Genomic DNA, 72,089 nt, shown 5'->3' on the forward strand with positions numbered 1-72,089 from the left:
CTGAAAGCATGTCCTCCATTAGCTACCTACGCGAAATAAGTAATCACAAAGTAATTCATGCTGTTTGCTCTATTTCGCCTATAGTACGTCGTTCGGATCAGAAAAAAAAAATCCGACTGTACGAAAAAGGGCATTACACCACGATCAACAACGAACTACTCACGTTCTATCAATCATTTGAATTAGGTTTTAAAAATCGCTCAATACAAGAAAACTCGTTGCCCTTCCAAAATAAGATCACTAACCTCGTTGCGCAGTTTAACCAACTACCTTACTTCTCTCTAATCGCAACAGATCATGGATCATGAACGCACTAAACCCGCCGTGGTTGCTCAGTGGCTATGGTGTTGGGCTGCTGAGCACGAGGTCGCGGGATCGAATCCCGGCCACGGCGGCCGCATTTCGATGGGGGCGAAATGCGAAAACACCCATGTGCTTAGATTTCGGTGCACGTTAAAGAACCCCAGGTGGTCAAAATTTCCGGAGTCCTCCACTACGGCGTGCCTCATAATCAGTAAGTGGTTTTGGCACATAAAACCCCAAATATTATTATTATTATTATGAACGCACTAAAACAACTGGAAAACAGAGGCCAAACCCTAGCTTCTGGGAAAAATATTACGTATCTGAACGCGCCTGCCTGATAGCCATCCGGCAACAGAAGCACTCATGTTTTTTTTTTCAATCAGACCTACCCCGCATGCTCAGCAGTAACACCAAAAGATTTTGGCAGGTAATCAATCCCCAGTCATCCCCTGGTGTCAGAATTGCGGAACATGGTGAAATTTTACCTGATCTTCACTCTGCCAAAGTGTTTAATAATGCATTTTCATCTCTTTTCACTACCGAACCACACGTGCCTCTTCCTGCTTTCGCTGTAGCTGTCATGTCTCCAATGCCGGATATTATTTTTTTCATCAGATGGAACATCCGCACTCACTGATAATCATAAATTATCCTCATCAGCCTGTGTTGACGATGTCACCTCAAAGCTTTTAAAAAGCACGAAGCGCATCTCGGCCATGTATCTGACCCTGCTGTATTTCCAATTACTATCATCAGGCACGCTCCCAAACGAGTGGAAAAGGGCAAGGTCGTTCCAGTCTACAAATCAGGTACCCGTAATTTACCCTTAAATTGTTGTCCCATACCATAAGTAGGGCCACTTACAAAATGATCGAACACGTAATATACTCACACGTAATGAATTTCCTAGACAATAACTTTTTCCATCCGACACAGCATGGCTTCCTTAAAGGTCTGTCAAGCGACACCCAATTAGCTACATTTCTTCATGACCTACATTGAAATCTCGATACTAACAGTGTGATCAATATAATTTTTATTTTACTTTGCAAAGACGTTTCATAAGGTAGCTCATCAACGCTTATTATTAAAACTTTATCACTTGAACTTCCACCCCAATGATCTAGCACGAATAAAATATTTTCTTAGCAACCAATCTCCAATCCGTCATTCTTTACAATACTACCTCAGAATTTCTTCCCGCAACATCAGGCGTCCCCCAAAGTTCAATTTTAGGTCCACTTCTGTTCCTAATATAAATTAACAATCTTCCATTGCATGTTTGCTCTTATATTGGTGTGTTTGCTGATGATTGCGATGTCTATGGAACTATCACTAAGAGTAATGACTGCGTTTATCTCGAAAATGACCTGAACAACATTACACCTTGGTGTGATCACAGGTTAATGATCCTAAACACTAATAAATGTAAATATATGTCAATTTGTCGCAGCAGTAATCGGTATGACTTTACACAATTAATTATATCGTAATCGTCACTGCAAACTCGATTAAGTACCTAGGTATTACGATCACGCAAGATGTAAACTGGTGCTCGCGTGTAACTATCATACCACCTGCTAACAGAACCTTCGGATTTCTAAAACGGAACCTCGGCATTGCTCCTCAAAAGGCAAAATTACTATTCAATCGATAAAACACTGGTTAGGCCAAAACTCGAATACGCGTCACCTATATGGCATGTTCGCCAGTTTTGCCTCAGCAACGGATTAGAATCCATAAAGAACCGCGCCGTAAGATACAATCACTTGTCACACTCATGTTATATCAGCGTTTCACCAATAAAAGTAGAGTCTGGTTTGGACACACTGACGCAACGTCTCCGCATCGCGAGATTATCATTATTCCATAAATTCTACACCAGTTCGCTTCGCCACGCATCTTACATTTTGCCACCTTTACAAATATCGCTCCGCACAGGCCACGCACTAAATGTGTCTCGCCCTAGTGCACGCACTGTTACCTGCTCGTTATCATTTTTTCATCGCACAGCTAAAGACTGAAATGGCCTTCCCCACTACGTCACTGTCATCATCACCTCATCTTCCTTCATGGACGAAGTAACAAGTGTTCTTTCTGTAAAATTATATAGTAGACAGCCACCTGTATTATTTTTGTACACGCACCCCTTATGTAATACCCTGCAAGGGGTCTTTAAGGTAATAAACTAAAATGAAATGAAGCGTATACTACATTAACATAGTGAGTATCAAATTTGCTTACGTCGGAAGAGAATTGCTCTAGAAGAATAAAATAAAATAAAGCTGTCGGCGAATATTGTTGCTTTTGCGATTGTAGTATTAATCGCGAAATGAGAATGTTTAATGAACAAGTTTTTGTTAAATATGTACCTGCTCACTCGCTTCTAAGGAGTTTGTCTCCCAAATTGCGTGAAAAAATGTCGTACGAAATATTGCGCAATTACAAGAATTTGTAGCGATAGCTGGTGCGTAATTACCATATTGTTTTTATTAAAATTACTGATGTTCTATTATTTAAGGTGCTGTGAACGCAACCTTGCTAGACAACACGACCCGAACTGCGCTGGCTAATGGACGCCTCAGCTACCTAACGCCCATATGTGGTGTGGAGGGACAATCGTGACCGGCCTCATATGAATGAGCCTCTGCAGGGTGATTCAAAATGAATGGCACATGCATTTGCAATAATAATAAAAAAGGCAGTAGATGTTTATATAATCATAAAGCGAGTGTCGAAGTGTGTGGTCGCCAGAAAGTACTGGGGGAGGTTTAAAATTTTTTTTATAGCTTCGAGGCGACCAAAATATAGATTGTGTCAAGATGCGTTATAGTTCAGTTGATTAGACGCTCAGATAGCAGAGGACGTAGCGAGAGGACACAGAGCTTCGGCAACACAGACACAAGGCTTCCAACCACTCGGCGTCGTCTTTTTCGAAGCAGTGCCTGCTGCTCGTTCTTCTTCAGTACAATTGCCTCCCCGGATAAGAGAAACCGTCTCGGCGACCTACGGGAAAGATAGTACAGGTGGAAAAGTAATGCTTGAGCAGGCGCTTATCGGAAGGCGGCTCAAGGGGTTCTATCAAATAGTTCACAGGAGACGTTTGACTAACGACACGGTAGGGACCCTGGCACTTGGAAAGAAGTTTGGGCGAAAGTCCAGGGCTGGTAGCGCGAACCCAAAGCCAGACTACTGAGTCAGGGGCAAGGGGTGCCAGAGAGGAGGCAATATCCTGAAAGTACTTCTGTCGCTGCTGATATTTTGAAGTAAATCTGCGGGCGGGCTTGCGGCACTCTTCCGCGTGTGCAGCAGTTTCGGACAGGGTAGTAGCCTCCGTTGTGTCAGGGCGATACGGAAGGATGGTGTCCATTGTGCAGGAAAGCTCGCGTCCGTAAAGAAGAAAGAACGGGGAAAGTCCTCTAGTGGTCTGTGTGGCGATATTATAAGCGTGCGTCACGAAGGGGAGAATGCGGTCCCAATTGGTTTGGTCAGATGCGACATACATAGCTAACATATCGGCAAGAGTGCGGTTAAAGCGCTCAGTCATGCCATTAGTTTGCGCGTGGTATGCAGTAGTAGTACGATGAATTACGTTGCATACCTTGAGCAGGGCTTCTATAACAACAGTCAGAAAGGCGCGGCCTCTGCCCCTCAGCAACTCTCTGGGTGCTCCATGGCGAAGTATGATGTTACGCAAAGGGGCCCCCGCAACATCCCGCGCAGATGCGTTGGGCAGAGGCGAAGGGTCGGCGCAACGCGTGAGATGGTCTATCGCCACAATCACCCAGCGGTTGCCATCTGAAGTACTCGGAAGGGGCCCATAAAGATCAACTCCGACCCGGTTAAAGGCCCGTCCTGGACAAGGCAATGGTTGCACTGTAGCAGCTAAGGCATCAGGTGTATTCTTGCGACGTTGGCAAGTGAGGCAGGAGCGGACATATTGGCGGACGAATCGGTACATCCCACGCCAGTAATAACGAATTCGCAGACGCGCGTATGTTTTTAGTACCCCTGCATGTGCGCATTGCGGGTCATCGTGAAACGCTCTACATATGTCCGAACGTAGATGCCGAGGAACCACGAGTAACCATTTGCGCCCGTCCGAGAGGTAGTTACGGCGGTATAGGAGCCCGTCACGATCAGCGAAGTGGTGTGCTTGGCGACGCAATAACGCCCAGCAGAAGGCGCTGATGGGTCTGACAGAAAAGCCGGCATTGCAACAATCCATGGATTCTACTGCTGCTCCGAAGGCATATCCGTGGCGATGAGGGAGGACTCGCATATGCGTACTTTTTGACAATTAGGTTGGCCTGACACTGGGGAGCGAGACAAGGCATCCGCGTCTGAACTTTTACGGCCTCAGCGGTACAGCGCTCGAATATCGTGCTATTGGAGGTGTAGCGCCCATCGAGCCAAGGTGTCGGCTCGGATCGAGGAAAGAGACAAGATGGCGGCCACGGCCACATGAGCGCCAAATCAATCAAGATGGCGGAGAGGAAATTGGCGCTGCGCTCCGTGGCGTCACAGCAACCACGCCCACCTACTGGCCTGCATAAGGTGATAATCCGACCGAGCGGAGGATTGAAAGCTCTATCTTTGGGTGGAGACGTGAAGATATATGAGATTGTTCGAGCCGCTGCGGGCGTGAATATGAAGGAGGCTAAGGAAGACATCATTCAACTTAACACCAAGCAAAACACCATTTTGGTGGGCACCATGAGTGAAGAAAGAATGCATCGCTACCTGAAGATAAAAATACTTCAGGTTGATCAGGCAAAATACGAAGTAAACGCCTACCTGTCAGCCCCCGATGGCAGTGGCAAAGGAGTTATTCATGGGATCCCGGTGGAACACACGGAAGCACAGATTCTGGACAACCTGGATTGTTCAAGGAACCCCAAAATCAGAGGGGTCAGAAGAATGGGGAAGCCATCGACCTCAGTTCTAATACTCTTCGTAAACGATAATGTGCCGTTTTGGATTTATTATGGAGGCGGGCTCCTCAAGTGCTTCCTCTACAAAAAGAAGTTTGAGGTGTGCAACGCATGCGGACATCTTGGGCACCGCTCTGATGTGTGTCCGGACCCGGACGACGTCAAGTGCCGCGGCTGCGGTACCGTGAAGCCGCCGGATGGACACGTGTGCGACCCCAAATGTGCTCTTTGTGGAAAGGGACATGAACTGGGCAACAAGAAGTGTCGCGAGATCTACCGAACTCCGTATATCGTCAGGAAACGCCGGTCGGAGCGGAAGCTCCAAGAAGAGGAGGCGAAGAAAACACCCCCGTCTGGGCGAAAAAGCCGATCAAGAAGCCGGGAGGGCTTCCGGAGCCGCTCCGGCTCCTTCCCTCGTCTCGATCACCCGGGCCGTTCCAGCTCCAGGGGCTGCTCCAGCTCCAGGGATCGTTCCGGCTCCGGGGTCCACTCCGGCTCCAGGGCAAGATCGTCGTCAAGGCCGAGGAATGAAGCCAACAAGCAAAGGGAGGTGAGCGGGGTAGATAAGGTCTCCCCAAAAAATAGAGTCCGAGGAACTCGCCAAGATAAGAATCACGGTAGAGAAACTCATTAAAAGAGTAGATGACCTCGAAAAGGAAAACGCTATGCTAAAAAGGGAGAAGAAAGTAGCTAACGCAGTCAAAACAGCTAACACGATTGGAACCCACCCAACCGTTGAAAGCACTGTGGCGATGCAGGTAGATGACACCCGCTCCCCACCTCTGACAAGAAAACCAGGCGCGAATGCGCCGCAAGAACACACAATGGCAGATCTGTGCAAGAAAATGGACGACTTCCAGGCGAGCTGGGAGGCAAAGTTCGCATCAGTCATCCAAGCCATCCAGGCGCTATCGGAAGAAAGCCAGAAACACAAGGCCGCGTTGGTTAGCATTAATAACTGGCAGAGGGAAACAGAGCAGAAGGTACATGGTGGTTCTCACACGGCTGCGACCCTAATACCACTGGGTGATAATCCACAATTCAATCATGGCCAGTCACAATAAACACACGATTTGGCAGTGGAATTGCCGCGGGTACCGTCGCAAAAGAGCGGTCCTACAGCAGCTCCTTCTTGGCAAAGACAATCCGGACGTAATCGCTTTACAAGAAACTGCGGGGATGGCAAAATTATCGGGCTACATATCATTTAGTACAGATGATGGAAGATCCGGGGTAACCACCCTGGTCAGGAGAAACTTGGCAGTCGTTAAGCACGACACGGACGTTATCAACGTAGACCACGTCCTTGTTGAACTCATTCCAGCAAAAAAGAAAGTTCTCAATATCTATAGCAGCCCGAAACAAAGGAAGGCCCGATTTGGAGCTCTTCTCCAAAAAACTCTGCGTATTGCCAACAGGCAAGCTTTGGTAGTGGTGGGAGACTTTAACGCCCAACACGCTGCCTGGGGGTACAGAAAAGAAGGAGTTAAGGGAAGGGAACTCTGGCTGGATGCACAGCAAGAGGGGCTCACCTTAATGACCGACCCCCAAACCCCCACTAGAACGGGGAATAGTGTCAGCATAGACACCTCACCCGAACCTCACCTTCGTCAAAAACGTGGGAGATGCAACCTGGGTTAATACCCAGGAAAACCTAGCTAGCGATCACTTTATTCTCGAAACAGTGGTGAGCGCAGGCCCTGCCAGGAGAAAAGGCAGAAACCAGCTAATTGTTGAATGGGATGCCTTTCGCGAAATAAGAAGCGAGACGGCAGTGAGTGAGATAAGGGATATTGATGAATGGGCTAAGAAACTGGGCCAGGACGTTAAAAACGCAACCAAGGAGATAGCGGAGGACTCTGCACTGGAGATAGCGGACAGCCACCTCCTCCATATGTGGGAGGCTAAGCTCAGCATGGAAAAACGGCTCAGGAGGCAAAGGTGGAACCGCAATCTCAGGAGACGGATCGCTGGCTCAATAAAGATATAGAAGATTACGCGCTCAAACTAACCAGGCCGAACTGGGAGTCCACCTGCGATAGGATGGACGGAAATATAGGCCTAGCTAGGGCATGGAATCTACTCCGCTACCTGCTGGATCCACAGGGCTGCAAAACAGCGCAGCGACAGAACCTTCAAAAAATTCTTCACTCGTACGAAGGTACAGAGGTAGATCTAATGAAGGGCATACAGGAGAGATACATAGGCGACACTAGCAAGGAACCCCTACCTAACTATGAAGGCGTAGGCAACTCCAGCCTAGACGAACCCATCAGCGAGGCGGAGGTCCGGGCGGAGATTGCCAAGCTCAAAACCAAATCAGCTTCAGGCCCGGATGGCGTTAGCAATAAAATGCTACGCAATCTAGACGATAACTCTATAACTGCATTAACTAACTTTATGCAGAAGTGCTGGGAAGAGGGTAAACTACCAAATCAGTGGAAAACCGCTAAGGTGGTGATGATCCCAAAACCAGGCAAGAAACTCCAGATAGAGAACTTAAGACCTATCTCCCTAACCCCTTGTGCAGGCAAGCTTTTGGAGCACGTTATTCAAACGCGGCTCAATAACTACATGGAGGATAATGACCTCTATCCGCATTCGATGGTGGGCTTTAGGCCCAGGCTCTCCACCCAGGACGTGATGCTGCAACTAAAACACCAAATCATCGATGCGGAAACGGGGGACGCAAAAGCCATCCTAGGGCTTCACCTAGCGAAGGCTTTTGATAACGTCACACATAAAGCCATTCTTGAGAACCTTCAGGACTTGGGAGTAGGCGTACGAACCTACAATTACATTAGGGACTTCTTGTCAGACCGAGAAGCAAAAATCCAGATTGGAGAATGCCAATCGGATGACATTAAATTAGGCAGCAAAGGGACCCCACAGGGCTCTGTGCTCTCGCCCTTTCTTTTCAATGTGGCCGTGATCAAACTCCCTGAAACACTGGAGGCTATTGAAGGACTAAATCACAGCATATACGCTGATGACATTACGTTGTGGATAGCTAGGGGCAGCGATGCCCAAATAGAGGAGACCCTCCAAAGGGCTATCCAGGCAGTTGAAGGTTACGTCGGACCTAGGGGACTTAAATGTTCACCGCAAAAATCGGAACTGCTTCTATACCAGCCGAAAGGCAGGGTCAGTAAGGAGGAACCGCAAATCTCTCTCACAGCTGGGGGGATCCCCATTCCAAAAGTGGACAAAATCAGAGTTCTGGGACTTTTGATTCAGGCCAACAGCTTTAATGGCGAAACAATAAGGAAACTAGACGGCTGCGCACTGCAGACCATGAGGCTGATCCGCAGGATCGCCAACAGGCGGTCCGGGATGAGAGAAGCGAATCTAGTTAGGCTAGTCCAGGCCTTTGTGATAGGTAGAATAGCTTATGTTGCTCCCTTCCTCAATTTTAGGTCATTCGAGAAGAAGAAGATTGAGGGCATCATACGTAAAAGTATCAAACAGGCGCTGGGGCTTCCCATCCGCACTGCAAATGAAAAGCTTTTACCTCTAGGGCTTAACAACACTCTTGAGGAGATTATTGAAGCAGTGAGGATCTCGCAGTATGAGAGACTTGCGGGAAGCCCTACGGGCAGGAAAATCCTAGCTAGGCTAGGCATAAACTATGAGGGGCAGGAAGGCATCAAAGTCGACCTGCCGCGAAGCGTGCGGAACCGACTAATAATCCCACCACTACCTCAAAACATGCACCCAATCCATCACAAGGAACGCAGAGAGAAACGGGCTGAGGCTCTTGAGAAGCGTTTCAAAAACTCGAAGGACGTGCTCTACGTTGATGCTGCAGACTATGGCAACGGCCGCATGGCCCTAGCTGTAGCGAGCACTGAAACTAGACTGATAGCCAGTGGCACAGTTCCAACGGATTGCTCTCAGATTGGAGAAGAATCTGCCGTAGCACTTGCAATTGCAAGTACTTCAGCCAAAATTATAGTAAGCGACTCTAAGGTTGCGGTGATGAACTTTGCCAGAGGCAGAATTTCTCCCGAGGCGAACAGAATCCTGCAGACCTGCAGAGATAGCAGGAAAATTGAAATAATCTGGGCGCCTGCGCACGCCTCCCTCGCTGGGAACGAGGCGGCCCACGAATTAGCTCGAGGACTTACATTCCGAGCTAGTGGGCTAGCCGAAGGCTTCACGGTGCGAGACCGCTTAGTGTGCTACAGAGAAATCACACAACACTACAGACTAGGGCGGGTTAAATATCCTCTGGCTGATGCATCCTTAAACAAGAGCCAGGCCTCCACTTGGCGTCGCCTGCAAACCAACTCGTTTCCAAGCCCGGTGTCGTGCAGCCTCTACTACCCGGGTCAGTACTCCAGCCAGTGTAAGCTATGTAAAGCCAGGGCTAATCTTAATCACATTCTGTGGGAATGCTCACAGGCTCCCTCTCAGGGAAGAATAAAGTCTTTAGAACAATGGGAGACCTTATTACTCAGCTCCGATCCGGAGATTCAACTGAAGACCGTCCAACTGGCCGAAATCGCCGCTAGGGTCCAAGGACTCCTGGCCGTCGTCTAGGTGGGAAGACTTAAAGCCTTCCCTACATCTGTTGGACAAATAAAGTTTTACAATCCAAATCAAGGACGACAGCCAGCAGAGTGCATGGTGTTCCATGATGACGTTGAACGGGCGACCGTAGAGGTAAGGACGAAACTTAGTTATGGCCCAAATGATAGCCACGCATTCTTTTTCTCTAACTTAATAGTTTGCTTCCGCTTTCGTGAGTTCGCGGCTAGCGAAGGCAACAACGTATTCATCAAAGCCAGTCTTTCGTTGTTCAAGAACAGCGCCAATGCCGACGCCACTGGCATCCGTGTGTATTTCCGTCGGTGCCCTTGGGTCAAAATGTCGAAGTATGAGGGGTGAGGTTAGAAGACGTCGCAGCGTCGTGAATGCGGCATCGCATGCTGGCGGCCAAGCCAAGAGGTCGTGGTCACACGCGATATGCTGCGTAAAAAGCGGTATTATGGTGTCAAGGTTGCGGATGAAACGACGAAAATATAAGCATAATCCGATGAAGCTGCGGAGTTCTTTTGTGGTCTTTGGTCGTGGAAATTCGGCACCGGCTTGGAGTTTGGTTGGATCTGGGAGCACACCATCTTTCGAAACAACGTGGCCAAGAATGACTAGCTGCCGGGCGGCGAAGTGACACTTCTTCAAGTTGAGCTGGAATCCAGTATCGGCAAGACAAGTGAGCACGCGTTTGAGTCCGTACAGGTGAGAAGAAAAGTCCAAGGAAAAGATGACAATGTCATCGAGATAACAAAGGCATATCTGCCATTTGACGCCCCGGAGTATGTTATTCATCATTCTTTCAAAAGTTGCAGCCGCATTACAGAGGCCAAAGGGCATCATGGTAAATTCATATAAGCCGTCAGGCGTAACAAATGCCGTCTTCGGACGGTCTGCATCAGCCACTGAGACCTGCCAATAACCGGATCGTAAGTCTAAGGGCGAAAACAATTCAGCGCCTTGCAGGCAGTCCAGTGCGTCGTCGATACGGGAAACAGGATAGACATCTTTCCGGGTTATCTTGTTGAGTCGTCGATAGTCCACACAAAAACGAATTGTCCCATCTTTCTTTTTGACCAGCTCTACCGGAGAAGCCCAAGGACTGAGTGATGCCTGTATCACGCCGCGAAAGGGCATGTCTCATACGTGCTCATCGATCAGACGGCGCTCCGTTGCGGATACACACTATGGACGTTGGCGTAGCGGCACGTGGCTGCCGGTGTCGATGAGATGAACGACTGTGAAGGTACGGCCTAAACATTGTTTCTGGAGGTCGAAAGAAGTTCGAAATCGGTTAAGAAGGTCGACGATCTGCGTGCGCTGACTTGGAGTGAGGTTGGGGTCAATAGACGGAGCAAACTCTCGGTCACATGCAGACGGAGGCGCAGAGACAGGGATAGTCATGGCGTCAACTTGCAGAGGAGTCGAGTCATCAGGCACATCGTAGACAGAGCTCGTGTCGAATTCATCAGCAAAACCGAGGCACTCGCCATGATGTAAGCTTGATGGACACGAAAACGGATTCGAAACGTAAAGTGCGCTGGAACCCTGGCCAAAGGGAAGGAGGGCAAAGGGAAGCAAGAAGGAATGACGGCGTGCAGCAAGTGGAGATGGCATGAAAAGAACTGTGGAACCGTAGAAAGCAGCGCAGGAAACGGGTACAAGGGTGGAAGAGAAAGCAGGGATATCAGTGGTGGTGGCAACGAACACTCGATCAGAAGGTAGAGGCAAATCTTCAGAAAGACTGCCGCAAAATGGAGTCAGCGCAAGTTCTGCACGGGCGCAATCAATAATAGCATGATGAGATGAGAGGAAATCTCATCCTAGAATTATGGCATGAGAGCAGCGGCGAAGAACAACCAATTCAATGTGGCGACACGGACGGTACATGTTCCTAAGGACTCAATTGGCTCAGCGCTTGCTGTGCGTAGCAAAATGGCAGAAAACGGCGCCGCGACTTTTCGGAGCGTACGGCGAAGCTAGTCGGCAATCACGGACACTGCGGCACCGGTGTCGACAAGCACGTGAACGGCGACACCTTCGGTAAAAACTTCGATGGCGTTCATTGGGAATAAACGAGGGCTTGAGCAGTTCGAAGAGATCGCAGTTCTTGCCTCCGGAACTGCGCCTTTTAGTTTTCCTCCACAGCTGGAGGGAAGTGGACGATGGCGGACAGGGAACGTCGACGGGGAGATAGAGACCGACGAGTGTTGAAGCTTTGGGGAACAGGAGATGAAGGAGCGAAGTGCGGAACTCGTGGTGAATAGCGGGACTGGGAGTCAGGAGCATTCCCTTGAAGTCTCGCAGTATCGGGAGGATACCAACCTAGCCGGCGGCAGAACCATGCCACGTGTCCAGCAAAGCCACGAGCTAAGCAGATCGGCCGGTTGTCTTGGGTACGCTATGGGAGGATCGGGCTGCGCAGCGTCCTGAGGCATGGCAGAAACGGTAGGGAGCGTCCGGCTGTGGAGTTCCAGGTTTGTGAAGGGCTCCGCACCTCCACCCAAATGTCAAGATGCGTTATAGTTCAATTGATTAAACGCTCAGATAGCAGAGCACGTAGCAAGAGGACACAGAGCTTCGGCAACACAGACAGAAGGCTTCCAACCACTCGTTTTCGTCGTCTTTCTCAAAGCAGTGCCTGCTGCTTGTTCTTCTCCAGTGCAAATGGAATAAATTAAAAGGGCACAAACACATTCAAAACTGCTTCAGGCAGGATTACTTGGAAATCGATTGTCTTGTTCTGTCGGCCAGTGTGAGTAATTTGAGCATTCTTTGTACGTCGTTTGCTATTTTTCTGCATAATGTGCTCTAGTGTGAAAAGAATCCCAGGACACCTAAGCGCTTATGAGTTGTGAATGCGAAATTATTAATGTCCAATTAAACGCAGCTGAGTCGTCCTTTGGGTTATGAACTCCACGCGGGCCACCGAGGGCGTTGAGATGCTTCGCCAACGGATTCTAAATACCGCAAGGCCGGTGTGCTTCGCTCCGTGACGTCATGCTACCTTGCCTGATTGCGATAGAATCTAACGGGGATGCTCCCGAGTAAGCGAAACTGATTTTGATGTCACCGCTTTCGTCAAGCCAGGCTTGGTAATGGAAATTTCGGGCCAGTAGCATGATGTCATAAAACATAGTGCACCGGCCTCTTACGTAGGAGGCGCTGGTTTAGCTCAGTGGTTGAGACACTTGGCTTCTGAGCGTGGGGTTGTAGGTTCGTGACTCACTACGGCCAACGTTTTCCACTTGTAGCTTATTCTGCTTTTATACATTCATTTATTTATGGCGATTACATAGGCACAATTAATAAGCAGGTGAGATGTTGCGCGCCCACGGAACGCGCGAATAACACAGGCTTCCGAGAGCCACGGTGCCGTGCCGTCACGGCGACGCCTTCTCCCCTCATGCCACGCCTTGCGCACCACGGCCAACGCGCTGAATCACGCTCCCTCAAGGGTTGCGGAAAATAGCGCTTCTTCACAATCATTCTCTCTACCGGCCGGAGGTGTTTCCGTTCACCCGATAATCTCCGTTGTGGCGCGCACGTGACGTGGCGTCGCAGCCAATAGGAATTGAGATGCCATTCGCTGCTGCAGGCGCCGACTTTTTGCTTTCGCTTTAAAAATTAACCCTCGTTCCACAAAGTGAACCGGCAATTCGAATGAGCGTACTTTCTCTCTAATTTCTGTCGCCATCGTTTATCTAATTACCGACCTTGTAGCTTGCCGTTCAGTTGCAATATCACTAGAAGGACCCGCTCCGTCCATACTGCTTAACAGCGATGAAGCAGCGACTGTTATTTCCAAGCGCCAATATAGAACTGATCACATGCCTCTCCGAGCGCCGGGTTAGATCAGGTGATGAAGCCATCCGCTTCCCGCTGCGCTACCTGAACGAGGTAGCACCGCACCAGCTGTGCCGATGATGCCATCTGAAGTGCCACTCGCCAATCTTATATAAATCACCTATTATCTACCGTGATAGCTGCGCCGTCGACCTCATTCTTGGCACTGGGACAACTGTCACCGGCGACCTTCATACACCCACATCGCGAGGCTTCAAAGTGGGGCCATGCACGCTCACACGTAAAAAAACGCACTCATTCGCCAAGAAGGCAGCGCCTATTGCGCCGATTCAGTTATTTGCTCAGGTGCACAGATTTCTGATAATTGTTAGTTACCACATTTACCAGCATTAGGAACTGTTACTTGCTCAATTTCAAGCAGCAACTCCCCTCGGAGTGTGGCATCTGAGTGAACATATTATAAGTATTGAATGTTGCGCGAGTTGGTATTAAATGCTGACAAAGTATAGCGTGATAGCAAGGGACGAGAATGAAACACGACATGAGCGCAGTGCTAAACACTGCAGTTTATTGTTAGAAGCACGAATATATATCATGGCAAGATGAACATCTTATGCCACCAGCCAGAAGATATGATGATCCTCATCCTATTTATGCCCATAGCAGGACAAAGGCCTGTCCCACTGATCTTTAATTATATCCTCTCTTGTTACAACTGACCTCTTGTGATGTCTGCAAATTTTTAAATTTCGTCACACCACCTAGTTCTCTGGCGTCCTTGAGTGCACTTTCATTCGCTTCGCAACCATTCTTTAACTCTAGCAGACTACAGATTACTGGCACTGCACAATACTGCTCAATGTTTTTTCTTCACTTTATTGTCAACCGTGAATACAAAATATCCGCTGCCAACGTTTACTGTTTAATCCACACTGCTGTCGTACGGTTACTTGAAGTTACGCCTGACAATTTACGTTCAATCAGTAGTTACGCAGTCCTGAACTTCCAAGGCATTTTTGTTAGTCTTCAACATTCTGCCCAATGTGTTAGCACCGTTAGGATGCCATTATTGTACACCTTTCTTGTGAAGGATAGCGGTGAGCTCCCGCTCTGTATTTGGTAATGACTGCCCCATGCTCTCCAACACACCTTTATTCTTCAATGTTCTTTTTCATGACAAGGGTTCCCTGTTAGTAATCGGACGAAATAAACGTACAATTGGATACATTCTACAGGCTGACTGCCAATCATGAATTCGCGTTCCCTTGTGAGATTTTTCAACCTTAACTTTGTCTTATAATGATGACATTCTTTAAATCCATAGTTTCACTTTGTCGGTAAAGGTCCTCAATCATTCGTTGCAAAACTTCAGCGTTGCAGAAGATAACGTCATTCTGCTGGCATATTCTCCGTTGATCATCACCCTTAATTCTTACCAGTCTAATGCTCAACTTCTTCAATGCCTGTAGCGCATAACGTTCGAAAGCTTTCATATGGCTATATGGCTTCCATGGACTACGAAAAGGCGTTCTGTGTAGTGTAAATACGAAATCATGGAAGCATTCCGTAGTCTAGGTTTCTGAATATCTTAGCGAATATCTATAACGGTTCCTCACCAACCTTAACTCTTCGCACAAAAAATGTGAAAGTACTGTTCAGGAAAAGGGTTCTCAAGAAGACAGTCTCTCCAAAGCTTGTGGGAACATACTTATGTGTAAACATAACATAACAAAGATGTGTTGCATACGTCTCACAAAGTATCAGTACTATGTGTGATGCACGCAAACTCGAAGCAGAAACCGCACTCACTTGTATTCAGAATAAAAAGGACGACCACGAGAGAGCAAAGGAGTAGACACTTAATACTCATGGCGTCCAGGAAAAAGCAGAAGCGACTAGAGCCTGTTGAATATATCGCGCTTGGTAGCTGCAAAATAAAATTTAGATAGAAAATAAGGTTCATGAAAACGATACAAGCCGTTCTTGCTCACGAGAGCAGAGCCAATGCAGAATGCATTGCCCGCAGACAGCAGTGTATACACAAACAGAAAAAAATCACAATCACCAGAAACATCAGGAAGAGAAATAACTTTGTTAGCAAATAGTTTTGAATACGTGCCAGCAAATCATGTGACGCCGGAGAGCAACGACGTCGTCTCAGTACACAAAAGCATTAGAACGCCTGGTTCACAAGCCGTGATCCGCCTTCTCCCGCCACCGCCAAGGCGCCGGCGCACGTCAGGACAAAACGTTTTCTCGGCAGTTTTTCTTTAAAATCAGGAAGTCGGAGATGCTAAGTGAATAGGCCAGCGTAACCTATATTACGTTCTTGAGGAGAAACACGCGAGGAAAATCTCTACCCTCGAGGGTGCCAGTGCCATGACAGTGCCATGACAGTGGCGGACGGGGAGGTACACGGCTAAGTCAATCAGGCCAAGCACTTCAACACGTAACCTCAAATTCTGGAATATTTTCCCCAAGCAGTGGCGTAGCAGTGATACAAAACTCAATATGTTGAAACTCGTACTTGCACAGGCCACACCGTGCACTTTTAATCCTTGTGTGACGGCCTTAGACGTCCATTTGTGTAACAAGTAACGATGATGTCAGACAGCACCACAGTTTCATGTTTCCATCTGAGCACTGAATAAATTTGGTATCGTATTTCTACATCTATCGCCCATTCGTTCTTACCACATTAACTGTCTTGGTTAAGGAACCATGATGTAGTTTTCGATGAGGATCTCTTGCACCTTTCCTCCACAAACAACCTTTGATCAAAACAACCAAAGACATCGGGGTGCACATCCACTCACTGATCTTTTATTACAGCTGACTATGCCATTTTTAGAAGAAATATTTTCGTGCAGGCGGTCACAAAAGCACTGCTGAATTCCTTCACAATGTTTGCCTCAGTTCTTCTAAAACGTAATATGTGTGCTAAACTGCCATTCACAGCGCATGGTCCATCCCTGAAAACGACTCACTGCAATTTTTTTTCAGAGCACCATAGAAATATAAACAGTTCGTTAGATTATTCAGATCCAACACATATTTCGGAGTATATATGAAGCATATGACATGATTAACGAGCGGCTAGGAATTTTCGTGCTTCATTCCCGCTTCCTTGGCGAAAACAAGTGCACTCGCATGTGCTCTCGCGCACCCACTACGAAATGCGACGAGTCTTATACTGGCTTTTATTTCTTGATTTCTTTTTGCCAATACCCCATCCTGGGTATGTGAACTGTATGTATATCACCATCATCATCAACACGCGGCAATCATCTCAAAGAGGTAGTTCGCGTTGCCAGAAAACCTGTATACGTGTAATTCTGAACTAATCAGTAGTAAAGTGGATATAGAAAGGTTATAAAGGTTCGCTTTAAAAAAACGAATTGCGCTCCTAATGGCGTACATTTCTGGCAATGAAAATATTCAGCTACCATTTGCTTTATCCATGAACAGTATTGTAGAACATGAGGCCTACAGTCTGGACATATATAAGGGTAGTAAAGGTGGCAGAAGGGGGTACTACTTTGCGCGAGCTATTCGGGAAGACAGCAGGAGTCACGCTCAGTAAAGTCGGGGGAAGGTTCTCAAACGAGGCTTCGCTTTCAAAATTGTCATGACCTGGAATGTGTCTCTAAGTTATAACACACGAAGAACTATTAAAAATAACGTTAGGGCAAGCACATACGACATGACAGTTTTTTCTCGAGAACGCTTAAGCAGCAGCAATACCCACTACACATACTTATAGGACTACACATTAAAAAAATATATTTCATTTCATTCTGGGCGTCTTTCCACTCAATTATATGTTTTTTTTTCTAAGCACCCAAAGGATCAAAAATCTGGAGTATTATTGCCCCACAGGTTTGATCAATTCTGAGGTAAAGAATTTATTGCAAGCTCGTGAACAACCACTGCCCATTCATTCATTCATTCATTCACAAAACTTTATTAGTGTCCTGAAGCCCGGTATTTTCAGACCGAGGCGGGCCGCGTCCACGTCGGCACCGCCAGGCCGAGCCTTATGGCGTCATCATGGACCCTCTGGACAGCCCGTAGCTGATCTTGATATGAAGAGCTTGTTATCAACTTGTGCCAGTAAAGCCATTTTTCTTCCGGGTCGGCGAGAGTCGCGGGACAGCCCGCCAGCATGTGTCTGATGTCAATGATGCCAGCGCACACGTTACATTCTTTCCTAATTTCTCTTTCGGGGTGAATTTTATTTATGAAATACGGAGTGGGGTACGTCCCGGTTTGCAGTAAACGTAGCGTCACTGCCTGAGCCCTGTTCAATTTTACGTGTGGCAGAGGGAATTGCCTACGCCCCAAGTAGTAATATTTAGTGATGTCGTTGTAAGTTAGTAACTGATCTTTATGTTCCCCGGAATGGTAGTGGGCGTCGGTTCGGTTCTGACCGGCACGGCAAGCAAGTCCTCGTGCCAGGTCGTTCGTCACCTCGTTGAGGTTGGGCCGAGTCTCGTCCACTTGTCCCATATGTGCAGGAAACCATCGGATTTCTGTTTTGATAGTTTCGACCTTGTCGATAATTTTAGCCGCAGTCCCAGCTACATAGCCTTTGTCAAAGCTCTTAATTGCTGCTTTGGAATCGCTATAGATGAAAGACCATTTACGGTTTCTGATGGCTAGAGCAATCGCGGCTTGCTCCGCCACCGTGGAATCCTTAGTGAAGATGGTGACGGCGTCCCGTACCTCGCCCCGGCTGTCGACCACCACGGCAGTGTAGGCCTCTTTGCCTTGGACCCAGGCAGCGTCTACAAGGGCCGCCTGTTGTCCTAGCTGTTCAATTTCTTTCAACAAAGCTTTAGCTCTCGCTTTTCTCCTGCTAACGTTGTGTTCCGGGTGCATGTTTCTCGGGAGGGGGGTGGTTCTGATCGCGTCTCTAAGTTGCCCGCTCAATTCTACCTCGGATTCCTTCGGGTTCATCGATCTATTTGCGTCTGTCCCTATCGCTTTGAGTATAAGCCTGCCCGCTCGCGTTTTCGTCAGTCTTTCCTGCTGCGCCATCTGTTGCGCTTCCGCCATCTCTTCTATCGTATTGTGCACGCCTAGGTTCATGAGCTTCACGTTCGAGGTGCTGATGGGTATACCTAGGGTAGCCTTCACTAACTTTCTGATCAGAGTGTTTAGCTTGTTCAGCTCGGCCTGCGACCATTTAAATAGACCTGCCACGTAGGTGAAGTGACATAGAGCGAAGGCGTGCACTAGCCTTAGAGCGCTGTCCTCACCCAGGCCTCTGTGTCTGTTGCTTATTCTCCTTAGTAATCTGATGACTTGGTCCGTCTTGTTTGAAATGTGTTGAATGGCATTCATGTTGGTACCTCCCGCTGCTATGTGGAAGCCTAAAACTTTAATATTTTCCACCTGCCTGATCGCGGATCCGTCGTGACAGCGTAACATAATCTTGGGTTCCTCCCCGGGGACGTAGCCCCTGGGTCTTCGACCCCTGCGTCGATGTTTTAGGACCAAAAGCTCCGACTTTGCCGCCGAACAGTTGAGTCCCATCTCGCCTAGCGTGCTTTCCACGGCGTGTATGCTCTCCTGCAGTCTGGTCTCCGTTTGCCCTACATTACCGTTGGCGCTCCATATGGTTATATCATCGGCGTATATTGCAAAGTGTATACCTTCTATACTCTCCAGTTTCCTCGCGACTCTGGTCATTGCTAGATTAAATAGCATGGGCGAAAGTACGGCCCCTTGCGGGGTGCCCCTGTTTCCCAGGTTCATCACCTTCGATTTTAGTTCACCTAGCGTGAGGCTCGCTTGCCTACCGCCCAGAAACGCCTTGACTACACTGTATAGCCTCTCGCCCAACCCCAGCTCGGACAGGACCTCGAGGATGGCCTTGTGCTCTATGCGATCAAAAGCTTTTTCGACGTCTAGTCCCAGAATCGCTCTCGCGTGCACCGGGCTAACGTGTATGAGCTGGTGTTTGATCAGGAGCATGGCGTCCTGAGTCGATAGTCCGGGCCGGAAACCGATCATGTTATACGGGAGTATGTCATTTTGCTCGACGTATCTAGTGAGTCTATTAAGAATAACGTGTTCCATAGCTTTACCTATGCACGATGTAAGCGATATTGGACGTAGGTTATCCAGATGGAGTGGTTTGCCCGGTTTTGGTATGAGGATGGTGTTAGCTATCTTCCATTCCTCCGGATAGTCTCCCTTTCTCCACAACTCGGTGAAATGATCCGTCAGGAAAGTGATCGACTCATCGTCTAGATTCATTAAGAGTTTATTGGTAATACCGTCGGGTCCGGCTGCCGATCTACTAGAGAGACCATGGAGGGCGGCCCGTACCTCACCCTCGGTGAAATCGCGGTCCATATCCTCGCACGGTCCTCCCATGTACTCCACGCGTTCGTCGCTATCGCCCGGTTGTTCGAGCGGGAGATATTTGTCCGCGAGCTGTCTCATGACTACCTCCTGAGTCGTGCACTGGCTGACTTGATGTACCAGTTTTGTAATTGCTGTTCTCTTGTTTGACTTAGTGTCGCTCTCGTTCAAGAGATGTTTGAGGATGTTCCAACTGCCTCCATGTTTGATTCTGCCGTCTGCCAAGTGGCAAACTTCGTCCCACTGCTGTTTCACGAGCGTTCTCGAATGCTCCTCGATCTGTCTGTTTAGCAACGCTATCTTTTTCCTGAGCTTTCGGTTCAGTTTTTGCGTTTTCCATCTCTGCAGAATGGATTGTTTGGCCTCGATCAGATGCGCGAGCCTACTGGCTATGCTCTCTATGTTTTCTTCGGTCTTAATTTCTTTAGTGGCCTCCCTGAGGTCCTCTTCGAGCTGGTCGATCCAGGTCTGGAAGGACTGTCTGCCCGCTTCTATCGGTTCCGATTCTAGTCTCTTCGCTCTAACTTTCCTAAAAAGGTCCCAGTCCGTGCACCGAAAGGTTCTAGTCTCTTGTTTCGGCATACCTATACCTATGTGTATGATATAGTGGTCGCTGCCTAGATCGGTGCCCGAGTTTTCCCAACTAGCTTGTTCCGAGTTGTTGACAAAAGTTAGGTCGGGCGTAGAGTCCCTGCACGTGGACGTGCCACAGCGGGTGGGGAAAGCCGGATCGGTGATCAGGCACAGTCCCAGGTCCGTGGGAAGGTTCCATAACCCCTCACCTTTCTTTGTTTTCCAAGCGTATCCCCACGCTTGGTAGGGGGCATTAAAGTCCCCTCCGATGATGAGCGGGGAGCTCTTTGCGACTGCGAGTGCCTTGTTGAAAAGTGCCCTAAAGCTTTGTTTCTTGTAGGTGGGACTGCTATAAATGTTCAGGCAGAAGATACTCTGCGCCCTGCCCTTGTGCCTTTTGAGTACGACTTCTACGAGGATATACTCGATTTTACTCAATCCGAGATGGATATCGTGTTCGATAAAGGGTAGCTTTTTGTCAACGAGGGTGGCCAATCCCCTTCCGGAATCTTTTTCTCTACATACCGATTTGTACCCGGTTAGCTTTACTTCGTCCGCTAAAGTTTCCTGCAGCATAATTACTTTTGGTTTGACCCCCATCGATCTAATTAATTGGCGCAGCGATGCCTTTTTGTTGTGGAATCCGCGACAATTCCACTGCCACACACTAAAACTGTGGGCACTATCCATGATTATTGAATGGGTTAATTTTGCTGTTACCCGCGATCGATCTCTTTGGAGCGCCCCCTGACGTTCCGGAGAGCGATTTTACGCTTTCTGATTCTGACGGCAAGAATTCGTCGTCGTCGCATTTCGTTTCGAGTTTCTTGAATCGCTGTTCGGCCGTTAACCTCCATTTCCATAGTTTATCCACTTTAAAGTTAGTCCTTTCCGTCGTCTCTCTAATTTCTTTGATTACCTCTTTCAGCTCGCTGAGGACTGAGAAAACCGAGTCAGTTTCGGGGCTTACTGCTCTTTTTTTCGGGGCGGGGGAGTTATCTCCCTCGCTTGGTTCGTTGCGTTGACCTACTGGTCGGGCTACTGCTACGCTGGCAGTGCTCGGCTGTGCCTTCTTTTTCAGTTCTGCTACCTGTTTGGTCAGCTCTTCATTAGCTTTACGCAAAGAGTTTACCTCCCTAATCAACTGTTCTATTCTGGCATCATTGCTTTCAGTCACCGCCGGCGTAGTGGCGCCACCAACGATTCTCACCGTACCTTTGACTTTATCCGCCCAGGCGGTCCCAACTGTCGGCTTGGCACCAGGTGTTCCATCTTCTAAGCGCGCCTGCGGTCCTCCCGACTTGGAGCGGCTTCTCTCCCTCGCGGCCGATCGCGACCGGGCGCGTTCCCTTTGCACCTGCGATCCTCCCGACTTGGAGCGGCTTCTCTCCCTCGTGGCCGATCGTGACCGGGCACGTTCCCTTCGGCGAGCTCGTACCACATAGGGTGTTTGAAATCTCTGCTTGCACGTCTTGTCTCCGGTGGGATGGTCTCCTCCACAGAACTTGCACTTGGGCGTGCAAACGTGGTCCGCTCGTGGGTTGGGGGCTCCACACCCTCTACACTGAACAGAGTCCGGCGTGGGGCACACGTCCGAGCGGTGTCCTACCCTACCACAAGTAAAGCACACATCAAATTGTTTCCTGTAGAGATAACATCTCAACAAGGTCGGCCCGTAGCGCACAAAGTTTGGCACTTTCAGTCCATTGAAGAGGACGATGACTGAGCCCGACGTCTTGATGCGCTTTGCGGCCAAAGCGAGCGGGTTGCGCTCATGCACGATATTCCTTGTGATAGTAGACTGGGAGTCCCTGATGTCGACTTGTCTAATCACCCCTTTGCACGTGGCGTGCGGGGCCGTCTCGTACGCACTGACCTCGTACTCCGTGTCCACGATTTTGAAGGACTTCATTCTCACGTACCTTGCCGCATGGTCTGGTTCAGGCGTGCTCACCACCACGATATTTTGCGTGAAGTTGGGGCACACCATGTCTTCACTTGCTTGCTCTGCCGTTAGGCCTGAAGCCTCGATCACTGCAGTTCCAATAGCGGTGGTACTTACTTTGCTCAAGTTTAGTCCTCCTCGTGGCCTGATTATAATTTTCCGATGCTCCTCGGGCAGTTGGGGCATCCTTGAGGCCTTGACTATACGGTACTTGATCGAGCCGGTGTTGGTGGCGGGTCCCTTGCTGCCACCGGTAGCGGCGTCTCCGCCGGACGCTTGCGAGGTACTTGGCGTCGCGTTCGCAGCGTTGCTGCTCTTCTTTCCAGCACGGGATCGTCGTCCGGTAGCCACATGCCAACCGAAATCTTCCTCGTTGTTGTCCTCTTCCTCTTCCATACGGGAGTCTGCCATGTCCCCCTGGCACGTAGGCCGGCAAGGCCTAATGGGCCCTGCTCCTCGCTAGGGTTAGCTCCGCACGTAGTGAGATGAACAGAGAAAGTCCAATAAAATTGTCAAAAATTGGTTCCCACCTCGAAACTTCGTATCAGTCGAGTCTGGGCAACTTCACGAATCTGATGATGTGCTTGAAATCGTCGTACCTCGAAAAATTAGCCAGCGGAACATCGAAAAAGACGGAGCCGATGTGAGAGACGTGTCTGCTCCGTGCTCTTCTTCGTCTTCTTCCAACCACTGCCCAAGCATGAACTTATCTATACGTGTGTGAAACACGGCAACGTAAGCCTATTAGAAAGTAGCACTGATAATTTTTATGTCGCGAAAAGCGTCAACCTTTTTGGAGTCTCTTACCTGTATTCACTTGTTCAGGTGGTGGAAAACTGCAGAATCTCCTTCATTTTATAGAGGGTCATATGCGTGCACATTTATGTGGTGGCATCTGCAGTGACGTAAAAAAATTTATCACCGTTTTTATTTATAGTGCTGAAATATTCATTGGCCTAATGTTGAAGTCCCGTGCATGAAAAGTTCGTACGTATGCCCTAGTACAGAAGGAAATAATCTATTTGAGCAGGCCGCATACTTTCTTGACGAAATTTACCTTGACTTCAACAATAAAAATGTTAGGCAAGGTTCTGGTATCACATACAGCTTAGGAATACTACATTTTCGAACAGAGCATATTGTTCTGCATACAGCACATTATTCTAAAAGAAGTCTCAGTGACCCCCCGCTCTTGATACAGACAATAGTAAGCGATGTGTCTCTCGTTACGACATTATCTTAACGACGACTTTAATGTGCATATGTGAAACTGCATTACCGTTGCGCTAGAAAGTGGCGAGCCGTGCTAATGTAAATGATTCAGACTATTCGACACTTCAAGGCGCACATTAGTTCAGCACTCAGGTGTTTTCTGCGTGTAGGCCTGTGCTCTGCGCACGTAACAGTAGGTTTAGCCAAGCACACTGCTACAAATACTAACGATCGAATAAAAAATATTTAAATCATCGTTGTTTCCAGTTTTCCATCCCTCTCAGCTTATCCACAAATTCAATCTGCTTTTCATGTGTTTTCTGTACCGGCATTTTAAATAATAATAATTCAACCTTATATTATGGCGCCACTATTTTATGCCGAGAAGAAAAGCGCTTTCAGCCCTTCTAACAAGAAGGGGGTACTATTTATTTCTAGAGCATTGATAAAAGTATTTAGCAATTTTTTTTAAATATCTTACCAAGGAATGATGGAACATTCCAAAAAGCGTCAGAACAGTGATTTCAGTATTTACGTTTAGCAGTACAAAACATCTTGAAAAATCATGTTTCAAAAAGCTTTTTAGCAATAATCACTGTTTTATAAAAAATATTGATTCTCCACCTTAACCTGGCCTCAAATAAACAAAGCAGAAAATGTAACCGTCTTAGGCATGAGCTCTCCATATCTGTGCCTTCACAATTATTAGTACTGATTCATGCTGCCCTTTCGGTTGTTTTATCTTTCAGGCATGATATTTTCATGCCGCCTTCTTGGCGGATTCAAAAAAAAATTCATAAGTATAGTGCCTTCTTAATGTTGTGTGGTCAGATCCATCTGAAACAATTTGCAACTATGTTCTATACCATCACCAGCCTCTTTTATGCCTAGTGCAGCCCCAACCTCCCTCCCAACGATCTTCAATCACTGCCTTCATTTGCCAGCTGATGATGATGATGATGATGAAATGATGATGATGATGATGATGATGATGATGATGATGATGATGATTCCATCTTATGGATGCAAATTATCTAATTTAATCCCACCGTCTAGGTCTCTGCCATCCTCCACAGCGTTTGCCTTCTCTTGACCCGCACTCTCTCAATCTGATAGATCAGCCGCTGTCTGTCACACATGTGGCCTGCCCAACTCAATTTTACCTTTTATTGTGAACTAAAATATCTGCTACCCCCATTTGTGCTCTAATCCGCCTCTGACCGGGGGGCATGCTACCACAACTATGCTGGTCACGAGAATGCCCTTTTTTATGCAGGGCGCACTATTATGGATCACCACGTCAACGCCGTTGTGCTGTCAAGGACTATCGCACTTATGCCAAATTTAGCTGAATGTAGTCGGTATGTCGGGCCACCATGGGCAGGTTTTCAACCTTGAAAAACATGGCGTTTCTCTTTCCGGTGTTTTTCTTGGAGTAGCGACTTCGCGCTTTTTCCTAGCACTGTCTACACATTTTTCTGATTCATTTGGTACCAGAACTGTGTTTCTAGGCCCAAAACTTCCTGAATTACATCAGTTTTCACTTGAGATTGTCTAAATCCAAGATGGCGGCGCCCATGTTTTGGCGGTAAACAACGTCCGCCTAGGCTCGGAAAATCGCTTTTTTCTTCAATTTTCGGAAATCTCTTGCATCCACACTTGTTGAATCGGACTCGGGTTCACTCAAGGAGTCTCCAGACACCAGAATTCCGTTCGTAGGCTCCTTATTTGTTGAGTTTCGGCGATCGCGACCGTGATGGCCGTAATGGCCGCCGTGGGGTCTTGTTTACATCAACAAATCGGAGATTTTCGCTGTTTCTTGGCCGATTTCGATGAGGTTTTTGGTGTCTGCAAGTTCTCGGAATGTTTAGACAAGAGGAGTGACAAAGGGTTTGCATGTACTCACTCGTTTGATGGGTGAAATCCGCAAAAAACCCGCTGCCTTGAGAACTTGAGGGCTATCACTGGGACGTTTGACGACAAACCGACAGCACAGTCCCGCGCAAGCAACGCCGGGCCGTACCCGCTGCCTCCAACTCCAGATCCTTTCCACATCTGGCAATCAAGTGCTACGCTCGGCGCAGCCGCTTCGGATGGACTACAAATACCACCACCATGCTGCTATCCCACGGGGCACTCCACCACAACTATGCTGGTCACGAGAATTCCCTTTTACATGCAGGTTGGTTATTTGCCGAATACTAATTGCATTCGCTTTGATAAAACATTTATGTTTACGGTGTCGTGCCCCACTGACGCGATTGATTGCTTTCGAAAATTATTGTTCATATCTTGCCACCAATGTGTCAACGCCTACGCTAACATTCTGTTAGTGTTGGCTGGGGACGTCGAATTAAACCAAGGACCCAATGGGAATAGTAATCCTCAGCCATCTCCTAACTACATCCCTATGGCTGTACCCCGCATTGAATGCTCTCAGAATATTGTGTTAAGTGAACTAGCGCTGATTCGCGCTGTTCAGGCGAAGGTGGAGGATTCAATTTCTCGCCTCTCCTCGCAAGTCGACGCACTAGAAAAAATGGCGGAAACAAATCAGTTACGTTGCGCATGCTATGTAGCCGATCCCGATATGGCGAAACTTTGCTCAGATATTAAACTATTTTCATATAAATGCGACGACGCCGAGAATCGTCTCCGGCGCTCAAACTTACTTTTTTGGGGGATCACCGATAAGCAAGATGAAACGCGGTAACAGACTGAATCACGTATCATTTCATTCTGCTCCCAGGAGCTGGATATTACCATTAATAGTCGTAATATTGAACGTGCCCACAGACTTGGCCGCTTCCAGCCTTGGAAGAACCGCCCGATTGTCAGTTTTATGAGATTCAAAGACAAACGGAATTATGTCTCCCAGTTCAAAGCTAAAAAACTCGTCGTTTTGAATCCGTGAAGATTATTCTGAACGTGTGGGTGTGGCAAGGAAAAAAACGTTTTTCGTATGGTCAGCAAAGTGCTGCTTCTTTAAAAATTCGTTTTCATAAGCTTATTGTGAACAACCAACAGTTTGTCTACGATGCTGGAACTGATTCTGTGGTCGAGCTAAGTTGATAGAGCTCACCGCATGCACCGGAGTCTTTGGTGCACAACCCCTTGAGAACTTCTAAGCTCGCAAACCCTGCACAAGAAATAAGTATGTATCGGTTTTACTAACCTATATCCGAAGCTATTTTCCAAAGAAAGACGCTGTCGAAGCTATACTGGATGACAAGTGCACCGGTATCGCCATTTTTACCGAAACTTGGCTCACACCTGATAAACAAAATGACGAACTTTGCATGATCAGCAGTCCTTTCGCTTTTTTCCGGCGTGACAGATGCGGTCGCCGGGGAGGTGGCCTGATGGTTCTTGTTAAGGGCACCCTGGTTTCTTCTGTTGCAATCACTAGTAAAAGCGAAATTCTTTGTGTGAACATTTCATTGGCTCATCGCGCCACTATTATCAATGCCTGCTACCGGTCCCCTAATTCTGATCACGCCTTCATTGACAACCTAAGTACCATTCTACTTGATATCAGAAACCAGTTTCCCTGCGCTAACGTCATGATTTGCGGTGATTTTAACTTTCCAGACATTGATCGGGACAACCTAACTGCACCTTCACGTCATTCCAGAGATTTTTTGGATCCTATTCTTTCTTTCCACCTCGCTCAAACTGTCGGAATACCAACTCGTGTAGTAACACCCTTGATTTTGTTTTTGTGTCAAATCCTCATCTAATTCAGTCATTGTCATCCACTGAAGGTCTTAGCAATCATATGTTAGTGCTATTCAACCTCGCTATTTCAATTTCTTCGCGCCAACGTTCAGTAAAGTACATTCGCGACTATAGCAAAGCAGATTTTTCGAAAATCAATGAGGAAATGGTCGAATTTCTCCAACACTTCGAACAATCAGCTTCTAATAGGTCTAATGATGAAAACTGGTCTTCCTATGAAAAAAAAAGTTATCTGTCTAATAGAATCCTATGTACCCCTCCTTTGCATTCGTGCTGATGCCGGGAAACCGTGGTTTTCCAATTCAGTAAGAAAATTATGTAACAAGAAAAAGCTGTTGTTCAGGGAAGCCAAGAGCTCCAATTCAGCACAAAAATGGGAAGAGTACTTAGAGTGTCAGCATAATTATGCAAAGTTGCTGAGGAGCTCGAAGCGATCGACACTTCTACAACAAGGACTTACTTGACATCCTCCTGAATAACTCAAAATGTTTTCGATTTTGTTAACTCCCAACCGTTGTGGCTCGCATAACATCTCTTTATTATATCCGGATGGTTCCGTCGTTCCGAAGGAGCTTCGCTTTGACGCTTTCAATGCGTACTTTACGTCCGTTTTCACCCAGAAACCAGATGCTAATATTCCTATACCGCTCAGCTCACATTTCCCTCAAATGCCACCAGTTAGTATTGTTACGTTTTGCGCCAGGCGTGCCGAAAGGATCAGACAAGTTCCGGGTGAACGACGTTTATTAACCCAAGCTTGTGGGTTGAGGCTCGGCAACAAAGAGAGGGCCGCTAACAAGGGGCACTCTGCTTTTAACACTTAGTGGAGCATGCGCACTTCGCAGAGTGCTCTTATCAAGATGAGCGCCAGCCGACCCAGCAAGTATCTCGGCAGAAAAAAATCTGTAATATAATTGATAATTTAAGGATATCCAGTGCCCCTGGGCCTGAGAAGCTATGTTCTAAAATCCTTAAAGGCACAAAAGTAATATCCAGTCGTGTACTACAAATCATTTTCACGGAGTCTATTTCCAGGGGCAAATTTCGTCCGAGTGGAAGGTAAGCAGAGTGGTACCGCTTTTTAAGGCAGGAAGCCGCTGAGATGCGTCAAATTATTGTGCCCTCTCGTTAACATGCCCCATTGCATGCAACTTTATAGAGAGAGAGAGAGAGAAATAACTTTTATTTATATAGCCGGCAGATTGGTGGGGGGTGGGGTGGCCAACCCCGCCTAGATGGCGGCCAGAAGCCCTTGAGCTCCAGCGGCATCCTCGGCCTGCTGGACAGCCAAAAGTTGCTCTTCGGGGGCTGAGCTGAGCAACACGGTCTCCCACTGCTTCCGATCCTGAATTTTTTGGCCCTGTCGGGGCGCCCGAGGGCAGGCCCAGATAGTGTGATCCAGGTCCGCCCTTTCTTGACAAAATTTACAATTGGCCGAATATTGGTCTGGGTAATAGTGATTATAAGTCACCGGATTTGGATATGTATTTGTTTGAACGAGGCGCCATGCCACCGCCGGCTGCTTATTAAGTGATGGGTGTGCGGGAGGAGAACGCACCCTCCCCAATCCGTAATGATTAGTTATCTCCCTGTAGCCAACCATCCGGTCCCCTGTCAGCCCCAGCCGCGGCGCCCCGGTGGCTCGGCTTGTGAGTCCTCGAGCCACGGTGTCGGCCGCCTCATTGCCGGGGAGAGAGGAGTGCGCAGGCGCCCAGATGATATGGACAACCCGCTCACCGCGGAAGTTTGCCAGGATACGTTGTGATTCCGGCGAAATGCGCCCCTTTGCGTAATTTAAAATGGCGGTTTTAGAATCACTGACCATTATCGTGGCGAGTGTGGAAGCCATTGCGAGAGCAATGACCGATTCCTCAGCGACCTCGGCTCTGTTGGTTTTAATAGATACGCTGACCTTACGCTCACCTTCCGAGTTCACTGCAACGATACACATATTTTGATTAGTCGTGTACTCTGCCGCGTCAACGTACACCACGTCCTGAGAGCGTTGGAGTCCCCTCTGTAGAGCCCTTGCCCTTTCCTCCCGCCTTTCACTGTGGTGTTCGGGATGCATGTTTTTGGGTAGCGGTGGAATAATGAGCTGCTTCCTTATGTCGTGGGGAATGTCTACTTTAGTCCCATACTGTGATGCGTATGTTACTCTAAGCTTGTTAAGTATGTGTCTGCCAGTAGTGCCAGTGTCTGCGTTCCATGGAATCATGGAACATATAATTTATCCCACGTGGCGAAGCACCTGGATAATACTTCCTTTTTCTCTAACCAACACGGATTTCCTTCTGGCTTTTCGTGCGAATCTCAACCTTTTGAATTCACGACTGACGTGCACTTAAACCTAGGGTGCGATCGGAGATGGTTGCTCGCCGCGTTCGTTTGGTTACCGGCGCGCGCGATAGGCCTACTCCGAGCCGAAGTCCCAGTCGCCGGGCGCGGCCACGTTTTTGTTGGCGTCGAAATGACGACGCGCTCCTGTTAATAATCGTCCCACCGAGCATGTCTTCTCCTAGACGCCGAACGCGACGGGAGTTCAGAAGTTTGGAGCGATCATCGCTCGTTATGAGACGGGCTTCGCATGGCGCGTCTGGTGGATTGGATTAGATCCAAACGGCGGCTTCAGCAACTGAATAGTACGTTTGCATCCAATCTGTAGTTTAATTCGAGAAAAATGACGATTGCGTTTATGAACTTCGGTTGTTGCGCTGGCGTTACTTGAGGAGGAAGGAGAGCGGGTGAAGGTGCGAAGTGCGTTTGGAGAGATGACAGAAAGCGAATTCCGGCATCGCTCTCGTTTCTCAAAAAAAAAAAAACGATGCGTTGGTTGTGCGGTGAACTCGACCCCATCATCGGATGCCAGGGAGCCAGTGGAATTTCTACTGAGCGGAAGGTGTTGTGCGCACTGATATTTTTCGCAACGGGAAGCTTCCAGCGGGGCGTCCTCAGTGAAGAATTCATCGGCCTGTCGCAGTCGTCCGTCAGCGACACTATCCACGAAGTGGCAAACGCCATAACTGTCGTTGACGGGCAAAAGCGGTGGGTGGACTTCCCCCAGACGACAGTCGCAAAGGCCAGGGCAAAGGCGGCGTTTGCGCAGCTCGGACTGATCCCCGGTGTGCTCGGCTGCGTCGATGGCACACTTATCCCCATACAGCAGCCGCAAGGCCTGAGCCCCGGGGATGCGGAGAGCTATATGCCGAGGAAGGGTTTCTACGCCTTGAACAACATGTCATAGTCATAGGCATCCTTAGTCATATTTTTTTCGTTTGTGTCGCAGTATTTTTCCATTTCACTCGGACTGTTGCAACAGAATCTAGTAGGAGCGGTGTTCTAGATCTATCCACAACGGGAATTGATTCTTTTTTGAGGGTACATCGCGATGGAACAGTAATGAAATCTTGCGGTGCGGGACACACTGCGGTTCAGTGGTCTCCACAGCGCATGAAATTGACGTTGCTCGATCGCGGAGTATCCCCGAAGCTTGATTCACGATCTCGATGGATTCAAAACACCGCTCCTGCTGGATTATGCCGTTGTACTCGCTGTCCTGCGCTTCGGTCCTGCGTCCTTGTTCAAAGTGTTCCCGTTTAATGATGGGCGCTACATGTCGCAATCCATGTGCCATTTAATAGCACTAAACGAGCTCCTTTATTATTCCGGTTTTGTGACTGCAGTCTTTCATGTTGGAGGTGTTGTGGAACATTAGCTGACACATATAACAATAATGTGGGTAAACGCGGCGGTGCCAGCAAGTTGTGACGTTCCGAGCAGTTGACAGGCGGGCAAGCCTTTGACAGTGCCCTGAAGAAAACAAGTCCGCGTGTTGAAACTTTAAGTGCGAGTCCTTCCATGTCCAAGATTTGTTCATAGTAGTATTCGAACAGTCTATCACAGTGTGCGGAGATTCAGTCAGGTTCATATAACAAAGTGCATTAAAGGACTTGCATGACAAGTCTTCGCAGTAATTTTTAATCCGCAGACGTGCAATGCAGACTTCTGGAGCGAAGACATCAACCCCTGCTTCCGCGGTCCTGTCATGATTCATGGGTGTGGCGTTGGAACCCTCTCCGTGCATACCTTGAAGCAGAACTGCGGCCTGGTGAATGTTTGCTTGGTAACTGCTGCAAATGGGCGCCACAATGAAGTAGATATCGCTAAAACTGTCACCCTGCCCTTGCGCAGGAGACTCCGGCTATCCTTTGGAGCGGTGGCTCTTGACGCCAGTGCCGGGGCATCCAGCTGGCAGCATCCCTGAGGGCCTCTACAAAAAGGAGCACACCGCCATGCGCAATGTCGTGGAGAGGTGCATCGGGGTCCTAAAGAGCAAGTTCCGCTGCTGGCAGCGTTACTGGACCCTCCTCTACAACCCTGATCGAGTGCCGACTATCATTGCCGCTTGTGCAGCTCTTCACAACATTGCCTTGGCGGCACGTGAGCCTGCCCCGGAAGAGGATGACGACGACAGGGACGTGCCTCCAGCTGTCCAGCAGACTGCAGATCTGGTCGACCCCCCAGCACCACCCATGCGGGTGCCACCACCACGGGAGCTGTACCTGAGGGGCCAGCGGCAGCGCAACCGCGTGGTGACCCTTTTTCAAGGACCACGGGGAGTGCATGCTGACCACCTCCGGAGGGTACGCCGCCGCCTGCTGCGACCTCGTCGGCAGCAGCCAATGTAATGCTGCAACTGTTTGGTACGTAATTTTTTTTTCACAGGTGGGAAAAGAAAGTGAAACGAGCGCTGTCGGTATGCCAAAGCTTACAAACACACTATTGGTGTGGGCTCATTAGCCACGGTGAATTTATCAGCCACTTATTATCAAGTCAACGTCAAGCAATACAGTGCACTGTTTCCTCCCTGCAGCATCACGCTGCGAATAAGTTTGCTATGTTCTCCAGTATGGTGCAATATTTTTGGCACGATAACAACTTGTACATTAGCTACCCATCTCAATGAAACAGTGTTCTTTCAATGAATGACCCTATGGCTGCACAAGCTTGTGCACAATGCCATCCTGATGAACTGTGCATATTATTTATGCCTGAAAAGAAACTGTGTACAAGAAAGAAGCATAACACAAGCGCATATGCCATGTGCTTCTTTCTTGTCCTTCTCTTTAGCAGACAATAACTTGCTATCCTTCCTATGAAGTATGTTGGCTAACACTTATGCACAAGCAGCGGCTTAACTCTGAATGGGACACGGTGTCAGAGTTTGCCACCGAGCCAATGTGACCACCCCACAAACTGGCGAGTAGTCTGAAAAAGCCTGTTTGAATCGGGAGTGCAATGCGGGCAAGTGGGAATGCTGAATCATGCTTAAAAAATTAAATGCACGACATGAGCGCCACCTTAGAAATGAGATTGTATCGAAACTGCGCGGTATGATATAGTTGAGTAAAAGAAAGTTGCCCTTACTGTAAGGTAAAAAGGAAGAAGAGAGTCATTTTCTAATATACGTAGAAACATTAAGAGGCGCCTGCCTCTCCTCTGCACAGACACACACACATAGCACAACAAAGTCGCAGCACTACACGAAAACAAGCTCCCACAAGTATTTCAGAAGCCGCGACACAAAACCTAGTGCACAGTCCAAGTTCTCAAGTGCCCTCATGTGGAATGCCATGTTTTTGAAAGTATACAATAAAGGCAACCTTTGGTGCTTGTTTAAACATACACACAACAACCTTTGCTGCAGATTTAAAACTATGCACAACACCTTTTGCTGCATATTTAAAATTATACACACCTTCTTCTGTAGATTTAAAACTATACTCAACACCTTTTGCTGCAGATTTAAAACTATACACAACACCTTTTGCTGCAGATTTAAAACTATACACACCTTTTGCTGCAGATATAAAAAGAGATGCACTGCAGACTTTTAAAAAGACTGCAACAGCCTTTCCTGTAGGTTAAAAAAAACTGCAACAGCTTTTGCTGCAGGTTAAAGAAACTGCAACAGCCTTTGCTGCAGATAAAAAAACTGCAACAGCCTTTGCTGTAGATAAAGAAACTGCAACAGCCTCTGCGCCGGATAAAAAAAGACGGCCACAGCCTTTGCTGCAGATACAAAGAACTGCTGCATCCTTTGCTGCAAATGAAAAAAAAGGTTACAAAATTTTATAAATTCTTGTGCAGGCCGCTGAAGTGCGCAGCAATCGGCCGCGAAAGTGCCCTCACGCTGCGCAGCTCCTGCAACACCTGGCCCTGTCGCTGAAATCTGCCTGTCTGCAACCTCCCTGTGCAGCCTGGCCTCGGTGGCCAGCTGTTCCAGGGCCACGGCCTGGTGGGTGGCCGCATCCCGGAGCTCCGCAATCAGCTGGAAACAAAGAAATACGTCACCAATGTTACCTCAGAATTCCTCGCTACCGACACTTTGCTGGGGGCTTCTGTTTATGGAGAGTCTCAGCGTGCACAACACTTTTCTCTCCGCTGAAAATCCGCTGACCCAGCGGCATCCGTCAATGGTGCCGAGTTCAGCGCACAACCAATTCCCGTTGTTTGGACAGACCATAGTGGTGCCAGAATTCATTTTATGTCACCTCCTCAAACGCATCTCACACCTCCAAGCACCTCTTCGTAAGAAGAAACCAAACAGCTTTTTTCAGGGTTACGCACAAGTTTGCCTGGCGGGCGGTTGTGCAGTATCAGCGATTCTCTGTCCTATATACTGCTCCAGCATGCAAAAAATACCCCAACCAATGATCGAAGGAGGCGTGCAGGTGCGACTTTATAATTGCAAGAATGTACATTTGTGCTAGGTGACTATGCTGAGAATTTAATTCCTTAAATACTTAGGTTTGTTTTTCTATAGGGGTGTGCCAATAGTAAATCTTTGGTAGAAATTAATTTAGGAAAATACCCAATAGAAAGACGCTCCATCGAATATTGTAAAATAGCAAATATTCGTCCATAAATTTCATTATTTTAGGTTTCCCCACATTCACTATAATGTGTCTATTTAATTTCAAGGCAGAGTAGCTGTTTATTGCACTTGAAGGTTATTGAAAAAAAATTACTGGGCTACAACCATTTGCATCCTATCTCTTTTTGAGATATATCCGCAGTGCATAGAAATAGTATCCACGGACCGTGGTGGTTTGCTGCTGCTGCTGCTGCTGCTGCTGCTGCTGCTGCTGCTGCTGCTGCTGCTGCTGCTGCTGCTGCTGCTGCTGCTGCTGCTGCTGCTGCTGCTGCTGCTGCTGCTGCTGCTGCTGCTGCTGCTGCTGCTGCTGCTGCTGCTGCTGCTGCTGCTGCTGCTGCTGCTGCTGCTGCTGCTGCTGCTGCTGCTGCTGCTGCTGCTGCTGCTGCTGCTGCTGCTGCTGCTGCTGCTGCTGCTGCTGCTGCTGCTGCTGCTGCTGCTGCTGCTGCTGCTGCTGCTGCTGCTGCTGCTGCTGCTGCTGCTGCTGCTGCTGCTGCTGCTGCTGCTGCTGCTGCTGCTGCTGCTGCTGCTGCTGCTGCTGCTGCTGCTGCTGCTGCTGCTGCTGCTGCTGCTGCTGCTGCTGCTGCTGCTGCTGCTGCTGCTGCTGCTGCTGCTGCTGCTGCTGCTGCTGCTGCTGCTGCTGCTGCTGCTGCTGCTGCTGCTGCTGCTGCTGCTGCTGCTGCTGCTGCTGCTGCTGCTGCTGCTGCTGCTGCTGCTGCTGCTGCTGCTGCTGCTGCTGCTGCTGCTGCTGCTGCTGCTGCTGCTGCTGCTGCTGCTGCTGCTGCTGCTGCTGCTGCTGCTGCTGCTGCTGCTGCTGCTGCTGCTGCTGCTGCTGCTGCTGCTGCTGCTGCTGCTGCTGCTGCTGCTGCTGCTGCTGCTGCTGCTGCTGCTGCTGCTGCTGCTGCTGCTGCTGCTGCTGCTGCTGCTGCTGCTGCTGCTGCTGCTGCTGCTGCTGCTGCTGCTGCTGCTGCTGCTGCTGCTGCTGCTGCTGCTGCTGCTGCTGCTGCTGCTGCTGCTGCTGCTGCTGCTGCTGCTGCTGCTGCTGCTGCTGCTGCTGCTGCTGCTGCTGCTGCTGCTGCTGCTGCTGCTGCTGCTGCTGCTGCTGCTGCTGCTGCTGCTGCTGCTGCTGCTGCTGCTGCTGCTGCTGCTGCTGCTGCTGCTGCTGCTGCTGCTGCTGCTGCTGCTGCTGCTGCTGCTGCTGCTGCTGCTGCTGCTGCTGCTGCTGCTGCTGCTGCTGCTGCTGCTGCTGCTGCTGCTGCTGCTGCTGCTGCTGCTGCTGCTGCTGCTGCTGCTGCTGCTGCTGCTGCTGCTGCTGCTGCTGCTGCTGCTGCTGCTGCTGCTGCTGCTGCTGCTGCTGCTGCTGCTGCTGCTGCTGCTGCTGCTGCTGCTGCTGCTGCTGCTGCTGCTGCTGCTGCTGCTGCTGCTGCTGCTGCTGCTGCTGCTGCTGCTGCTGCTGCTGCTGCTGCTGCTGCTGCTGCTGCTGCTGCTGCTGCTGCTGCTGCTGCTGCTGCTGCTGCTGCTGCTGCTGCTGCTGCTGCTGCTGCTGCTGCTGCTGCTGCTGCTGCTGCTGCTGCTGCTGCTGCTGCTGCTGCTGCTGCTGCTGCTGCTGCTGCTGCTGCTGCTGCTGCTGCTGCTGCTGCTGCTGCTGCTGCTGCTGCTGCTGCTGCTGCTGCTGCTGCTGCTGCTGCTGCTGCTGCTGCTGCTGCTGCTGCTGCTGCTGCTGCTGCTGCTGCTGCTGCTGCTACAACCATTTGCATCCTATCTCTTTTTGAGATATATCCGCAGTGCATAGAAATAGTATCCACGGACCGTGGTGGTTTGCTGCTGCTGCTGCTGCTGCTGCTGCTGCTGCTGCTGCTGCTGCTGCTGCTGCTGCTGCTGCTGCTGCTGCTGCTGCTGCTGCTGCTGCTGCTGCTGCTGCTGCTGCTGCTGCTGCTGCTGCTGCTGCTGCTGCTGCTGCTGCTGCTGCTGCTGCTGCTGCTGCTGCTGCTGCTGCTGCTGCTGCTGCTGCTGCTGCTGCTGCTGCTGCTGCTGCTGCTGCTGCTGCTGCTGCTGCTGCTGCTGCTGCTGCTGCTGCTGCTGCTGCTGCTGCTGCTGCTGCTGCTGCTGCTGCTGCTGCTGCTGCTGCTGCTGCTGCTGCTGCTGCTGCTGCTGCTGCTGCTGCTGCTGCTGCTGCTGCTGCTGCTGCTGCTGCTGCTGCTGCTGCTGCTGCTGCTGCTGCTGCTGCTGCTGCTGCTGCTGCTGCTGCTGCTGCTGCTGCTGCTGCTGCTGCTGCTGCTGCTGCTGCTGCTGCTGCTGCTGCTGCTGCTGCTGCTGCTGCTGCTGCTGCTGCTGCTGCTGCTGCTGCTGCTGCTGCTGCTGCTGCTGCTGCTGCTGCTGCTGCTGCTGCTGCTGCTGCTGCTGCTGCTGCTGCTGCTGCTGCTGCTGCTGCTGCTGCTGCTGCTGCTGCTGCTGCTGCTGCTGCTGCTGCTGCTGCTGCTGCTGCTGCTGCTGCTGCTGCTGCTGCTGCTGCTGCTGCTGCTGCTGCTGCTGCTGCTGCTGCTGCTGCTGCTGCTGCTGCTGCTGCTGCTGCTGCTGCTGCTGCTGCTGCTGCTGCTGCTGCTGCTGCTGCTGCTGCTGCTGCTGCTGCTGCTGCTGCTGCTGCTGCTGCTGCTGCTGCTGCTGCTGCTGCTGCTGCTGCTGCTGCTGCTGCTGCTGCTGCTGCTGCTGCTGCTGCTGCTGCTGCTGCTGCTGCTGCTGCTGCTGCTGCTGCTGCTGCTGCTGCTGCTGCTGCTGCTGCTGCTGCTGCTGCTGCTGCTGCTGCTGCTGCTGCTGCTGCTGCTGCTGCTGCTGCTGCTGCTGCTGCTGCTGCTGCTGCTGCTGCTGCTGCTGCTGCTGCTGCTGCTGCTGCTGCTGCTGCTGCTGCTGCTGCTGCTGCTGCTGCTGCTGCTGCTGCTGCTGCTGCTGCTGCTGCTGCTGCTGCTGCTGCTGCTGCTGCTGCTGCTGCTGCTGCTGCTGCTGCTGCTGCTGCTGCTGCTGCTGCTGCTGCTGCTGCTGCTGCTGCTGCTGCTGCTGCTGCTGCTGCTGCTGCTGCTGCTGCTGCTGCTGCTGCTGCTGCTGCTGCTGCTGCTGCTGCTGCTGCTGCTGCTGCTGCTGCTGCTGCTGCTGCTGCTGCTGCTGCTGCTGCTGCTGCTGCTGCTGCTGCTGCTGCTGCTGCTGCTGCTGCTGCTGCTGCTGCTGCTGCTGCTGCCGCTGCTGCCGCCGCCGCCGCCGCCGCCGCCGCCGCCGCCGCCGCCGCCGCCGCCGCCGCCGCCGCCGCCGCCGCCGCCGCCGCCGCCGCCGCCGCCGCCGCCGCCGCCGCCGCCGCCGCCGCCGCCGCCGCCGCCGCCGCCGCCGCCGCCGCCGCCGCCGCCGCCGCCGCCGCCGCCGCCGCCGCCGCCGCCGCCGCCGCCGCCGCCGCCGCCGCCGCCGCCGCCGCCGCCGCCGCCGCCGCCGCCGCCGCCGCCGCCGCCGCCGCCGCCGCCGCCGCCGCCGCCGCCGCCGCCGCCGCCGCCGCCGCCGCCGCCGCCGCCGCCGCCGCCGCCGCCGCCGCCGCCGCCGCCGCCGCCGCCGCCGCCGCCGCCGCCGCCGCCGCCGCCGCCGCCGCCGCCGCCGCCGCTGCTGCTGCCGCCGCCGCCGCTGCTGCCGCTGCTGCTGCCGCTGCTGCTGCCGCTGCTGCTGCCGCTGCTGCTGCCGCTGCTGCTGCTGCTGCTGCTGCTGCTGCTGCTGCTGCTGCTGCTGCTGCTGCTGCTGCTGCTGCTGCTGCTGCTGCTGCTGCTGCTGCTGCTTGCTGCTGCTGCTGCTGCTGCTGCTGCTGCTGCTGCTGCTGCTGCTGCTGCTGCTGCTGCTGCTGCTGCTTGCCGCTGCTGCTTGCTGCTTGCTGCTGCTGCTGCTGCTGCTTGCTGCTTGCTGCTCCGGGTGTGCACCTCCACTAGACGTGGGAGTGCCTCACGGGCACCCGCCGGCGGCACTCGGCGAAGCCTTTGGCGTTGTGGTGCTGAAAGCATACAAGTTATGTTATTTTTTCACAGGAGAAATAAATGCGAAGTGTGCAAATTCACCTCCAAGCCACTGGTGCTGGGGGTCTCACCAACCGAAACTGTAGGCTGGGCGGGCAATGGCTGCATGGACTGAGGCGCCGGAAGTTCCCAGCGAGAGCTCGCGCCTGCAGGCTCTCATCTGGGGGGACCAACTGTAAGCATCGGTTGAGAATGTTTCACAAAACTTCTGTGCACGCATAACGATGTTTGTACCAACAGCTACTAATCATAACTGATACGCTTTATTGTAGCGAGTCTGCACGTAATGGAGACAGTGGCGCAGCTAGAATTATTTTTTTAGGGGTGTTTGAAAACACGGCATGCTATGCACATAAAGACCTACGAGAAGGGGGGGGGGCGTGTTTGGTGCGCCAGCCAACGGCTATGACCTTCAGTCGATGGTCTCAAACAGTTTCGAGCAGGTAGGTTCCTCTAATAGGCCTCAAAATCACGGGCGTCCTTTCAACACTGCAGATTCGACCGTCTCCGACTAAGTTCTAAGCAACACTGCCCTAGCATGTCAACTACCGTTGGGGCCGGGTGACCCTTTCCTAAACGCATGTAGGCAAATGAACCCAGTTTTTATCGTGTCGACGCGACACGCAAGCGGATATTTTCGACGCCTAACGTGAGCTACACACCGTGTCACGACAAACGACACACCGTAATACGCTTTTTGTCACCGTAGGTCGCGTCGCATTGAACTTCGCTTGCCGAATTTCTCACGGTCACAAAGTGCTAGTTAACAACACTTAGAAGATAATAGTATTCTAAGCCTGTGCTTACCGCTTCCGACCGCCCGCACACAGCGGCTCGCCCACCATTCGCCAGCGCCGTTCCGGTTAGCTCCAGGATGCGGCCGTAGAACCCGGCGAGCTGACAGCCTCCGGTTCACCTGTAAATAACATACCAAGCGTATGAGATGACCGGCTGAACCAACTCCGCGCACACTCACCTTTGCTGCTCCCTGACAAGGGCCAGCGCCTGGTCCGTGTAGAAGCGCTGCTTCCGCCAGAAGGCCTGCCACTGCTGCACGGCCTTGCGTGCAGGGCCTTCGGCTTCCAGCAGCTTCTTCAGCTGGACCCACAGCGCTTCCTTGTCAGCCTTTGTGAGGGATGGCCCCAGTTGGTAAGACGGCGTCACGAGGGCGGGGTGCTCCTCCATAAAAGACAGGAGGAGCTCCCTCAGACGCGCCGAGACCCGGGGGCCGAACGACACATTTCTATGCGACTACATTTCAAAAAGTGCGCCTAGTAGACCGCTCTTTTTTTTTCTCGCGCTGTGCGCAACACCACCTAGCGACTTTGCAGAAAAACTGATTCTAATAAATCGTAATAGTCGTACACATTACTGTTTGCGAGCGTGTTTAAGTTTGAGAATAAAAAAATACATTTTTTTTCATAACAACATTTGATTTATTAGAAAGCGAAAACCATTTCGGTTTATAGTATATGGTCCCCAAGCAGACGACAGACGAGGCAACGCAACGTCCGGGGAGTTCACCGCTTGCTGAGTGGCTGCTCTCTCCGTCCCCGTCTCACAAATTTGGCATATTGCCAATTTGTGACGTTGCAGCAACCGAACAGAACGCGTATCGAACAAAAATCCCCGATCGCGCCCCTTCTAGCCGCATCTTCGTTACGACGCTTCTCGAGTCGAGCAACGCGTTGTTCTGGTGCGTTTCTTGAATGTGTTGTCTCTTCCTCATTGCTGCGTCCCTTTCGCGCTCTCCATAACGACTAAATACACTGAGGCGAAACAGAGACATATATATATATATATATATATATATATATATATATATATATATATATATGTATATATGTCTCTGTTTCGCCTCAGTATATATATATATATATATATATATATATATATATCCCGCGAGGCGACACTTCCTCTTCCCTACCCCAGCGGAGCACATCTGGTGGAGTGAGCGGCGACGGCAGCGGCTTCGACGGCGGCACCATCTGTTGGAGCGCGGCTGCCGCATTGCTAGGCAACGGCGGCTAAAGGTAGTTCGTCGGCCACGGCATATGGCATATGACATACGGCATACGGCTGCCTGCATACGGCATACGACGCGACGAGCCGAAATGGCTCGCTGGCTGGCATAGTAAAGCTTGCGCTTTAAAAGCCTCGTCGAGTATTTAGAATCCAACGCCGACGTTTTCCTTGGGCATTTAGGCGAGAATTCTCCTTGTTATGCTCGCAAAACGACGTTTTCGTAAAGGCTAACTGCTCACCAGTCAGTGCCAACTACCTTCTCGTTGTTCCCGCAGCCCTTCGTCCCGAAGTTCTGCACGCCCTACATGATGATAAAACCACTGGGCACCTCGGTTTCTACCGGACGCTGTCGAGGATTCAGGAAAGGTATTACTGACCGCGCCTGACCGCAGACGTTGCCCGTTACATCAAGACATGCCGAGACTGTCAGCGACGCAAGTCACGGCCAACAAGGCCAGCGGGATTACTACAGCCGATTTAGCCGCCTTGCCACCATTTCGGCAGATAGGGACCGTTTTGTTGGGACCCTTTGTGACGGCGACATCTGGAAATGAGAGGATTGTCATGGCAACCGACTACCTCACCCGCTACCTTACTCGCTACGTAAAGTAAGGACTACGTTACCCGCTACGTAAGGTGAGTGCGGGAAAAGTTTCTAAATGCATCATCGAGAACATGCTGCTAACGGTGTTCCAGAAGTCCTCGTCACCGGCAGAGGAACAGCCTTCACTGCAGAGCTTACAAAAGCCATTTTGAAATAGAGGCAGACAAGCCACAGGAGGACAACTGCCAACCACCCACAGAGGAATGGTCTTATGAGCGGCTTAACAAAACACTCGCTGACATGCTGGTATTGCACGTCGACGTCGAGCACAAGACGTGGGATGCCGTCGTGCCGTACGTAGCCATCGATTCCAACACGGTGGTGCAAGAGACAACGCAAATCACGCCATTCAAGCTGGTTTACGGAAGAAATGTGGCGGCGACTCTCGACGCCATATTCCGCACGTCACCGACGAAGAGGATTTCGACGTCGCCGCCTTTGTCCTGCGCGCTGAAGAAGCCTCCAGAATCAGTAGTGGACCGATAGCCGGCACCAGAATCTTCGACGAAGCTACGTGGGCTACCAGCCCGGCGATCTTGTTTGGGTCTAGACAACGACACGCAGACGAGGCCTAAGCGAGAAACCGTTACAACGCTATTTCGGACCTTACAAGATCATCCGACGTATTGGCGCACTTGATTACGAGCTCGTGCAGACGGCATTTCGCATGACGTGAAGTCGTCCTCGAGGTGCGTCTTGAGGCCGCCCCAGATTCAGCAATTTTACTGGCGCTTTCTGGCACTGCGTCTTTCCGCGTCGTCGCGTAAACGTCGCCAGGGGCAGCGTCTAGCCACACGAGAGGCACGCGGACGTGCGCTGAGTGTTCTGCGCTCATCTAACCGCTTCTGGTGGCGGCGGCGAGATCCGGTGTCTCCTGAGAGCACCACCTTCACCACCGACGCCGAGTGACGAAACGGCTGGAAATGCCGGGAAAACGATGAATGGGGGCAGCCTTCAAGCTTTTCTACGCCTTTTGACGAACTTAGGGGCTTTCTTCCTTGCTTTGGTGTTGTTGGGTTTTCTATTATGCGTGGTTTTGTTTCCACCTCTGTGTTTCTAGCACGGAGACAATGCTTTTTAAGCGGGAAGTACTGACAGGTTACTAGCAGGGAGGTCAATAATATAAATGAGAAATAGTAGGGGTCCATGTACTCTACTTTGTGGCACACCAGACACTACGGGGGATCGGTTTTATGAGTAAGTGTTAGCATAGACAAGTTGACGATTGGCGAGAAAACTGCGAATTTAAATGTATACATGTATGTTAATTTTTAGTATAGAAAGCTTTAGGAGTAGCCGTTGATGCGGAAATTTGTCAAATGCTTTTTCAAAGTCTAAGAACAGAGCATCGACGGATATGTTTAAGTCACGGCAGTAACTAATATCGTTTAAAATGAAGGTAATTGAGCATCACATGAGAGTCGTGTACGAAAGCCGTGTTAATTAAATTGAAATTATTGCAGTCTAAGAAATTGACAATGTTTGGGTAGACCATATGTTCCATTGGTTTAGAACAGCTACTAGTATGTAAAATATGGCGATAACTGAGCAAAAAGATGGCGAACATTTTTTAGATACTGGAACAACCTTTCCCCCTTTCCAGTCTACCGGTACCGCTCCTGTTGATACTGGCTGCTGGAAATTATGTCATAGTATCATACTAGCAGTCGATTTCGTGTCTGTGAGCATTTTCTCGTTGATACCGTCCACGCCTCATAAAGATGCGAGTTTTAACGAGTCGATTAGTTTTGCGATGCCGTTCGGATAAAATGTCATGTCGGGTATCACGGTATAGTCGAGATAAGGAAAGGGAGGTAAGTTGTCGGCAAGTTCGGCGGTAAACAAGAGGAAAAAGTGGTTAAGCAGTGTGGTGGCCTTATGATCGTGAATTGTATGGTTTTGTTCGTCGCATAGTGCTAATGGTTGGGCGTTATTAGGGTTAATGGCGTTCCAGAATTTTTTCAGGTTATTTTTGTAACATAGCGGGCAATGTCGGTGAAAAACAGGATTGTCTTTCTCTGTTTCTGAGCCTTTCGAATTCTTTTTCTATGGCATAGTACCTGCTCCACGCGCCTGCGTCATTAGAGCGTTTCGCAGAACGAAAACTCTTTTCTTTTTATTGTTCAGCCGCCTCAATGCGACATTTAACCAAGGAGATGACTTCTTTCGGTTACGATAATTTTGGGCACATGCTTAGTAAACAAGTCTAGTATTTTATTTTTAGAGTAACCAGTTAGTCTCGACTGAACGCTTTGAAAAGCCAGTAAGAAGAAAAATAGTAAATTCTTCGAGCTTGGAGTTCATTGCGAAATAATTACTCTTTTCCTATAATGTTATTGTTTTAGTTATCTTTGTGGGATGCGAAAGTTGACAGGAGTAGGATGCATGAATTACTCAATGGTCACTGAGCCCTCACAATAAAGTCATTTTTGATACCCTGTCCGGCTGAGAGGCAAGAAAAAGATCTAGGATATTAGAATAATTATCGCTGTAGCGCGTAGGTTCAATTATGAGTTGCGTTAGTCCAAAGGTTAGGCACGAATTGATGAAATCACTCTCGGTACCGTTCTTGGAGGCTATCCATGCTAGATTGGTCGGAGATATCGCTGGAAAATTAAGGTTGCCGAACAGCAGTATCGAGAGATGTCGATAAGGTTTGGTTACAGAGCGAAGAGTTTCATGGGTATTCGGGTACAAAAAGAGAATCAGCAATAGGAGGGCGATAACAAACACCAATTATTGTCGGGGGATACGAATCATTACAGAAAACGAATATATTTCCCAAAGACGAGCGTCCCATAATTTCAGTACACTGAAGACTTTTATGACTACCTATTCATACGCCACCACCACGTTTGTTAGTGCGGTCACATCGGAAAATATTGAAATCCGGGAAAAGTTGTAGTATCTCAGAGTAAGTTAAAGCAGGGTTAAGCCATGTTTCGTGATTGCAAAAAAAAGATCTTATTCGGTTGCACTAACTACACTCTTAGACAAAGATACGGCCTGTGGGGTGTATATATGCCACACAACAATAATCGTCAACTGCCTTGCTTGCGTTTATTTTCTTGAAAACGCCACGCCCGCTACATTCCTGTCGGGAATGCTATGTCATGCTGATAATGCGCATGCCGTTTCTTACTGGGAAGTACCGGGCTGGCAGCGTTAAAGAAAGGAAATGCGGACAAGAGAGATGAGGTTTATTGTTGTGTGGCACGATACGACCAAAAGGTTGTAATTCTGTCTTAGAGTGTAGGCTTTGTAGAGCCTCTACCTTAGGAAGAATGATTCTTATGTTCTTATATAGTAACAAAAATTATTTTCTTCTTGGGTTATAACTGCTGGGGCCTAAGTGTTTAAAGCGCAACGAACAACCTTTAGAGCGTTGTGGTCGTAAGCAAAGGCGTTGTTACCAATGATGAGTTTGTCATGTCAAAGTTTAAAAGATTGCTGTTCTGCCTTGCCCGATACAGTAAGATGCTTTCTTGCGTTGTGTTGATGGAGTACTTTTACGAGATTCGATACTGGGTGCCCTTCAGTTTATATGCATTGGACAAAACTTTCTTTTTAGTCTTAAAATGTCCAAATTTAACAATGATTGGTCGGTTTTTGTTTGTCTTGTATTTCCCTGTCAAATGAGCTCTTTCGATATCCATTCACTTCATTGTTGTGCTTAGCTCCTTACTGCAGAATTGCAGCACTGAGGCTTCAGATTCGCACCACGTTTCAGGTTCTTTATTCGAAAAACCAAAGAATGCTAGGTTTGAACGGCGTACTCGGTCTCCTGAGTCATTCAATTTCGCCCTGATCACCGTTATATCTTTCGCGTTTTGGTCAGAAAGCACTTGGATATCATCCATTTGTTCTTTTATACCCACTATCGATTTGCAATCGATTTCTATTTGAGTAAGCCGGCTGTTAATCTTTTTGATCGCACTGTCATTCTGGGATAGCTTGCGCTTCATGGATTGAAATGCCGTAATTATGTCACAAAATGCTTGAGTCTCGTTCGATCAGGTTGTGGGACCTTGCTTTAATTCTATTTCGCCTGATAACGCTAACATACGCTTGATGGCATGTGCTCAAGCAATTGCGACTTTAAAACAGCATGGCATTTGCAGGTAGATGGTATCAACTTAGCTGACGAGGTGAGCTTCGCGCCACCTCATGCCAGCTTGGAACCCAAGAACACTGGCAACGCTTTTCGCAGGCTTCATGTGTCCCCTGTCACCGGCCATAGTAGCCTTCACACCACCACCGCTGTCTTTGCTCCGTTAAGTTTTGATTGAAAGCTTGAATTTAATAGATGCACGGGCAATGAAAAGGCTAATAATTTAGGGGATATCTGCCTGAAAGGCGTTTACGTGGGGTAGCATACGACAAAGTGGTATTTCCTTCTCGGTGGAGGTCCCTTGCGGAAGGGCGGACATCCGAATTCCTTTTTGGACCTAAAGAGGTAACCTTATGCAGACCTCTTCAAGAACAAAAAAAAAATAGGAAACGTAATTCTATCTCACTCATAATTTTACTGCACACAAGAACGACTTTACACCATGCAGTGATGCAACTTGACCAAATTCATTATATCTTTAGTGTTTTGTCAGTTTCAGTTACAGCAACATGTGCTTCGCTGCGCTGCTGAATAAAAAGATAAAATCAGGAAACGGCATTGTATTGCTTGTTAGCGGCGAAAGTAGTTTTTGTAAGGAGTCATTAGGCGTAAAAGAAAGTGCTTTACTTCAAAAGACTTTAGCCCGCCTGCGTGTCAGATGTAAAAGACACTCCTTCGTTTAGATCCGCTCTCATTTTGAGCCAGTTCTCAATTAGCACAAAATAGTTACAAGACTACTTGGGTACCGATTCAGCTAGATAATGTACGTTTTGAAAGCGGAATAATAATCAGTTCAGTTTAGTTAGCGGGTGAAAATTGTTCGTTTTTTATTCTCTGCTGAGTAAAATTATGTAACTGAAATTCAGCACACTCAGCTCCAGTTGACATCTACGTAATGTAAATCATTTACGGTTTTTAGAGGATTGTGCTTAAGAATCATGTGAGAGTTTTGCGGCATACGCTTAATGCTTTTGCGGCCTGTTTGGGAACTGATGTGTGTGAAGTGCAGCGCATCGTGTTGTTTTTTGTTGTGATGCCTAGTGATCCAAGTTGGCGTTCAATTGGTTGAGTGAAGGGCGGTACATTACCAGTGAAACATAACCAGTGACCACATAACAGCATACTTAGTGGCAGGAACCAGCGCACTTCACGCACCCGAGCCGGGCCGGACCGTCCAAAGCATTCGTTGGGTGGGCCCAAGCCGCACTCAGTCTTGAAGCCACAGGCCTGGGTCAAACTCGGGCCCGCTCATTAAGGTGACTAAGTTGGGCTTTCGGGGAGACGCGAACGTTAAAACGAACGCGAACGTTAAAATAAAGAATTAAATTGGAGGGTTTTCCCTGCCGAAACCATGATTTGATTAAGAGGTGCGCCGTAGTTGGGTGACTCCGGGGCCACCACCTGGTTATCTCAGATGGTAGAGCGGCTGCCCCGGAAAGGCGGTGGTCCCGGGTTCGATTCCCGGACAAAACTTTTCTTTTGAGGAACCCGTATGGGTTTCCTGTGTAGCAATTGCTGCGAATGGGTGGATGTCTGATTTTCCCTTTATTAATTACTTCTCTCCACCTTGCGGGTTTCCGAAGAACTACTACGTCAAACACTTGCCTTCGCTTCGTGTTGTCGACAAATTCGACTTCGCCCTGCCATCAGCTGCCGCCTGGTTAGCTCAGATGATAGAGCGGCTGCCCCGGAAAAGCGTTGGTCCCGGGTTCGAGTCCCGGACCAGGACGAATTTTTCTTCAACTCTAAGGTCTTTCTTTCGAGGAACAAGTATGGATTTTCTTTGTAGCAATTGCTATGAACGGATGGATGTCTGATTTTCCCTTCATTAATTACTTCCCTCCACCTCGCGGGTTTCCGCAGAACTACTACGTCAGACCTAGAGTAAAGGCCCCTAGAGTGCAATTACTGATTGAATTCCCGCTGCGCTGCAATCAGTAATTAAAAGACAGCACTATGTTTGTTAAATGGATCTGCAAGAGTGTCCCAGCTAAAAAAATCTAGCCAGTGTAATTAAACTACACGCGACATATAGCATGAGAGCGTTCTCGGGATTAAGTGCTTAAAGTGCAATTTGCGAAAAACGAGGCAATGCTTAGTAATCAATCTTTGAAAAACGCTTCCCATAGAGATACGCCGACTGCATCGCCTCAGGGTCGGCTTCGCCGGAGTATTCGATGCTGCGAATTCCGGGACTTACTTCTATCGGAATGCTGCTAACACGGCCGGGATTGAACCCTCATCATTGAGCCCAGCAGTGAAACGCCATTGCCACTGCGCTACAGCGACGGGTGTATTTAATTTTACTCAGCTGACTTTTCATTTGTTTGACCGTATCGAATGCACTTTTCAAGGGCAGATGTAGAGCCAAAAAGGTTGTTATACTTTTGCATGACTTGCATTCATTTGTGGAGATTGCGGGGCAAAACGCGGGAAGCTTAAGACACAAGCAGAAGGCTTTCAGCGTGGTATTGATCATTATTTACGTATTGTTACGTGTGGAAAGACACAGACGAAAGAGGCTATATACAGGCTATTTACGCTGGAGCCAAAACAACCAGGCCGACCATCGCTCGCGCCAAGGGCACAGACAAACTTCGTCGTCGTTTTCGCGGCGCCCCGTCTCTTGAACATCTCTCGATACTCTCGCAATACTACATTCCCCCTCCCCCCCCCCCCCCCCGCCGGCAGAAGCGCCGTCACGGTGCTGTTGAATATCCAAGGCGCGTGGAGAGTTGTAGGGCTTGAGTCCGGTGACGTGGAAAATGTCACTGGTTGTCACAGCGGAGGACGTAGTGGGCGTGGTTAGAACGATTTCATAGGTGGCATCGGTCACTTGGCGGAGCACGCGGTATGGGCCTGTATAACAGAAGAGCAGTTTTTCACAAAGGCCAATTTTAGGCGATGGTGACCAAAGCAACACGATGGTGCCTGGCTCAAAATGGACATCACGGTGACGAGGTCGTAGCGTTGCTTCTGTTTGTCTTGAGACACTTGTCGACGAGCGCGTGCAAGTTGGCCAGCATGGTCAGCACGGGCGATCGCGTCACGGGCGTAATTGCTGGTTGAAGCTGTGGTGGATGAAAGCACAGCGTTAAGTGATAGCGTTGGTTCTCGGCCATAGAACAAGTAAAACGGGGAAAGCCAGCAGTTTCGCGACGGGAAGAGTTGTACGCAAGCGTAATGTAAGGTAATGCCAGGTCCCACTCACGGTGGTCGTCTGAAATGTATTTCGATAGCATGTCTGTAAGATGTGGTTCAAACGCACCCTTACAGGCACGGCTACGTACGGCCACGTACAGCCACGGTCTGTTAGCAACTGACGCGGAGCACCATGCATCAAAATGATATCATGTAGTAGGAAGTCCACAACATCAGTTGCGCAACTGGTCGGAAGAGCACGGGTTACGGCGTAGCGGGTCGCATAGTCCGCCGCAACTGTAACCCACTTGTTTCCTGATGTAGGTTCCGGAAAAGGGTTCAGAAGGTCTAAGCCGACACGATGGAAGGGCTCGGTAGGGATGTCGAGAGAGAAATCAAGGACAGGAAAGGCAGGGAGGTCAACCAGAAGAGCATCCGGTTTGCTACCCTACACTGGGAGTGGGGGAAAGGGGAATAGAAAGAGGAAAAATGGAGAGAGTAAACACTGAATGCGTGTGGGAGGGACACTATAAACGGTCTCTAAGCAAGTGCACTTCAAGTATTGCACTAGTGCACGAATCGCTTTTCTCCCCAATGACGGGTGTGCGCACGGCACGGGTATCTTTGACTCAGGGAACGGTCTTGAGTCCAGTCTGTGCAAAGTCGACCGCAGAGACAGGCGTTGTACATCCTAGCGAGGGCAGCTACACAATAGGCGCTCCATGGTTTCCTCGCACCCACAGGAGTCGCACATGGGGCTCTCGGCCATTCCCAAACGATAGGAGTATGCGTTTGTGAACGCCGCTCCCAGCCACAAACGGCACAGCAAGGTTGTTTCGCCGGGAATGGCTAGATGGCAGTTGTAGCCGTAGCGTGGGGTAACGTAATCGGCAATTGAACGCTCTTGAAATCCAGAGTTTATGTGGCTTTTTGGGTGCAAGTAGGCGAAGTTCCCTGGCAGCGTCCGACTTCGTCAAAGGTGTTGGACGCGTCTGGGCATCTTCGCGGGCAGATCGGGCAGCCTTGTAAGCTAGGTTGACGCCGACGATGCCACAGTGAGCAGGAGTTCACTGAAACATGATGTTGTGCCCTCTTTCCAGAGCACGATGGTGCACTTCCCTGATGTCAGATATCATCTGCTCGTAAGGGATGTCGAGCGGCTGCAGGTAACTAGCGGGGAGCTGGAAAGGCTTCTTGCGGGATTAGCAAAGTTCAGAAGCGGCGATGCAGCGTCGTACGGAGCGGGCAAGGCCCGGTCAGAAAAAGCGGTGATGCACAAAGCCATAGGTTCGAGATACGCCGAGGTGTCCTGCCGTTGGTGCGTCGTCAAGCTCTTCTAGAACAGTTGAGTGGAAGTGTTTAGGTATTACAAGTAGGAACTCAGAGCCGTCTGGTTGAAGGTTACGACGGTACACAGTACCCTGGTGGAAGACGAAGAGGCGTAGAGTATCATCGGCAGGAGACTATTAAAAACGGTCGATGAGTGCTCTGATGTAGGCGTCACATTGTTTCTCATCGGCGAAATGAGGCAGCTGTGATACAGAAATATGCAAGCAGCCCTGGCAATGTTAGGGGAGTCAGAGTCGCCAAAAGGGCAACGTGACAAGCTGTCAGTGTCTGCGTGCAGGCGGCCAGACTTGTACACCACGGAATATGGGATTCTTTTAGCCTCAAAGCCCATCAACAAAGCCGGCCTGTAGGATCCTTTAGCGATGAGAGCCAGCAGAGAGCATGATGGTCAGTGACTCCGCAAAAAGGGCGACCGTAAAGGTAAAGACGGAACTTCGCAACCCCAACCAGACAACAGCAAGGCATTCTCGTTCCGTAATGGAATAGTTGCGCTCCGATGGTGTTAGAAGGCGGCTTGCATAAGGAATAACGCGATCGTGGCAACGCTGCCGCTGGGATAAGGCGGCACCTGCGCCATAACCGCTGGCATCTGCACGCAATTCTCTAAGGGAATCAGGGTCGAAGTGGGCGAGAATGGGTGGTTAGGTGAGAAGAGTGACGAGACGAGAAAAGGCGCAGGCTTCTGAAGTACCGCACGAGAATTGTCCGCCTTTCTTCAAAAGATTCGTGACGGGTCCAGCAATTGCCGCAAGATCTTAAACAAAACGACGAAAGTACGAGCATAGCCCTACAAAACTTCGAACGTCTGCGGCTGTCTTTGGAACCACAAAGTATCGGACAGCGCCAGTTTTGTCGGGATCAGGCTGTACTCCGGAAGCGTCAATGAGGCGGCCCAGAACAGTAATTTGGTGGCGGCCAAAACGACATTTGGATGAGTTAAGTTGCAGCTTCGCCTTTCGAAATACATCAAGTATAGTTGTTAGACGCTCAAGGTGAGCGTCGAACGTTGGCGAGAAGACGATGACGTTGTCGACGAGGTAGCAGACACATGTGAACCATTTGAAACCTCTGAGCCAAAATAGCCAGCCCGACCCTCGCTCGAGCCAAAAGCCCAGAAAAACATCTTCGTCGTTTTGGCGGCGGCTCGTCTCTTGAGCATCCCTCGATGATATCGTAATAATGTTTACGTTTCCACAGAAATGATTTTCTGATCAGACATCACCACCAGCATCATCAGCCTGGTTACGCCTACTGCACGGCAAAGGCCTCTACTATACTTCTCCAACTACCCCGGTCATGTACTAATTGTGGCCATGTTGTCCCAGCAAAGTTCTTTATCTCACCCGCCCACCTAACTTTCTGTCGCCCCTACTACGCCTCCGTTCCTTAGGAGTCCCGTCAGTACCCCTTAACGACCATTGGTTATCTTCCCTCCTCATTACATGTCCTGCCCATGGCCATTTATTTTTCTTGATTTCAACTGAGAAGTCATTAACTCGCGCTTGTTCCCTCACCCAATCTGCTCTTTTCTTATCCCTTAACGTTACACCCATCATTCTTCTTTCCATAGCTCATTGCGTCGTCCTCAACTTAAGTAGAACCCTTTTCGTAAGCCTCCAGGTTTCTGCCCCGTACGTGAGTACTGGCAAGACACAGATCTTATACACTTTTCTCTTGAGCGATAATGGCAAGTTATTGTTCATGATCTGAGAATGCCGGCCAAATGCACCCCAGCCCGTTCTTATTCTTCTGATTATTTCAGTATCATGATCTGGATCCGCGGTCACCACCTTCCCTAAATAGATGTATTCCCTTACCACTGCCAGTGCCTCGCTACCTATCGTAAACTGCTGTTCTCTTCCGAGACTGTTAAACATTACTTTAGTTTTCTGCAGATTAATTTTTTAGACCAACCCTTCTGTTTTGCCTCTCCAGGTCTCTGAGTATGAATTGCAATTGGTCCCCTGAGTTACTAAGCAAGGCAATATTATCCGGAAATCGCAAGTTACTAAGGTATTCTCCATTAACTCTTATCCCCAATTCTTCCCAATCCAGGTCTCTGAATACCTCCTGTAAACTCGCTGTGAATAGCATTGGAGAGATCGTATCTCCCTGGCTGACGCCTTTCTTTATTGGGATTTTGTTGCTTTCATTTGGAGGACTATGGTGGCTGTGGAGCCGCTATAGATATCTTTCAGTATTTTTGTGGAGCCGCTATAGATATCTTTCAGTATTTTTTACATATGGCTCGTCTACACCCTGATTCCGTAATGCCTCCATGACTGCTGAGGTTTCGACTGAATTAAACGCTTTATCGTAATCAATGAAAGCAATTCTGTATTGTAATCAGTATTCTTTTGCAAACGCTTTCGGAGATTGCTATGCTATTTTATATACAGCTATGTGGGTACGTCATGTATACCTAATATCGGATATGTTCAAAGCTACAGTGCACACATGCAAAGGACAAGTTTTGCGAAGACGTGCCTAGAAAGCAAGTTATAAATTAGCCATGCAGAAGTAAACAATGGAAGAAACTGGCACGATCTCGCTTTCAAAAACAGCTTTTTTTCTGCACGACGTGATGCACGCGAACGACAATGGTAAGGTTTCCTATTGTTCGCGTCTTCCGTTCATGCGCTTGTGACCTGATGTAAAGTGGCGCGGGCGGGCGTATTTTTGCTTTTCTTATCAAACTGTTTGCTATGCTGCTTGACACCCGCGCGAATCGCCTGAAAGAACTATACGGTGTTCAGACGACAGAATTCAGCCTGCGACTGGGCCAAAAATTTTTTTTTTCTGTGCAGCAGTTTCATTTTAAGAAAGAAAAAGAAAAATTGCAATTATGGGACAGCAGGATTCTAATACACGACATCTAGCACAGAAGCCGGATACTTAAACCAGTACGCCATAAACACATGGGCAAGGGGAACCTTGACAATTGTAAGCGATTATGCGTGTTAGAAGAGTCTTCTTGCCTTCTGCATTCAAGAAACCTACAGAATGCTTTGATATTAAGGCCATGAAGGGAGATCAAGTGAACAAATGAAGCTACAAGAATGCCTGAAGAAGTAAGCACGAAGATGATGCAAATACAGGTACCAATCACTATTCCTATGGTTGTTGAATGACAGCTGCGGCAAGGTTCATGATGATATGTTGGTTTTTATGGCGCAAGGGCTAGGTATGAGGAAAGAGCGCCATGAGGATGTTTCATAAAACAACACGCGTACTTATGGGACGAAAGACGGATTTTTTCAGTGCACATATGTAACGTGGCTGTAAAGGGCCTAAAATTGAGTGGCTGTGAAAATGCCTAAAAACTACATTCACACGAAACTGTATAGTTCCGTTTGACAGTTTTAATGCGATGATGGGTCGGTGGTAAGTAATACGACGGCGAAAAAGGTGTGTAAGTTGCGTTTTCTGGCGAAATTTAAAAAAAAAAATTTCGAGAGCACCGCCGTCTCCTGAATTCCCTCGTAAACAGACAAGGTATTGGATGCCGGTGCTTTTTTGTTACATATAGCTGTCGCAGCTGCAGCTTCCATGAAGCATTGCTACCCCTTCATTTCTTTGGCAGGTAATAGGCGCACCTATATCAATAAAAATGAAATAATTACTTTACTTCTAAACAGCGGTTCACTGCTGCGGAAAAGTGCGGGATGTGGAGGAAGATTTTTTTTTTATATGCCGAGGAAGAGTGAAGAAAAGTACACTTCTCGAAACCCTGGCTCCCTCTTTTACCATGTTCTGGACTTGCTTATCGTCTTGAATTTCCATCTCCCACCTTCCCCGTGTCTTCCCTAGCTGAATGATGAAATCACCGCTGCAAAGCACACCATAGATGTATAAACAAAGTAACTGTTTTGTAAGTGTACAGCCCTAAAGTAATATTTTAAAAAAGAAAGTTTTGATATTACTGAAGAAAAGTATGGAAAAATTATGAAACAGTAAACTTTACTGCCAGAACAACTTCGATTTTGCATGATCGTGTGGATGTAAACACGTAGTGAGATGACTGCGAAGCTGTTGAATTTATCTGAATACACGATGTAACATTATAGACACAAACACGTTCTAGCTTTCCTTTCAATTGTACGTTTCACCTACAGTCACATAATGAATACAAGTTTCAGATGTTTGGAAACAATAAAAACACAATTACAAGGTTCACAACAGCGTAGCACAGTGAAAAGCAAAAAGGAAGAAAGGAACGCTACCAAATATACGTAAAGTGCATCTGTTACAGCATACAAACTGGGCAAGTATGGCAGAGTAAGTTACAGATTATGTAAAATTGTTATGGGGACTTGCTAAAGTTGTATTCACATATATGTGGTTGAATCACAAGCTTGTGCAATGTACTTATTTTACCTGCTTTAAATTCCCCAACAGATGCACTTAATAGAATTGGGGGTATATTGCTGATTTACAAGGTAGTAAACGTAATGCTCTATGTTTTTCCTGCTTCTGCTCTTTGTAGCTCTGTGTGCAAAACATTTGACTAATGAAGCAGAATTTTGCCACCAGCAGTTCGTTGGTTCAAGATATTTTTCTTTTAAGGGCAGAAAAAGCAGCAGGATGAATGTTCAGTGCGCACGTCATACTGCAACATGCAACAGCAGTCGACGTAAATCTTCGTATTAATTGCTGGCGTTCCTGTTTTCCACCTCCGCCTGATATAACATCGACTCCATTAGGTGCATCAGGTCTTGAGCGACACGAGGTTCCTATTCCATAAGGCGGGTATACTCAGCAGTGCAAGGTGTGCAGTGTTACCATTTTTGTTTGTAGCCTTCTGCTCCCTGAGTTCCGCAAGGTGTTCTATACAGGCTTCTGGAACAGCCTCGTGGCATGTGCTCTCACCAGAATTTTTGCCGCGGAAGTATGTAATCTTCAATTGCGGAATACCCATGCGTCAGTCACACTCTCACTTGCCAACCCTTTGCACTTGGTGGCATGAATAGCTTTGTTTCCTAGATGGTAAATAAACGTTTGTAAAATATTGTTCAGTAAATATTACATGTGTCTCACCTTGGACCTTCAGTTTTCTTGTGCTGCCTTGATGTCATTGGTCTACAGGCAGTAAAGCGTAGTGTGTTACGTTGTACAAAAAGAGAGCAATCTTACGAGCATTTAAAAAGGTTACTTACTGCTAGAAAATTGAAATCCTTGCTCATACTCCCTTTCGTTGGCGGTGCCTCTTCTGTTGGCGGTAAAGCGTACCGTGTTAAGTTGTACAAAAGGAACAGTCTCTTGCAAAAAGTATTAAGTATTTCTGATTGCTAGGAAATGAAAATCCTTGCTCACATACTGTTTCGTTGGTGGCGTTGGTTCTATTTCGTCTTGTGTTTCTTCTTTGGCATCTCCGCAAAAGAAACCATTATTATAGCACCGCTCATGCAACATCATTGCTTGGTTAAGCATAACCCCTCAAAAAACCAGATGCATTTCTCAATACAACCGAGAATTCAGATAGCTAATAAGCATGGAAATTACTGTTCATGCAGGGATCCTTACACGTGTGACTGTGTTAAAAGTAAGTTAAATTTCAAGTTTTTTTACGCATAGCTGCAGGTCTTCACATCTGGTTCCGTGGCATATGAGGATACCCTGGTTTTTCGCCATCAGCTAGCCCTTCTACTGCTGGGTTGCATGACAGTGGAAAAGCAGTTTTTCATATATCACATTTGAAAGGGACATTGCTACATGCAGATGCCACTACCAGTTTATTCACCTCTCATTACGCTCATCCACGGCGGTGCAGACGCTGTCACGAAATAGGCGATGTATATGTCCACTTCCCTCTTAGGACATCACACCTACCAGCATACAAGCTTTGTTGTGAAATGCGAATTAGCACTCTTTGCCCTAAAAGTAAATTATGTTCAGTTGTCAAGGTTCCATTTACTGAGAGTTAGAGCCTTCTGTTATGGTCAACGATTGTATGACAGAAAGCACATCGTTCTTAAACGTACGCTGAAATTAGTACGTTACTTTCAATGAGTGTCATCCATTCTGCAAAGCGCGCTGAAAGATGTGTACCTTATTGGAAGTTTACTGTCGCAGGCCTGATTATCGTGACATGATCCAGCCTATCAAATTTATAGGTCCTGTACAGCTTAGTAATGCCATGACATGCAGGTGTTTAAGGACACGGGGAGCAAGGTCGACCTGACCACGCACGGACGCTTCCAAAGCTTGAAGACATCAGCATTGAAAAACATATTACTGCGAAATCGCGATCTTGGTATAGCGTAGTTTTTTTTTTTAAAAGAAGCTCGGATTGGGCTTGTAGGTATTGGGTGGCATTGTTGTGGTCACGCAAAAACCAGTTGCTCCCAGAGCAGAGAAGCTGCGGGAAAGGGCTGTTTGACGAGTTCACAGCTGCGCCGGTGCCGGAGCGTGAGGATTGCAGCTACATAGGCGCGCCCTCACGCCATGCATGCAACCTGTCAGTCAGTGCTTTTCGCTTCCGCCGGGTAGGGGAAAGGCAGGAAAGGGTTTCGCGTGCATTGCGCCGGCGTCGTTTGTGTTCGTTTCAGTCTCGGAAAACAGACGGATCGGCCACGCGTCATTTGTTGCCCCGAGAGGCAGGCAGCCTTCGACGAGTGGTTTCGGGAACTCGCCTGTGAAATTGCTCACCGTCGGTGCGCAGATACAGCCGTTAGAGCCGCCCAAGGCCAGGCAATCCGACGGCAGCGTGAAGATCCCGAGCTGAGGGGGCACGAAGCCTAAGCAATTCTGAACCGTTAAATATGGGTTACCTAACCTTGACGAAGCTCAGTTGCACACAGGACACGCTTCGCTTACATCCCTTTTCCGGTAGGGGCAGGATTGGTCGTTTTTCATTACGTTCGATGCAAAGATCACGAGTGCCCAGAGCCGCTATGCCTTGCTGCATTGTTCTGTACGTGCCAGAAAAGTTTACGTGATGAAGCTTGCGCCAAAAAGGAACATGCTTCAATTTACGGAGTACAGCACGCAGCGTTCAAATGAAGAGGGCGCAGCTTTCACTACATGCCAAGGGTTACGAGAACAGAGTGTTCGTCAAACTAATCATGGAACATGGTGACGTTGCAAGACTAAACGAAACCTGGGCACCTAATTTTTTTTATTAAAAACGCGCAAACTAAACGACTATTCCTTCTCTCACATATAGCAAGACAGGCGAGAGTATAGCGCTTTCGCTTGAGATACTTACACGAGATGCCGAACGTGTTCACAATCTACTTCCACGTGAGGTACTTCTTGCAACTGCCTTTGAACAACGGGTGCAACATTTTATAGAGGTAGGGGTACTGTTTTACGGCAAAATACTCAACACCTATCATGCTGGCAGGAACTTTGTATTAAGCACGACACAGGTGGACGCCAGATGAAAACACATAATTGGAGCACTTTCAGTCGACCGTTTATTGGTTTAGCAGTTTCGCGACCACGGTTGCGCGACTTTAAAAAATCGAAGCGCCCTTCCACTCTGTGAAGAAGGATGACCAGCGTAGCTGTGTATGTGGGCCCCTTAATGGCGAACTGCGCCTCCGCCGCGGGTCGGCCCGGCATTGCACTATTTTCGGAATCTGCCCACGTATGGGGAGTGCTTAACGCCTGCTTCACCTCCGCTGCGGGTAGGCCTGGCATTGCACTGTCTTCGGGGTCGCCCTACGTATGGGGATTTCTTTGCTTACGACATGAAAATTTCCATGAAAATCAACCAGGGAGCGACTTTCCCAAGGTAGTCGCTTTTCGGAAAAAGCTACGATTTGCGACTGGTTGCTCAGCGAACAAATTGGTCGAGCGACCGCTGTCAGTCGGAGGTGTGAATAAGCCTTTAGTGAAGAACTGCTTGGACAAAGCATAATGGAAAAAGCATAATGTGATCTATGTGCATACGATGAAAATGCGGTGTGATGACAAAGGGGAAATACCAACTAAAACTTCATTTTGACATTTGGCCCCAGTATATTATAACGGGGCGTAATTAGAGATCCATAGGGTAGCGACCATTTTCCAATCGCCCTGAAAACATCGCAACCCGACTGTTCTCAGCACGCTCCTTGATAGAAAGTGGAATCAGCAGATTGGGAAAACCTTCAGGATATTACCTACATGCCTCGAATTTCTCTTAGTGGCTTTAGCATAAACGATGCCGTTGCGTTCTTACCGCTTTTGTAGTTGATGCTGCATTACACTGCATCCCACAAATGAATAGCATTCGAAAAGAAGGTGCGTGGCCTGGTGGAATGAAGTAGGTAAAAATGCTCGTAAAAAGCAGAATAAGAGTTGGGGCTTGATTCTTCATCCTCTAACGGCGGAAAACAAAAAGATTTCAAGCGCGTAAAGTTCTAAGGAAGACGAACACGATGTATCGCTAAACGAAAAAGGCGTGAAAAATAGATATCCAGCATGCATTCCTACGGACAGGAATGGAAAGTGCGGAACAGGCTGAAAAACGAGACACGTTGGCAGCCCGATGTATTGCCCTTAGTGAGTAACCAAGAGAAGAGCTTGAGAGATCAAGCGGATATGCTAGGCGCCCATTGCGAGTATAGATTTAGTGCTGCTGACTACATCGAAACTGTCATGTACTGTAAAGTTATATCTGAACACAAGCTGATGGATACTAGATGTGCACCGGAATGAAGCCTACAATCACCCCTTTTTCATGGCAGAGCTTAAACGTTCTTTAACATGCTGCAACAGGTCCGCACCAAGATTAGACCACGTTCTCTACGACATGATTAAACACTTGGACTCCGAAACACTCACTATCCTCCTCTCACTGTATAGCAAAATTTGGCGCGAAGGATATACTCCCTCAGCATGGAAGGAAGTTATTGTCAGTCCATCCGTAAGAAAGGAAAACCGTCTCTCCTACTCAATCACAGGCCGATTGCCCTGATTAAGTGCATTTACAAATTCGTTGACAAAAAATATAAATCTTCATTTATTGCACTTCTCAGAATCGAACAATCTGTTGGATCCAAAACAATGTGGATTCAGGGTAGGCAGATGCACTGCCAACAACCTAGTTCGCACTGAAGAAAACATACGGGAAACTCTTCTACAGAAATAATATTTCATGTCAATTTTTTTCGTCATGGGAAAGGCCTGTTATAAAAATGGCGGCATGACATATTGAAGGTTTCAGTGCGATGGGCATCCGCGGAAGTACGCTGAAAGTGATTGCAAGCTACCAGTCTGTCAGACCGTACGTTTTGCGTGAAAGTCGGTGGTCTACTGTCGAAATAGGGTGTGCAGAGAACAGGAGTACTCCAAAGAGGTGTGCTAAGCTGCACGTTCTTTGTCATTAAAACGAACATATTCTGAGGATCGCTACAACATCCTATCTTTTATTCTATTTACGTAGAAAATGTGCAACGGTAATTTAAATCATGTAACCTTACCATTTGCAAAAGGCAAGGCCAACTAGCACTAAACCGGTTGTCAAAATGGGCAGACGAAAATAGCTTTAAATTCAATGAACAAGAAGCCTTTGTGTTATGTTTTCCAGAATGCGTGGCCTGGCATTAGAACCTCTGGATGAAGTACGCGGAGAATGCTTACGTGTGAAAACTGAGGATAAGTTTTTAGGCCTTATACTAGACTCAAACCCTACATTTCTCCCTCAAATAACGTATCGGAAGTAAAAGTGCCTAAAAATGACCAGAATACTTAAAATGCAGAAAAACTTGGAGGACGCTTCAGCTTGGCCTGATAGAGTGGAACGCGATATCATTCAGAGATTCTTCAGTGCTTCGCACGCTTACCGGCAACTACAGCTTATGTGATCGTAATGTTTACCGGGAAACGCTTGTGGCGTATATCTATGCACGAAGGCGAACTTTCTTGTAGAAACGTCGCCTCTTGCGTGGGCCGCGATGGGGCGGAGGCGAGCTCCACATGGAGATGTTGCAAGGAACCGGGCACGCCGCTCTATGGCCTGTGAGATTTTCGTGCGCAAATCTGGGAGGCAATGGCCACTCTATCATTGGTATGAAAGCTGGAAAATGGGTTTATCTTTCTTTTTCCAGTCTTCGTTTAACGGAATTATGTTTTCTCGTATATTAAAATTATAATTCCACGCTTCCATGTGTGTAGGTTGTAAGTAATACTTTACAATTTTTTTTACGCGTTCTACCTTGACAAATTCAATTAGCTGAGTAATTTCCTTGCGCCACAAGGAGGGCCTGCGTGGCAGGTTATGCGTGGTTCGAAATTCTTTTAGCCGAAGCGACGGCCAAAGCTGGACGCTGGTCGCCGACGCCGGATTTTCTGCGGCACTGGGACCGTAACGCTATCGCGTTGAAATACCTTAGGTACATATACAACGGCCTTTTAGCACCCCGACTAGAGTGTGGTTCGATTTTACTTCTGTCAGCTCCTCAGAGTGCTCTGAAAATTACCGACACTATCCACCACCTAGGAATTCGCCTGGCAACAGATGCTTTCAGGACTAGCCCTACTACAGGCCTTCATGTTGAATCAAATGAATGGTCGTTTCACATGCAATGACATTTTTCGAGTTTCAAATACTTCAAACGGCACACTCGAACGTAACGCATCCCTGATATCCCACAATAATTGCTGCCTCGAGCAAAACTCTCCTTGGTAACCGAGCGGGAAATACTCCACCGCTTTCAATCCGTGTTAGGAGCACGGCAAGTCAGATGAATGTCCCGCTATTTGAGAGTGAACTGGTGCTGTTGGCACCACCAGAACCACTCTGGAAGTGGCGTTCAATTAAATGTGACACATCCTTTTTGGAAGTAACCAAACGAGCTGTGGAGCCACTAATACAGTGGCATTTTTTAAAACTCCAGGGAAAATACAGCTGCGCCGAGTTTCATACGGATCCTTCTAAGTCGGGTGTTCAAATGCCCAGTGCTGCTGTCGGACCACCTTTCTTATCGACGGATCTTTGAACATACACACGAGCATGTTTACCGCTGAAGTGTACGTCACATTATCTGCTGTAAAGCACATTTCACAACCACAGCTTACAAAGACCTTCCTTATCACTTACTCTCTCAGTGTTATCAAGCGCTTTAACTCGCACTGAAGAACGAAGAACGCAATCTGAAATGAGCTCCTTTCTGTCTTGTACGCGGCGTATGAAGCCAACTCAAAAATAGCAATTTGGTGGGTGTCCGGCCATCGAGGCATACAACGTATAGTATGGAGGCTGACAGAAATGCTGCAGTGGCACATCTTGAATGTTCTGGAACAGTTGCCCACCGTTTTTTGCATCCGAAATGTTGACCAGAAACTATATATGCGTAAAAAAACTCAGGTAAAAGTGGCAGAGTTAATGGGACAACGAATGCAATAATAAACTGCACTCTGTAAGCCCCAATTTCAGAACATACTGCATGAAAAGCGACCGAGGTTACTGGAGGTTTCATTGGGCAGACTGCGACTTGGTCACACATATGCCACTCGCTCATACTTGCTCGTGGCCGGTGAACCACCCCCATGCACATGGTGTAATGAAACACTTACTGTCTTACACCTATCACCTATTGGAATGTAGAGAAAGAGTAGGTGCAAATCGCAAACACTCTTCTTCAGCATATGAAAAAAATCTTCCTCCACATCCCGCACTTTTCCTTAGCAGTGAACCACTGTTTAGAACTAAGATACTTATTTCATTTTTAATAATGTAGGTGCACCTATTACCTGTCCAAGAAACGAAGGGGTAGCAATGCTTCATGGAAACTGCAGCCGCGACAGCTATATGTAAAAAACAGCACCGGCATCCAATCCCTTGTCTGTTTACAAGGGAAGTAAGGAGACTGCGGTGCTCTTGAAAGTTCTCTTAAAATGTCGCCAAAAAAACGCACCTTACAGACATTTTTTCCCTTCGCAATACTTATCACCGACACATTATTGTATTAAAATTGTCACACGAAACGCTACAATTTCCTGTGAATATAGTTTTTAGGAATTTTCACAGACAATCAATTTAGGCCCTTTGCAGCCACGTTACATATGTGCACTGGAAAAATCCATGTCTTTAGTCCCATAAGTACGCTTGTCATTTTATCAAACATCGTCATGGCGCTCTTTCGTCATACCTAGCCCTTGCGCCTTAAAAACCAACCTATCATTATGAACCTTGCCGCTGCTGTCATTTAGGAACCATGGGAATGGAGGCTGATACATGTATTTGCCTCATCTTCGTGCTTACTTCTTCAGGCATTCTTGTAGCTTTGACTTGGGTATTGGCGGCCGGCTCTACCTATGGATTGTGGGCTACCTCAGCGGCCCTTTCGTTTACATGTCCACGCCTGGCGGAGAGACTAATCGTCATCTGGTATGCCGTGGAGTTCCTCAGGGTGGAGTTCTGAGTCCAACATTATTTAATGTGGCACTGATTGGCCTGGCGAGCGAACTTCTACCTCACGTCCACAACAGTGCATATGCAGATGACATCTTCATATGGGCTTCTGGTACAACACGCCCACAACTACGTGCGAAATTACAATGTGCTGTGTCATCTACTTCACGGTACATGCGGCGTCAGGGTTTGCTCTTAGCTGATGCAAAGTGTGCTGTGGTTGCGTTTACGCGCAAATCCGTGTGCCGCTACCCGATCTCCATTAACGATGTTATAATACCTTATGTCTCCTACCACAGATTCTTGGGCATTATCATTGGCCGCGGTTTGTCATGCTCCAGGCATGTTAATATGCCTGGAGCATGACATGGAACATGGCAAAAACTTAATCTGTTTTGCCATGTTCTTCGCTTCGTAGCAGGCATAAAAAGGGGCCCCGCGGAAGGATCATTACTACGACTTTATCAGTACTCTATTATCAATACTCTATCCGTAGGCTGCATTCGATACAGCTTCCCGATGCTTTCAAACTTGGGCATTTCCTGCTTACAGACATTAGAGAGCGTTCAAGAGCACTCACTCAAAATATGCCTCGGCTGGCCACGACTTGACTCCGACAAAGGCACAATTGAGGAAGCCAGCGTATGCCCATTACCGGTATACATGTCTCACGAACCACTTAGTGTATATTTACGCTTACTGACACGACACAATGCCATCCATTGACGTCGGTTCTACATGAGCGGCCAGACAGCAGTTTCACAAGTGCACTCCGCTGCCATGCACCCCACATAACATTAGGCTATGCCCTTCGATATCACCCCATCAACCACCGTGGGTGGGGGTTCAACCTTCCGCATGCGTGCATGTCCTCGGCATACTAAAGAAATCGCTGGTCGCCGATAGCGGACTATAACAACTAGCTCTGGCATACACCTGGTCTGAATACCAGACATATGGTCATGTTTACACAGAGGGCTTCGCGTCACCAAAGACACCGACAACAGCTGTGGGGATACCAGCCCAACAGATGACTCGAGGTTTCATTCTAGATTCTAATCCTACATCAACCGCTGTAGAATTCTGCAGAACCGCTGCTATTCGGGAAGCGATTCGCCACATCTGCGGGGAAAGACCTCAAGAATGGTGCATTTCAACGGACTCAAAACCCGCGCTACAAATTTTGGGATGCTTCCTGCGCCGCACCACATATCAGGGGCCCTATAACGTAAAACTATTCCAATGTTTTTTATTCCAACGTCCTGACGTCAAATTTGCGTAACCACCGACGCAAGCACCCGGCGATCACCCGCAGGGCTGTCTGAACAGACCAATCAAACGCTCTCCTCGTTCATAGGAGGTCATTTTGTTTGCTTGAAAAACGAATAACATTGCCTACACCAAGCGACTTGTCGTATCTAGTTGGCTGACAAGAGGGGAGGAGAATACTCAAATGGAGAGGAATTCGATGGGGCAGAACCAGTACACTTAAAACTGATAACCGGATGAAGAGAGTGGTGCCGGCGTCTGCGATTGGTCCACTTTCCCTTACTTAGCTTGCGGTGGCTGGTCGAAAATCGCTGCGGCATGCAACGGAAGCTTAAGAGTAACGCTAAAACGGATCCTCAGCAAAGAAGAGTTGGTAGAATGAGGTCGTAAACGTGCTGAATGTGCTCGAAAACGTTACACGGCCACGCAAGAAGATTATTATATGCAAATAAACCCATGCTCCCCAGCAGGTGCGAGTAGCCAGTGTCTGAGCGATCGGCGGCCGCCATCTTTTATTCCTTTCGGAATGGGGCAGCCTACGGCTATTCAGAAGAAATTTCAGTTTTATTCGGCCCATTAATGCATCTTTAATGCGTACACGTCACTTTGACGTGGTGAGTTTTCGCGGTTTTGTGCCTTCGCGTGACACGCAGGTGAAGTGGGTGCTGCCCGAAAACTTTTGACCGATAGCCGCGGGCTAATGGCCTAAAGGCGTCGAATCGGACATAACTGTTTTTATCTTTTCGATGAAATCATGCATAATCAGCGTGTAGACATCACATCGAATGGGGAAGTATTGCGGTTTTCATGACGTCGCGTGACAGACAGGAGAAGTGGTGGTGGTCCAAAAAAGTTTTTGACCGATCGCTGACGGCTGATAGCAGAAATGGAATAGAAAAGTTTGGAATAGCTTTACGTTATAGCGCTCCAGGTTCTGGCACTGCAGATCACCGAGCTACTTTCATGCGCCCAAGAAAAACATCACCGCATAATGTTCCAATGGATCCCGGGACACTGTGGGCTCAATGGTAATGAGATGGCCGATGCTGCAGCAAGGTGCGTTCTCAGCAATGGCCTGCGAACTGTAGTGGCATTCTCTAGACCGGACATCACCTGCCTCCTGTTGGAATTAATTAGGAGTTCCACGAGAATATAATGGGCCCAGCCAGACGCTCGTCATGTCCGCCTTAAAAGGCTGGATCCCGATATGTAATTACCTGTTTTGCGTGGGATTCCGCGCCCTCATACATGCCTGGTACACAGACTGCGATTAGGGATCGCCTTCGCGCGCAAATACTTGCACATCATTGGACGGACACACTCTCCGGAGAGTTCAGTATGTGGTGTTGTAGAGACTACAGATCATGTGCTCGTGGTGTGCCCTGAGTATGCGCGCGAGACTGACAATGGTAGCTACCTTGAGACATTTATACAATACACCACTGTCGGAGGACCTCTTGCTAGGCGCATGGCCACTGAGTTGGCAGACGATAGAGACAATGCGTGCTCTTTCTCGTTTCTTAGGCGACACAGGCCTGGACTTACGCTTGTGATAACATTTATGCAATGTGTCCTTCACCTCGTTCATCCCATTATCATCCCCCATTGTGACCCTTTTTCTTCCCCTCTTCCCCTTCCCTTACGTAGAGTAGCAGGCCAGATGCTCCATTTTCCGGCCGACCTCTCTACATTTTGCAATCAATAAACTACTTCTTCTTTTTGTAGCTTAATTTATTCACTTTATCTCACTTCATGACCTCAATATGAAAGCATTCTGTACGTTTCTTGAATGCAGAAGGCAAGAAGACTCTTCGAACACGCATAATAGCTTACAATTGTCAACGGTCCCCTTGCCCATGCGTTTATGGCGTACTGGTTTTAGTATGGGGCTTCTGTGCTAGATGTGTATTAGAATCCTGCTGTCACACAATTTCAATTTTTCTTTTTCATTCTTAAAATGAAAGTGTTGCAAAGAAAAAAAAAGAAAATTTTTGGCCCAGTCGCAGGCACCATTCTGTCGTCTCAGCACCGTATAGTTCTTTCAGGCGATCCGCGCGGGTGTCAAGCAGCATAGCAACAATTTGGTAAGAAAAGGAAAAATACGCCCGCCATCACCAGTTTCCATCAGGTCACAAAAGCATGATCGGAAGATCCGAACAATAGGAAACCTTACCATTGTCGTTCGCTTGCATCACGCCGTGCAGAAAAAAAAAGCTGTTTTTGAAAGCGAGATCGTGCCAGTTTCTTGCATTGTTTACTTCTGCATGGCTAATTTATAACTTGCTTTCTAGGCATCGCTTCGAAAAATTTGTCCTTTGCATGTGTGCACTGTAGCTTTGAACACATTCGATATTAGGTATACATGACATAGCAGCATAGCTGTGTATAAGAAAGCATAGCAATCTCCGCAAGCGTTTGGATCAGAATACTGATCAGAAAATCATTTCTGTGTAAACGTAAATATATGTAAACAATGATCAATGATCAATGATCAAATAAACTTCGTTCCTCACTTTTATTTCCACCCATTCGCTCATCACATCGTCTATACAATTCTTTATGTATCCAACGCCTTCATGGTTCTACAAACGCTTTTAACAAATCATTCCTTCCCTCTGCAATAGAACAAAGGAACTCGCTCCCGGAATCCATTGTTGTAGAGCGAAACCCTTCGAAATTTCGAGAGTTACTAACCACCCATATTTGCAACTAATTATGCAAAAAGCTGTTCTTTTTAGTGCCTTTTCAGTTGTTGCCTTTTTTTTTGCTTTGCACATGACTATTCATTCGATGTTTGTATTATTGTTTTGCCTCCCCCTTATGTAATACCCCACATGGGGCCCTTAAGGGAATAATAAATGATGATGAAGATGAATAGCATGATGAAGCCTTATGCGTGTGTCCTAAAGTTCACGCATTTAGCCCCGCAATGTCCACAGAACTTGCAAGTCAGGAACATGTATAACAACTCTTCTGGCTCTGCTTTTCGCCGTTAAAAGTACATTCGATACGGTCAACTAACTGAAAAGTGAGCTGGGTAAAATTAAATACGCCCGCCGCAGTAGCGCAGTGGCAATAGCGTTTCGCTGCTGGGCTCAATGATGAGGGTTCAATCCCGGCCGTGTTAGCAGCATTCCAATAGGAGCAAGTCCAGGAACCCGGAACATCGAATACTGCAGCGAAGCCGACCCTGGGGCGATGCGGTTGGCGTATCTCTATGGGAGGCGTTTTTTAAAGATCGATTACTGAGCGGTGCCTCGTTTTTCGCAAGTTGCACTTTACGCACTTAATCCCGACAACGCTCTCATTCCATATGTCACGCGTAGTTGCATTCCACTGGCTAGATTTTTTTTTAGCTGTGACACTATTTAGTACCGTTTAAGATATATAAGGTAATATTTTAAATGCTGATTGCAGCGCAGCGGGAATTCAATCGCTAATTGAACTCTAGCTCTCCTTCTGTATGTAAGTCCAGCGGGTTTTTATTCCGGTGGTTGATTTCTTCTTGTTTATCGGCCACTTTTGTACAGCCACTATGCGGGAAAGCAGCACTTCAGGGGAGAAAGATTCGTCCGTCATGTTGAAGTTGGTGTACTCAGACATGCCGATTTGATGCCCATTCGTGCCCTGACGTATAAGAAAAGATGGCACTATGAGATTCTACCAGAACCATCGGACTGAATGGCTTTATGGAGTGACATCCAATCATTATGCCCGAGTACTGCCGTCATGTTTTCTCAAGTTTGGACGCATGCTATAATGGTTTATTTGATATTTACACCGATAAAGATTATGTCCCAGCTTAACTCACGAAAACCATCAACAGTTACACTAGATTAATGAGGAATTAACTAATTTTTACACAATACAGTGAACCAATAGAACTATATTTATTAGTGACGACTAGTAACTAACATACTATGCTAAGTTCTCCGGGTTTTACACTCCATTATATTGATAGATATCAAATGAAAGGACATAAAAAGGCGCACTTTCGCCCGAAAGGCGGAAAATTGAATGCGATAGCACATTACTGGACAGGAAGCTATATGAAGTAATGTTAGCAATTTTATCGGTCATGCAAACTTGTAAACATGGGCATGCTAACAAAATAACAAGAATGGTGTCACGCGCGCAAGCAAACATGAGCGCATTTCACTCTATGACAGCGGAAACTTTCTGTCAAAACGCTGGAGTGGGGAAATGTGGCAGCAGCAGCGAGCGCATTGACGTCCGTGCAGCCGCGCGCATCAACGCCAAATAAGTCACGAAAACACAGCGCAGCGCGGACTCTGTAGCCGTCGTCGATGGCTTTCAAGATACAGCGGCTGGGCCGGGCGCACGCTGCAGCCGGGCCGTACGGAGCAGAACGCCTCCCTTTCCTTACCCTGTCCTGTCCCCGATGCTCTACGCGCGACGAAAGGCGGCGTACTTACTGCCCGCTTTCGTCCGTTCTCGTCCGACCCCGATGGTCGGCTCACCCTAGCCCTTATAGCACACCACGCGACACGACAATTTTATCGCCCTGGAATTTTTATACAGAACACCACGGCGACACAAACGGCAGAAATGCGCTTGGAGTGTCAATATAATTGCTCTCGCAATAAAAGCAGTGATACAACTATGAGAGCGGCTGCAAACTGGCATGGTGAGGTCAATAGTTATAATGAATCATTTATTCAACTGGTACGATGGTAGTTTTGATTCATGCAGGTCATCATTGGTACCCTTGCAAAGGGTACCAATGATGACCAAGTACCCTTATATTAAGACACCCTTGCAAAGAGAGAACACCGAGTGTAACTTTCATACTGCATTGCGTCATGGACATAAAATGATTCAAACAGTGACTCATTTATGATAACTAGGAATGGTAGGGCGAATTTAGTAGTGATCACGAGTCACTTCGTTCAATATGACAGTGGCAGTCTTTATTCATATACGACGTCATAGATATCAATGCAGAAGTGATTAAATGAATATTTCTTGTGGCCGCTGCTGCCCGATCACGGCCGGTTAGTAGTGATCCCTAGTAATACGCTCAATATGCTGTTCTCATATTTTATACAATGTCAGCGTAATGGATAACAAATAAAAACTCATATGGAGGATGATTAAATTCTATTAAGTAGGTGGGGTAGAACCGAGTCACCAATGATCAGAAATTACTTCGTTTAATATGACAATATAACCTTGATTCGAGCAGTCGTCACTGTTATGAATAAAAAGAGGTTGCATGATTATATTGGTTCCCATTATTAACTGATGAAGTCGAATCATTAGCGCTCACTAGTGATATGTTCCATTCAATGTGCATGTACATTTAAGCGTGGATATGGATATGGATATTTAAGCATGGAGTGCCATGGATATCAGATTAAAGGTCATAAAAGCCGTAATTCATGCAATGTAGCTAAAAGATAGTAGGGCTGAATCACTACTAATTGCGAATCACTCTGTTTAATGTGACAGTGGTAGTATTCATCTATTCATTTTCAATTCTATGAATCTGTTGCACTAACCCTCCTTTTTTCCTGAATATATAGCAGGCACGGTTGAAGTACTGGTGTTCACTAGTGATTATGTTCAGTTCAGACTTCTCGGCTGAACTAGCTCGTAACATTTTCACAAAAGTTTTGCTTCCTCAAAAATTCGAAGGTTATTTAAGGATGTTCTGCTGAGATTAGTCACTCGCGCTAATAACTCGGCTGTCGTTTGGATTATTCTGAGCGGAAAAACGAGTAGTTTGTATAAGCGAAACCAAGTGCCGCTGCAATCTCGCGCTCAGTGTTACATCTGTTTACACTTCACGGGATTGAGCCAAAGGTGTGTATGCTAGGGAAGGCCTGCCATTTCGTTTCTGGCGTGGTGGTAAAGGTATTCCTAATAACGTTACCTAAATGTAGCTAATCATAGTGGTTAAGGATAAATGACAAAGCAACTCGCAGCGCGCGCAAGAACTACCTAGAATTTTGCCGAGGGGGAGAAACTCACCTCGCGCAGTGACGTGGCAGGCGCTTCAAACAATAACAGTGCAATCTGCAGCATGCTGCCGGCCTACGTAAGTGCGGGCGGGGGGTACAACTCGCACGTAACGAGGGACCCACGCCGTACCTTTTCTATCCCCCAGGCTCTGCTTGATGCCACACGCTTTCTTTATTCCGTGTAAATACCTAATTCCGAATGCAGAAGCTTTAAAAGTGATTAGTTCTATTTGTCTCTTGAACAGGTTCAGTGGTGATTGGTGGCATAGACGCCGACTACGCGCAGCTCCGGGGCCCGAGCCCCCTCTGCAGTTTTCCGTAGGGGGCACAGCCCCCCCTTCTCCACTCTTCCCTTGGCAGTGACAAAGCCTAACACACACACACACACACGTGTATCGGATCCGGCGGCCATACACCGCTGCAAGCAAACATCCTTCGTGTTTGTTCCATGCTGTTTTTATAATGTAATGGCCGCTACCCAGGTTCTCCAGCAGGTTCTCCCGCAGCAGTTACGGCATCGACCCGGAACACAGCAGCAGGTGCGGACAAGGTTAGGAACGCACTAATCCGCAACCTAAGTGATGAGGTGGTCACACAGCTGACGAACTTCCTCAACACACATCGGGAAGCGGGGACACTGCCAGAGAATGGAAACATGCGGAAGTAGTTATGATGCCCAAGCCAGGGAAAAAGCTACTAGTCAAAAACCTACGGCCGATATCACTCACGTCGTGCCTTGGCAAGTTGTACGAGCGAATCGTGACAAGGAGGCTACAACAATACATGGAAGATGAAAATCTGTATTCCCACAGTATGTTCGGCTTTCGCACCAAATTATCAGCCCAAGACGTCCTACTACAAATTAAAGAGGGGGTTCTAACCAACATCCCCTACAACGGAGAAAACATAATAATGGCACTCAATGTCAAAGGAGCATTCGACAACGTCAGCTACGCGGCCATCCTCAAGGGACTGGACGATCTCAACAGCTGACGAAGAATCCACGGCTACGTGACAGCGTTCCTATCAAACAGAACAGCCACGGTGGGGTTAGGAGACCTTCGGGCAGACAACTTCCACACGCCTGACAAAGGGACCCCGCAGGGATCCGTGATCTCACCGATCCTTTTCAACATTGCAATGATTGGGATAGCCCGGAAGCTGGAAGAGATCGACGGCATACATCACGCCATTTATGCCGACGATATCACCATCTGGACTAACTAAGGCTCGCTCAGCCAAAAAGAAGAACGACTACAAGCCGCAGCAACATGCGTGGAAGAATGTGTTAGGGAAAGAAGCCTCGCCTGCTCGACGGAGCAGTCAGAGCTCCTGCGAGTCAGAAGAGGGAAGCGCTCGGAAGAACAAATCAGCGTCACCCTAGAAGGACAAAAGATGCCAGAAAAAGAAGCCGTCAGGATTCTGGGAATATGGGTGCAGAGCAAGCAACGCTGCACACACACCAAAAACCTACTCAAGCAAGCGACGGCACATGTGGCACGTATGATCACCCGCGTATCACATAAAAAGAAGCTGCATGAAGGAGGAAGATACAGTCACGTTGGTTAAGAGCCTCATAATCAGCCGGATTACGTACGCCCTCCCATATTACAACACAAACAAAGGCGAACGGGAGCAGGTCGACGCCATCATAAGGAAAGCATTCAAAACAGCGCTTCACCTGCCGGCCAACACCTCGACAGAGAAGCTGCTGGCCCTCGGACTCCCCAACACGTTCGAGGAGCTCAGAGAAGCACAATTAGGGTCGCAGCTACTCAGACTCCAGCAGACTACCACAGGCAGAAAGCTCCTAAAAAACTGGGGCACGAAGAAATTGAAAGGGAAGAACAAAGAACGGCAAACCTACCTGATGAGTATCGCAGTACCATCAAGGTAAGGTCCCTGCCAAGAAACATGGACCCGAATTTACACACACCCAGGCGGAACGCTAGGGCAAAATATCTAGAAAAATGCCTAGCAACCAAGCCGAACACGGTATACACGGACGCCGCGGTATATCCTCGAGAATGAAGGGAAACAGAACAAAGAGTCGTCGCGGCAGTAATAGACTCGGACTATAGGGAAATCGCTTGCGCGTGGGCACGGGATTGTACGGTAACCGAGGGAGAGGAAATGGCTGTTGCTCTAGCAGCTGTGGAGGGCTACTGCAGAAATAGATCCCTTACAATTCTAACAGACTTCAAGAAAGCATGCCGAAACTACATTAATGGCAGAATCGGTCAAAAAGCGCTCCAAATCTTCCTCCGTGCTGGTCAACAGAATAAACACATTAGACAAACCATCTTTTGGGTACCGGGGCACACTGAGATTGGGGGCAACCAAAGGGTTGATAGGACCGCTCGCGAGCATACAAACCGAGCGCACCTAAACAGAGATTCTGAGGACTTTATGACAGTAATCCCAACGCACTTTGACATACGAAATTACCATAGAGGGATGAGGATCAGATATCCTCCGCCTCACAATACACTCACTCAGCAACAGGCACTTTACTGGCGAAAGCTGCAGACAGGAACTTTCCCAAATTTACATATACTATGCAAAATGTTCCCAAGTCAATACAAGGACACATGCCCGTGGTGTGGCGCAATACCCACACTTACAAATAAGCGCAATACCCACGCAATACAAATAAGGCATTCCACCAAATAGAAAATCCGAGTGCGGAGCAATGGGAGAGCATGCTCTCCAGCGGCGACCCTAGCATTAGGCCTCCAATGGAGGCTGGTGGATCATGCCCGACAAGCAGCCACGCTGAGTGGTGCCCTGGAATAGGGGGGCCAACCATGCAGGCCGGAGATCGTCATGAACCAATAGAAGATGAAGACATCCGGCCCGACCGCTGAA

The sequence above is a fragment of the Dermacentor variabilis genome, chromosome 4 (genome assembly GCF_050947875.1).
Source record: "Dermacentor variabilis isolate Ectoservices chromosome 4, ASM5094787v1, whole genome shotgun sequence".
Classification (NCBI taxonomy): Eukaryota; Metazoa; Arthropoda; class Arachnida; order Ixodida; family Ixodidae; genus Dermacentor; species Dermacentor variabilis.